The sequence below is a fragment of the Erythrolamprus reginae genome, chromosome 1 (genome assembly GCF_031021105.1).
Source record: "Erythrolamprus reginae isolate rEryReg1 chromosome 1, rEryReg1.hap1, whole genome shotgun sequence".
Taxonomy (NCBI): Eukaryota; Metazoa; Chordata; class Lepidosauria; order Squamata; family Dipsadidae; genus Erythrolamprus; species Erythrolamprus reginae.
Genome location: NC_091950.1, coordinates 141664927 through 141737015, shown reverse-complemented (window position 1 = coordinate 141737015; position 72089 = coordinate 141664927). Strand labels below are relative to the sequence as shown.

The window sequence follows — 72089 nt, the reverse complement described above, 5'->3', positions numbered from 1 at the left end:
GGCGCAGCCAAACGTGGGTCGAGCGGGAGGGCACTGAGCAGTTGCGTGGGGTGGCGGTGGGGCGGTTGGCTGCAAGGCACTGGCGCCGGCGGCAGCTTGATGTGTTGCAGGACGCCGCACATTGCTGGCGCTGCGCTGGGCATGGGGCTGGCACCTCTGTCCCGGCCCAGCCAGTGGGCCAGTGCCAGTCCATGCCCATGCCCAGCGCAGCACCAGCAATGTACTGTGACCCGACGTTGGTGCCACTGTCTTGGAGCTTCTGCTTGCAGCCGACTGGCTCGCGGCGCGTTGCAGGGCAGAAAAAAAAAGAAGAGAGGAAGGAAGAGAGAAGAAAAGGAGAGAGAGAGAAGGAAAGCATGAGAGAGAGGGAGAGAAAACAAGTGAGAGGGGGAGGGAATGTGAGAGAGAAAGAGAAAAATGAGAAAATGATGGAGGGAAAGAACGAGGGAGAGGGAAACAAAACAAATGAGACAGAAGGAAAAAAAGGGAGAGGGAAGAGAAGTGGGAAGGAGGGAGGGAGGGAAAGAAGAAGAAATGGAGGGAACAAGGAAGGAAGGAAGAATGAAATGAATTGAGGGGTGGAGGAAGGAAGGACTTTTTTGGGGGGGCGGTGTAAATTTTTAAAAAAATTTCTCTCAACATACATTCAAACAATACAATGTACCATCTAATTTTCCCTGAATAAAATGCAGTATTTTGTCAGTAACTAATATCAATCATCAAAAAAGTTGCAAAAGTTTTTTTTTCTAATGTTGTGATCCAGGTACATACTTTTCTTTTAATTAAATTCCCTCCTTAATGTTCCTTCTAAAAGTACAACACCAATTATATTTCTAACTTAACCATTATGCCAAAGTGCTTTCTTCTTTCTTTATATATTTTTCTATAAATATTTTTCTATATTTTTCTATAAACCAAGAAAACCTTGTATAACCAATCAGATGTTAACAAAAGAAAATTAAAAACAAAACATAAACATATATGTATCTCAGACTTCTTTCCCCCCCCAAATAGTACGTTCCCATTTTGTTTTTTACATTAAAATAAGGTATGTGCAGTGTGCATAGGGATTTGTTCATAGTTTTTTTTATAGTCCGGCCCTCCAACAGTCTGAGGGACAGTGAACTGGCCCCCTGTGTAAAAAGTTTGGGGACCCCTGCTCTAACCAATCCAGTCCGCACCGTCAGTGTGGAATAGGCGAAAAAACAGCCGCCTCTAAAGGGGAGGCCGCAAAAAATTCCTATTTGGCCCCGAGACGACCTCCTTAGGACACACTGTTAATAGCGGAGGGTGGGCGGGTGTTCGCTTCTGGGATCAGGAGCAGCAAGGAGGAGGTCCTATCTGGATCACCCTTAAATAGGGTGATCTAGGACCTCCCCCAGACCAGCAGGCAGCGCGCTACCCTGGCGCGCTGCCAGAAGCCGAACTTCCGCGTCCCCCAGTTCCTAAGGCAATTTCGGCCAGCAGTTTAAGCCGCCAGTCGTGCATATGTCTTACATACATATGCACGACTGTGCATATGTATGTAAGACACATCTGGAAAACAAACCAATGTGTCTAATCTTTGTTTAAGTGAAACTATAGATATGCATATGCTACTTGATAATCTTTTTGATTCCTGTCTGTACTCCTGTTTCTGCAATTCTTAAGGAAACATCACTAAATATGTTTCAAGTGACAATCAAATTCAATATGTACATTCTACAAGTTGGGGTCATGTTAAGGATGCTACCTTAAATAAAACAGAAAAGAGTGAGATGTAGTCAATTATTGTCAATGATATGGAATGCCCACCTTGGCTAATACTGACTATACAAACATCCTGCTTTCTCTCTTCTATTTAGAAAACAGATTATTTACTCAGCTCTTCTATATAGAGTACAGGTTATATATTGTTCTGTTTAAGAGCAAAGGTTAAAGTAGCATCATGTGCTCACCTATACCTTGACATGATCTGTCTGTATATTTACCTGTTACTAGTTAGCCATCTTTGGGGTAAGTCAGTTATTGTAATTGTATACACAAGAAGTTTGCTATAAGAACAAACACAGCTGTACAAGCAGGAGGCTACTCAGCTCAGAGAGAAATCTCTTAGCTTGGAAAAGCTTTGCTTAGAAATCATGTCTCAGTAACCTTTTCTGTGACTTCTCAACTGTCTTAAAATTAGCCTGCAGAGATACTTATTCTTATTAAACTAAAACATCATCTGTGCCATTGTTCTGACTATTACATTTCTCCTAGTCACTGTTGTGGCTAGCTCTGGCCCAGCTCCTGCCCCAAGGACTGTGGATGTGGGGGAGACATCCACATGCCGCAGGCCTGTTTTGCTCCCGGTGGAATCTGATGATGAAGTCTCCTCTGACCAAGAAGACATGAGTGACAGGGAGGAGGAGAGTGTGGCAGACAGCTCAGAAGGAGATCAATTATCTAGCTCCTCCTTGGATTCGGAACAAGAGTTAATGACACAGCCACGCATGCGGAGAGCGATGCATAGGCAGCAACACCCGAGAGATTATTATCAAAGAAAATGAGGCTACCTGTGGTTGGTTGGAGCTGTGGTAATTAGTGAGGCTGCTATAAATAGCAGCCTGTGGGTTTGGCCATTGTGGAGGATTATCTGATCGTTGTGTTTCATGACTGCCTTGCTGACTTTGACCTTTGTGTGCTGATTTTTCCCCACTTTGAAACTAAACCAGAGCAAAGTGTGTTTCACTTTGTTAAAGAAGGACTGTGAATTGTCTCACAGCTGCAAGCTAAGTATCACAGAACTGATAAGGGACTTGTACAAATTACCAGTTTGTTTGGAGACAAGTGCTCTTTGCTATACAAAAAGAGTGCTCCGTTTATTTGAATTTTCGGTATAAAGAACATTGTTTTGAATTTTTAAATGTGTGTGTGTCTGAAATTTGTACCTGTGAATTTTCGGGAGGATTCTACCAGAGAGCTCAACAGAACAGTTACACCTTCATTGTGATGACCATCTTGCAAATTAGCACCATTTCCAGTTGGCAATGGGCCTTCTCTACTTGTTCCTCTCTCTTGATGACTGTCATAATGCAGTACAGCTGTAGCAGCTTAGTATACCTGTGGCCTGACACAGCAGAGGAAAATTAGGTGGTGTCTATATTCTCTATACCTTTGGCGTCCCTGTGTTTGTTGTGGCCCACCAGCGGCCTGTGCAGCTGGTAGCTGATTCAGATAGCGAAGAGGCTAACGTGATGATTCACCAGCAGCCTGGAGCCAGAGTCAGACAGTGAAGAGGCTGGAGAGGGTTCAATGCCAGAGGCAGAGACTCAGCCATGGCCTTCAGAACCTCCAGAGGCTGCTATTAGTGTTGCAGAAGAAGAAGAGGAGTCTGTTCTCAATGCACATGTGCGCACAGCTGCCAAAAAGCAGGAATGGCTCTTGAGGAGAAGGAATACTCGAGAGTAAGGCTTGGAGTAATTGCCACGCTCATAGCCTATTTAAGTGGTGAAATTCAGGAAGGAATTTGCAGGAAGCAACTTAGTTCATTCCAAGTCCTGAAATTCAAGCCTCTTTGTCTATTCCCATTTGAACTCATCAAAGTTGCCTGAAAATTCCTCCTGGGCATTTTGCCAAACAGCAAGGTTCACGTGTTTTATCTGCTGTTTTCTGGAAGACTCTTCGTCTGACTTAAGTTATTTTGTTTGAACTACTGTATTGCCAACTGTTAAGGAATGCATTGCTCAGCCATTGCTCAGAAAAGACTGATTTATACTTTATTTGACTTTAGAACAACTGTTAAACAGGCGAATTACTGCACTGGCATCCTTCAGTCTTGAAAGACCATGGTATCATGCTCTGGATTCCCCAGAGCATGAAGCCCGGGTAGGTTAGTGGAAGCCAATTAGTAGCCGTTATTATTAAACAAGTTTTGTTCGGATGCTGTTTGTGCTGTCTTCCTTTGTCAGGATGCTGGGTCAGAACAGTGTTAAACCCCCTGATTTATACCATGAGTAACAGGGAGTTAAAAGATGCACTGACCAAAATCCTGATACAGTAATTTCTTGTGCAAATGAAGGGTGTAGTAATCCCATCTAGCACCACCATGTGGTAGAAGCACGATGCAAGATGTCACAAAACAACACAATGTATGGGACTGAAATATTTATTCAAGGTTTAGACAGATAATATTTCCACTGATTGATCACAAGCATTTGGACTTATTGATCAAAATAGAATTATTCAAGGAACAGGAAGAAATGTTGCTTTTTGTGACTTTTTTTGTGGAGTTTGTTTTATATGTAGAAGACAACATTTTATTTACAGGTGGCAATTTTCTTCAGAATTTGACAACAAGAAGAGAAAAAAGACAGTTAATATCTACTTAAAGCAGTAACATTTTGGCATGCTTATCCAACTAAGCATGCCAAAATGTTACTGCTTTAAGTAGATATTAACTGTCTTTTTTCTCTTCTTGTTGTCAAATTCTGAAGAAAATTCTAAAATGGACAGGAGGCAAAAAATATATGCTTGAAAAGCAGCTGTCTAAAAACTGAACAAATAATTAGGGCCTACTGAGATTCACTAGGTAGATTTGTTCATTGTAAAAAAGAAAATTAAAAAGTTCAATCACTGCTAAAATTAATGTTTTTAACTGCATGTATTATGTTGGTTTTTAAAAATGAGATTTAGTACCAGTGTATAATTTTAAGCACTTTATGCTTTTCCTAAAGTTAAACACTGCTTGAAAACTTTATCTACCTCTGCTTTTTAGAGAATGATAAGCTTTCCAGAATGGAGCTGGAGAAAATTTAAACCAGGAAGCTTTGAAAGTAATCTATCGGTTGATTCACTTCAAAAACCAATATTAGCAACAGTAGGGTTTGCTTGTACAGTATTACTACATTTGAATCTTAGCTTTTAACTCCTTCTCAGTTGTTTGCACTAAGTAAGCATTGCCCATTTTTCTGTTCCTAAGCCAAAATAGCATCCTTTAACCATGGCTGCCTCTGGGTTTACCAGAGACCAGAGGCTTCCTGAAGAAGCTGAACCTGACTATCAAGCAAGGTGAACACACTAGTTATTATCTAGTGTTTCTCAGTCTTGGCTAATTTAAGAGATGTGGGCATCAACTCCCAGAATTCCCCAGTCAGCATGGGGAATTCTGGGGACTGAAATCCCTACTTTTTAGAACATAGAACTACAGTGGTACCTCTACTTAAGAACTTAATTCGTTCTGTGACCAGGTTCTTAAGTAGAAAAGTTTGTAAGTAGAAGCAATTTTTCTCATAGGAATCAATGTAAAAGCAAATAATGTGTGCAAACACATTAGGAAAGAAATAAAAGCTCGGAATTTGGATGGGAGGAGGAAGAAGAGGAGGAGGACAGTCACTGCCGAAGGAAGAAGGTGAAGTGAGGGGAATCAAAAAAATCCCAAACTATAAGGCTTTTTAAAAAAAAAGAGGGACTGTGAGGTGGCGAGGAGGAGCACGCGCCTCCTATACATCCGGCATGAGGCTGCCTCCCATACACTGTGTCAGAGAGAGAAACCCAGGGGAAATGGCAGGAAATTGGTTGGGCCTTCGTGCCGCTCTCAAATTTCCTGGGAAATTTTTCCAGGCTCAGGTTCTTAAGTAGAAAATGGTTCTTGAGAAGACGCAAAATAATCTTGAACACCTGGTTCTTATCTAGAAAAGTTCTTAAATAGAGGTGTTCTTAGGTAGAGGTACCACTGTATAAGGATGGAAAGGACCTCAGAGGTTTTCTAGTTCAGGAGACCTTATAACCAGTAGTGGTTTGCTACCAATACAGTAAAGCAGTGTTTCCCAACCTTGGCAACTTGAAGATATCTGGACTTCAACTCCCAGAAGTCCCCAGCCAGCAAATGCTGGCTGGGGACTTCTGGGAGTTGAAGTCCAAATATCTTCAAGTTGCCAAGGTTGGGAAACACTGCGGTAAAGGACAACGCACCGCTAGCGATCACTGAGCTGTGCGTGCAGCTTTGGTTATCTTGCATGTGCATGCAATTTTTTTTGTTTCTGTGCATGCTCAGGAAGCAAAATCTCATGAGGGGACCCACACACACATACATGAGATTTTGGTGAATTTGTGCAAAAAAAAATAATCACCGAAATCTTGCATGTGTGCACATCCCTCACAACATTTTGACATCCCTCACAACAAAAAGACACTGAGACATGTGCATACCCATACAAGACAACTGAAGCTGCACACGCAGTGCATTAGTAGAAGCGGTAATAGGACTCCACCCCTGATTACACTAGCAATCACCATTCTTTCCACTTTTGGGGACAACTGGGGAGGGAGGGAGGGAGGGAGGGAGAGGGAAGGATTACATGCAGTGAAGGGCTACCAAAATTTTTACTAGCACACTGTGGGCGTGGCTTATGCAGGACGCCCTGCATTGTCTTTCAACATCTTTCAGTGCAACTTGGGTGCTCTGGGGTGGAGCTCCATTTTTGCTACTCCACTGTGTTCCATTCCCATCCTGGCAACAGGCTCCTCCCCCACCGCAGTTACATGTGAGTGGCGGGCCAATGTGCATGCAGCTTCATTTGCAATAGCAGCAAGCACATGAGCAAGCCGCTTGCACAAATGGGAGCCTTGTGTATGCTCTTGCCTGCCACTTGTGCAAGTGGAGCTGCATAGTGGGCCAGAGCATTGTTCAGTCTATTTTTGAAAACCTCCAGTAATGGAGTACCACGACCCCAGGAGGCAAGCTGTTTCACTGATTGTTCTCAGTGTCAGAAAATTTCGCCTTAGTTGTAGGTTTAATTTAATACACTTCCACCATTATTTCTGGTTCTGCCTGCTTGGGCTTTGCAGAAAAAGTCAATCCCGTCTTCTCTGTGACAGCCCATCAAATATTGGAGGAAGCTGAAGCTGATCATGTTCCCCTTTTGCAATCCTTCTCTTCAATAGGCTATACCTGTGATGGAGAACCTATGGCACGTGTATCACCTGCTGCACATGGAGCCATATGGGAGGGCACGCCACACTTTGCCAGGTTTCAGCTCCAGGGCACATGAGCATGCTGCCAGCTGATTTTCAGCCTTGAAAAAGGCCATTTCGCCTTCCGGACACTTCAGGGACACTTCAGCTTCAACCACAACAACACAAGAGCACACAACAGATTTAAACTTAATAAGTCTTCAGAGAGGGGCGGGATACAAATCTAATAAATTGAATTGAATTGAATTAACCACTCCAAACTTGACTGTAAAAAATATGACTTCAGTAAGCGAGTTGTCGAAGCGTGGAACTCATTACCGGACTCCGTAGTGTCATCCCCAAACCCCCAACACTTTACCCTTAGATTATCTACTGTTGACCTATCCAGATTCCTAAGAGGTCAGTAAGGGGCGAGTACAAGTGCACTAGAGTGCCTTCCGTCCCCTGACCTATTGCTCTCCTATATCTCCTATACCTTTCTTCTATTCCTATATCTTCTTTTCTATTCTTTCTTAGATATATTTTACTATGAGTATCTCCTCTATAACCTTCATCATGTATTTTACTATGTGTATATATAGATATATACACACTAAAACCCTCATTGAATATTGGACTAACTAACTAACTAACTAACTAACTAACTAACTAACTAACTAACTAACTAACCAAACAAACAAACAAACAAACAAACAAACAAACAAACAAACAAATAAAAACTTCCCTGAAGCTCTGGAGCAAAACTATCCCCCAATGGACAAACCAGAATTTCGGAAAAATGCACTTCCGGTTTGCCGTTGAGAGGTTTGTGGCTGCCCAGCCACCCTGTGTCCAAGGTTGCTCTGGTCTGGAGGAATGTGACTGTGAGTTCGCGCGGGAAGTATGCTGCTTTTCCCTTCTTTGTATGGGATCCCAAGCAGCAGGAACGGAAAGGGAGAAGGGAGCAGAGTCCCTTCGTGCTGCCCTTTCTCTGTGCAAATGCTGCTTTTCCCTTCTTTGTATGGGAAAAAGCCTTTTTATCAGTTTGCATCAGAAAATGAGATGGGAAGCAAATCACTTTCATCCACTGTTCTCTGTTAAGCTCATCCTCTAGCCCCGTGATGGGGAACCTATGGCACCCAGTTTTCACAAAAACTGGGGTCTTTGTTTCCTTCCACGAGCCCTCCGAAGCGCTCTGCAGATCTCCCAAACCCTCTGTGTACCCCATTTTTTTCAAAAAATGGCCCTGTTTTTCTGTGGGGTGTGCAGAAGGTTTGAGAGGCCTGCAAAGTGCTTGGGGGGGAGGGTGCAGGGTGGACAAAAACTTTTTTTTCTTACTTATCTCTTGACAATCTTGGTGTGTCTTATAGACTGAAAAATACTCTTGGCTGTTGCTGAGGAATGCCCTAATACAGGGGTAGGCAAAGCTGGCTTTTCTATGACTTGTGGACTTTACTCCCAGAATTCCTGAGCTGATCAAGCTAGCTGAGGAATTCTGGGAGTTGAAGTCCATATGTCAGAGAAGAGCGAACTTTGCCTATCCCTGCCCTAATAGATGGAAAGTGATAGAAAACAACAGGATAAGAATACAAAGCAGGATGAGAATACACATGATTAGAGTTCAGGACATTTGGCGTGAGATCAGGGAGACCCAAAGCAAAGCCCCACTTGACATGGAATTCACTGGATGATTTTGGCCCATTTTATCCCAGTCCAATAAGGGTAAAATAAAATAAAATTATTCCGTGTACCCTCAAGTTTCCTCAAGAAAGTTGAGATACAAGTACATATTGATCGGTCTAGAATTACCACATATTTTCTTAGCATAAGAAAACCAGGGTGGCGCAGCAGGTAGAGTGCTGTACTGCAGGCCACTAAAGCTGACTGTAGATCTGAAGATCAACGGTTCAAATCTCATTACCGGCTCAAGGTTGACTCAACCTTCCATCCTTCCGAGGTGGGTAAAATGAGGACCCGGATTGTGGGGGCAATATGTTAAAAAGTGCTATTGCTAACATGTTGTAAGCCGCCCTGAGTCTAAGGAGAAGGGCGGCATAAAATCGAATAAATCAAATAAATAAATAAAATAATAAATAAATACATAAATACATAATAAAATAAAATAAAATAAAATAAAATAAAATAAAATAAAGTAAAGTAAAGTAAAGTAAAGTAAAGTAAAGTAAAGTAAAATACAATACAATACAATACAATAAAATAATGAATGAATGAATGAATGAATGAATAAATAAATAAATAAATAAATAAATAAATAAATATTTCCTTAAAAATCCAGCTGGAGAAGCTGTTTGTGTCATGCAGACATTTGGAAGGCTGAATTGCTCTTGAAAGGGTCTATGTGGTACATAAGCGAGGAGGAATATTTAACCACCAAAGTGCTAGATAATCATGAATTAAGCCACTGTTGCTCATCTCCCAGCCTGAAGGAGACAATATCAGCCTGTCCTGTGAGGCTACTGCATTATGTACTGGAATGTTAAATCTGATCCCGCCCAAAGGATAAAAACGTGTTTATGCTTAATAGTCCCAAAGGGAGAAGCACACCTGAACCATTTCAGAGGTCTATTGGTGTTGACTGGCAGGGAAATGGTTAGGATCACAGGTAGCAAAAATGGCTTTTCATCCCCCCCCCCAACTGTACAAAGTCTATTTGTCAGCTAGCAATGGAATGCTGATCTTCAGGATTCCAAGGATCACTCTTGGAAGCTGGTAGTGCTCTCTAACACAATGGACTTTTTTCTTTATGTAGTGTTTGTGCTGGCGAGGAGGAGGATTTTAAATATTCTTTAAGGAAGGGGTGTCAAACTCGATTTCATTGAGGGGCCCATCAGGGTTGTGTTTGACCTCGGAGGGTGTGTGGAGCATGTCCAGGGGGCTTGACGTCCATTTTCAGCTGTCGCTGCCTTCTGCAGCCCTCTGCCAGTGAAAATGGAGCTGGGGGGGTCATATGCCCCCCCCCGCAGTTGTGTTTTTGCTAGCAAATGCCTGCAGGAGGCAATTGTGGCTGAAAACTGAGCCCCGGAGCTCCATTTTCACTGGAGGAAGCACTGTGGATCAGTCCTTCAATATTTCCTGGGTGGGCCAGATCCCCCGGCCCTTGATTTTTACTCTCCTGCTCTAAGGTTTTCATTTATCAAGGCCAGGGAGATCTTTCCTAACTCCTGCAAAGAAAAGATGGCACTGTGGAACACAAATTGGAAAATATTTGCTGGGAGAACACAGAAGACAACATACTTTGCTTTAAGGAAAATGCTTTTCAAATAGGGTATACAGGTTGTCCTTGACTTACAACAGCTGATTTAGTGATTGTTCAAAGGTAACTCTGAGGTTAAAAGTGACTTATGACCAGTGAAGGGCTACCAAAAATTTTACTACCACACTGTGGGCGTGGGTTATGCAGGACACCCTCTATTTTCTTTCAACATCTTTCAGTGCAAATTGGGCGCTCTGGGCTGGAGCTCCATTTTTGCTATCCCACTGTCTGGGCAGTAGCCCACCCCTGCTTATGACCATTTTTCACACTTATAATCATTGTAGCATCCCCATGGTCATATGATCAAAATTCAGCAACACTCAGCAACTGATCCATATTTATGATAGTTGCATCATCCTGAAATCAATTGAGTCCAGGATTTATGTTAAGTGAGAAATTTGTTTTGCCCCATTTTAAGAATTTTCTTGCCACATTTGATAAGTGAATTAGTGCAGTCCCTATTCTCCTATGACTGTTAAAATCAAGCAGCAGAGATTTCATAGAACAAGGCGTATGGGTGGGCCACTGCATTTGCAACCCCACTACATTGTAGATGATGGCAAGCAGCAAGACCCATTTTGCCCTGAGTATTACAATTCATTAAACCAACAATATATCCTAGCAAGTGTAGGTTTGACACATGGTGAGGGAGAACATTAGTTTCTCCATTAGTTTGCACCAGAGAATCTGCTCTATCCTCTGAATGTCTCCTTGACTTTTAGAATTATAATTTTCCATGGTTCTCGAGAACTTAGAAAAAGCAACGCAATGATTTTTTTTCCCCTGCAGTTCAAAACTCCACAATTGAGTCACAAAGAGTAGAGACCCCAGATGGCTGGAACCATTAGTCTTATTATAATTCTCTTCTGGTTAAAATAATGGCAGATTCAACATAGACCAAAAAAAACCCACACCACTCTTTCATATGCATATAGACAATAGTTAAGTTTTGGAATTTGTTGTTTTCACATTTTGATAACTGGAGACAGAAGTCAATTTGATTAAAGAAGAAACCAAAAAATGGTGGACTTTAATTAAAAAGACAGTTAAAATGTTGGTGGTAAGATAGTGGCAACTGTGCTCTTACAAATTAAGTGGGGTGGTTAATGTAGCATTTTTCATCAAGAATTTTGTTGGATACTGTTTGATACTCTGGGTCTCCCATAACTTTTCCACTGGTGAGAATGGACATTGGATCCCCATTCATTGTTGCAATTGGTAACAAAAAAAGAAAGCCATGAAGTTGGAAGCAACTTTATTTGACTGTCCTTACTAAAAACCAAATAGCAAAAAAAATGGCTTGAATATTATTACTTTCAATTTTATGTATTTATTTGTTACTCAAATTACCCACCTCACAGCAAGTGACTTTGGACAGCATACACCAATTCAATAAAAAACAGTAAATGAATATGACAACCATTAGTTAAGCCACTATATAATAATTATTACAAAGAATTAGAAATTATAAAAGCAGAGCTAAAACAGGAGAAGAAAATAATAAATGGAAGGATGTTAATAATAAGGGAGTCACCTCATATGTTCACCTATTCCCTCAGATGTTGGGAGGCCAACCTTATCTCTGGGGACAGAAAATTGCATAATATGAGCACCATAGCAGAAAAGCCCCATTGCCTAGAATAAATCTCTTATAATTTATAAATAACATTGGGTTTCTTTTCATGAGGGAAAGTTATAAACGCACTGCTTTAAGTGGGACACAATCTGCTTATGTCTTTTAAATGAGACAATATCTTATGATGAAATAACTGAACAGTCAAAGGGATAAATATGAAATGTATAATGCTGAAAAAGGAAGCAAATCATTAAGAAGCTTTATGTAATTTAAACAGTTTAACATTACTCAACTATCACAGAGAAGAAGGAATTGACTTACTTTGGAGAAGCACAAGAGGCAGAACAAGAAGTAAGAGTTAAAGCAGAGGTCTTCAACCTTGGCAACTTTAAGACTTGTGGACTTCAACTCCCAGAATTCTCCAGCCAGCTAGTTAAAGTCTACAAATCTTAAAGTTGCCAAGTTTGGGGACCCCTGGGTTAACGTTTGTTAAAGGAAAGATCTTATCTAGAAGTAAGAAAAATTTCCTGACAGTGAGAACAATTAATCAATGGAATCATTTGCTTTCTGGAGTTTTGGGTGCTCCGTGGAGGTTTTAAAATTTTTATTTTATTTTATTTATGTATTTGTCAAACAATTATAGGATGGTAATTTGTACAAATAAAACATTAGATAAGTAATGATAAAAAGTAATGATAAAAGACAATAGAACAGTAGGACAGGGACGGTTCTGTTTCCATATAGGAGAAACTTCTCTACCAATGACTGCAGAATTCTGAGTGGGATTCAGCTTTCCTATGTCCAAATTTAATATAAGGTTTTTGGGGGGTATGTGTGTGTGTTTGGGGTGGTGGTGGTTAAGGTAAGCAATGTTGCTAGTTCAGTATTCCATCTTATGATGACTCCCCTCTATCTGGCTGCAGGCTCCCCACTTCTTTAAGCAAGGAGAAATTCCAGGACAGGATTTAGCTTTAGACTCCTGGGGGGTGGGGAAAGGTTAATAGGCTGGTGTCCCTTTCTCCCTCTTTTTGAAAATATTTTCCTATACACAATTACCCATAGTCCAATTTTATGTAATGTATCTGATGTGTGCATAGTTTTTGCATACTTAAATCATATACAGTTTTGCTACTCACCACTATTTTCATGGAAAGTTTGCAAGCCAAATGTACTTACACATAGAATTATTCACTCTTCCTTTTCTGGATGGCTGCTTCTTTGCCTTTCCCCTGACATCTCTCAACCGAAGAGCAGATTCCTTAGAGGTAGTCTTTGACTTACAACCACAACTGCCCCCAAAATTTCCACTGCTAAAAGAGAATTAAGTTAATTTTGCCCCATTTTACGACCTTCCTTGCCACACTTGCTAAGTGAATCACTGCAGTTAAATTAGTAATAATAATAATAATAATTAATAATAATAATTAATAATAATAATAATAATAATATATTAGATTTGTATGCCGCCCCTCTCCGAGAACTCGGAGTGACTCACAACAAAACAATACATACCGTAGTATACAAATCCAATGATTAAAAACCAGTTTAAAACCCTTATAAAAAATAATCATACAGCCCAAACAAACCATACATAAATCATAATAGTTAAGGGTATATTAATTAAGTAACACGGTTGTTAAATGTATGTGGTTTTCCCCATCGACTTTGCTTGTCGTAAGATCACAAAAGGGGATCACATGACCCCTCCAGAAATTGCAACCCTCATAAATATCAATCTGTGATCAAGTGTCTGAATTTTGATCAGGTGACCACAGGGATGCCGCAAAAATTGTAACTGTGAAAAAAACAATCACAAGTCACTTTTTTTCAGTGCTGTTGTAACTTGGAACAAACTGTAAGTCGGGGACTCCATTCTCCATTGGCAAATTTCTTAAGAAGTATCTCCATTCTGGCAAATTTCGTAAGAAATTCTGCTGTTTCCTCTATTGTAGAAAGAAACATTGGCCTGGCGTGTGGGTCTGTAATCCAGTGTGTGAGACTGGTGTGGATAGCTTGAGCTCACCGATTCGGGGCTGCAGTTTGCACTACCGCCTATCCCGCGCACTAATTTTGGCATCAATCCTGGGAATTGTCGCAGCCACTGAGGCGCCAAGGGCCAGCAGCAGGTGGCCCTAAGTGGATGGACCTCAGCCTGAAAGGCAGCTGGTGCAATTTATGTTACCTTGAGCTCCGGAAATTACAACATAGGTGGTTGTTTTAGTTCAAAAGTCCACAGGAAACAGTGGCCTTCCCTCTTCTCTCGATCCATTTCTACCTTCTCACCTTTAGGCCTGTCCCCACACCTTTTCCAACACCAGGATGGTGCAGTGGTTAGAGTGCAGCACTGCAGGCTACTTCAGATGACGCTAGCTGTAGTTCAGTAGTTCAAATCTCACCACTAGCTCAAGGTTGACTCAGGCTCCCATCCTTCCAAGGTGGGTAAAATGAGGACCCAGATTAGTTGGGGGCAATATGCTGATTTTGTAAACTGCTTAGAGAGGGTTGTAAAAGCACTATGCAGCGGTATATAAGTCTAAATGTTATTGCTATTTTAAATAAAATTTCTAAGATACTCACCAGTTTGTCTTGTTCCTGCAAAGGGAATTTTGCAGGAACAAGATTCTTCACAAGAAGAGTCCTACACTCCTCCTCTCGAAACAAACTATCTTACTCCTCCAGACTTCAAACACTACGGTAAGACAATCTACAACTGTGTCGCCTCCAGACTGATTTAACTGTTGTTCATAAGATCATACACCATAACATCCTATTAGTGACTACTTCACCTTCCACAACAACAACAACCACAAGAGCATGTAATAAATACAAACTAAATATAAATCGCTCCAAACTTGACTGCAGAAAATATGACTTCAGCAACCGAGTGATCAATGCCTGGAACTCACTACCTGACTCTGCTGTTTCTTCCCCTAACCCAAGATCTTCAATCTTAAACTATCTACTGTACTGTTGACCTCTCCCCTTCTCTAAGAGGTCTCTAAGGGGCATGCATAAGCGCACCATCCATTTCCTTCTGTCCTATGATCCTTTTCATCACTTCTTTGTACTTTGTTATGTTAATACAAACATATATCCATCCTAAGATAAAATACAGAAAATAGTATAAGGGCAGACTAGATGGACCATGAGGTCTTTTTCTGCCGTCAGACTTCTATGTTTCTATGTTTCTATGTTTCTAATACAAGCTATAATTCTATACTTGTTTGACAAATATATAAGAAATAAATTCGTTCTGCCACACAAATCCCAGTGACCGGTTAGGTCCCACAGAGTCGGTCTTCTTCAGGTCCCGTCAACTAAACAATGTCATCTGGCAGGACCCAGGGGAAAAGCCTTCTCTGTGGCGGCCCCGATCCTCTGGAACCAGCTCCCCCCAGAGATCAGAATTGCCCCCACCCTCCTTGCCTTTCATAAGCTCCTTAAAACCCACCTCTGTCGTCAGGCTTGGGGGAACTGAACTACCCTTTTCCCCCTAGGCCTATACAATTTATGCATGGTATGTTTGTGTGTATGTTTGGTTTTAAATAAGGGTTTTTAATTATTTTAAACATTAGATTTGTTACATGCTGTTTATCACTGTTGTTAGCCGCCCCAGTCTACGGAGAGGGGCGGCATACAAATCTAATAAATATCAATCAATCAATCAAGGGGTTCCCTCCCACCCACCCCCTTTCCCCGCCGTTAAACCCCAACTAAGCCAAACCCCCTGTCCCTCACCTAGTCCCGGTGTGAGTTCAAGGATGGCTAGAATAGAATAGAATAGAATAGAATAGAATAGAATAGAATAGAATAGAATAGGGTAGAACAGAATTTTATTGGCCAAGTGTGATTGGACACACAAGGAATTTGTCTTTTTACTGCTATCAAACAACCCAGGCTAAGAAAAAAGAGGAAGTTGCGAAAGTCACACAAAGCGCGCCGTCAATGCTGTCCCCGGGCTTAAACCACGATTCTTCGCCGACAGAGCCGCCTAGGCGCGGCCGCTGTCTCTTTAAGAGAGGCTTTCTGCCCAGGTAAAAGGGGCGGAGCCTGCACCCTCACCCTCCCTCCCTCTTCTCCCCCACCCCGCGTCTGTCACAGGGGATTAGCAGCTGCAGCCAGCTCAGCCGCCGGAGGATCAGGCAGGCCGGTCGGGGGAGCGAGAGCCGGATTGAGATTGCGCGGGGTGGGCTGGGGATGCCGGCTTGTACGTTCGCCCTCCCGCCCTGGTGTAACTCGGACGCTCCTCCTAGAGAGTGAGAGCGAAGGAGGCCAAAGAGGAGGAAGCTCCGCTTTGGGCATCGCGCTGGGACTCCACTTCCTGGAGGGGCCCTGCCGGCGCACAGGTCTCCTGGCTTCCCTGCTCGGCCGAGGGACAGGAGCCGCCCCCGACCACGATGAAGGACCGGCTGGAGCAGCTGAAAGCGGTGAGTAGCAGCCGCTCTCCGTCCCTCGATCTCCAACCCAGACGAGATCCGGGAGAAAGATGAACCTGGAATGGAAACACCCCCCCCCCTGAAGTCTTTATTTACTTGGTAAACATATACACCAGATCCGGCTCCCCCCCCCCGTGTCAATGGTGTGGGGGGGGGGGAAGAGAAAGACTTTCAGTCCCCTCCAAACCCAGCTGAATGCGCCTATAGAGTCATTTTTGGGAGGGGGGAGTGTATAGCAATAGCATTTAGATTTATATACTGCTTCACAGTGCTTTACAGCCCTCTCTAACCAGTTTACTAGCAGGGAGGGTACCGGTAGTTCTTGCGACCACAATGGAGACCAGGATTTTCGTTGTTGACCGAGACATTTGCCAAGTGACTTCTGAGCCATGTTACGACTTTACTTGCCTCAGTCTTTAAGTGAATTGCTGAGGTTAGTAACCCAGTTGTTAATGTGAGTTTGGCTTCTCCATTGGGCTTTGCTTTTTCAGAAGGTCCCCATAGGGCAGAGGTCCCCAAACTTGGCAATTATGAGACTTGTGGACTTCAACTCCCAGAATTCTCCAACCTTCTATGCTGGCTGGAGAATTCTGGGAGTTGAAGTCCATAAGTCTTAAAGTTGCCAAGTTTGAAGACCTTTGCCATAGGGTCTTGGGATATAGCAATGGTTCATTAATTAAAAAAATAAATTAAATTAAAATTAATGGTTTGTATTTAAATCATTCATACGAACCAGTTGCCAAGCATCTGAATTTTTTTAAAAAAAATTATAAATTTTATTTACATATATAAATACATAATGACAATACAAAAATGATACAAACACATAGCATTAAAAACATAATAGAAGCGGGCGAGTGCGCAACAGGTCTGTATAGTGGTATGAACTATATACATTTTCTTTAGCCCATTATAAATCACTTAATAATCTGAATTGCTTATGAATTAACAAAAAATACAAGAAAAAAAAAAGAGAAAATGCCAAGCATCTGAATTTGGATCGCATGATCCTTGGGATAACCAGAAAGGTTGCAACTCTGAAGAACAGCCTTTTTTTTCAGTGCACGGTCACTAAACAAACCGTTGTAAATCGAGGACTACCTGTAATTGCCTCAGTTCTTGGGGAAAAGGAAGCTGAGAGCATATCTGTCTGTTCAAAAATAGCAAAGGTGCTTTTAAGCCTGGTAGGCTTTCAACTTGCTGCAAAAGTGAAGGTAGGTGGTGTGGGCTGAAGCTGGGCATTCAGGCCAATTCTGAATGAATGCCGACACTCCTTGGCCCTCAGCACCTGCAGGGCACACAAATCCTAGGGGCCCACTACTGTTACTGACTGCCTGCTGTGTTTTTTGAGGATGAGAAGAGGCATCGGGTTGTAGCAAGTGTAATCCCATTAGTAGCAAACTTAATTCAAATTGTTAGAGAAGGAGTGGCAGAGTAATGCCTTGGTAGTCTTCAGAAGCTTGAGGAGAGTTAATGGAGGAGTGCCACCCACTTCTTTCCATGCCTGAAGAACATAAATAGAATCCACAGCTTCCTCCTATTTAATTTCCCTCGGGTTCTATTTGGTAAATGTAGCCTTGTCAGCTAAACTATGAAGCTGGGAATGAGATGTCATGAGAGGGTTAGGCATAACACGAGCTTAGGTTCCTGCTATATTTTATCTCTTGCACTGACTTATGATTTGCAGCTGCTGAAGGTCACACTGTTTAGAACAGGGGTCTCCAACCTTAGCAATTTCAAGCCCAGCGGACTTGAATTCTGGGAGTTGAAGTCTGCTTGGTTTGAAGTTGCCAAAGTTGGAGACCCCTGATTTAGAATGTCTTTCTTTTGTAAAGGTTCTTTGGAACATGAGGCATGATCGTTTTGTTAAATTATTTTATAGTTTTCAGTTTTAAACTGTTTGAGCCATTTGCAGAAAAATAAATAAATTCACCTGGCTTGTAAGACAAATTTCATCCAGGGCATCATTCTTGTGTAAGCTTCTTGTTCTTAGCATGGGGTGTGTGTGATATTATAAGGCTGGTCGTTCAACTCAGGTCATTGGCACAAGAACAGCTTCTCATTGGCTGCATTGCCAAAATATATTGTTAGTTCAGTATATGTGCCAGACTTTGCAGAGGACCAGATGTTTTAACCTTCTGGGAAGGCCTTTTGTACTGTCAAATTCCTAGGTAGGCTGGTTGTTTTCTAAGGATAAAATTATTTGTGATCTTTATTATTTTATTATTATTATTATTTATTAGATTTGTATGCCGCCCTTCTCCGAAGACTTGCTGTGATACAGAATTAGTCATTTTCTGGCATACTGAGTAATGCTTGTCTCATGAAATGAACCAGTTGCTTAGTACTACAAACAAACATTGTGGCCCTGTCACTGGAAGCAGGAAGTAAGTTAGGATTATTACAAGCATGGCTTAATTTATAGAAGAAGAGATATTCAGGTCATTTTGTGAATTTGCACTGTTTTTTTACAGATGCAAATTGGCAGTTTGCATAATCAAGATTTATTAAAGAAACTACAATTTGTTGAATTCACCCGTATATTTAACAAGAAAGGATTGTTTACATGCATACAGTACAGTGAATTCACCTCTGTGATAAACCCCAAGGAAACAAACCACGTTTCGGCTTAGTAGGGTGTACATATTCCAATCCTGCAAAAAAGAAAAGGCTGCATCATAGGAAGGAGGGTGCTGGGGAGGTTACTTGGTAGGTGCTACCAACATGCATTTCTTTTACATTTCACATGATCTGAGATTAAGTTCTGACCATGTGACTGCAGATAAGCTGCAGGAGATGAAAATAGGAAGTCAAAAGGGAGAAATAATGCTGGCTAAAAGAAAAGGAACCAGTGGATTTTCTTGCATTGCTGGACTGCAACTATCAGGTAGCCTGGCCAGTTATGAAGGATGCTGAAAATTTTAGTTCAGCAATATCTAGAGGCCGAAGGCTTTCAAATTTAGATTTTGCATGGTCAATTAGCTTTCCTTAGGTGGGCTTAATTTATTGTAGTAAATTAAATCTACCCGACTCCATTGTTACAACCTCAAACCCTCACAGCTTCAATCTCAATCTGTTTACCGTGGACCTCATGCCATTCTTAAGAGGTCCGTAAAGGGGTTGCATAAGTGTACCAGTGTGCCTACTATCCCTGTCTTATGGTCCCCATTTATCTGTATTTACTTCCTTTGATCGTGTTTATATTCATACCTATACTTGTTATCTTGTATATGTTTGATAAACAAATAAAATAAAATTTGTCATAGACTTTTTCATCAGGCTTGTTTTTCTGTTCATATAATAACATATTAATATATTAACTAAAACTGTCAAACTGAAAACTGAAGTTAGAATCCAGATTTTAGAGGAAGACATACAAAGACCAGTAACATTTACCCATAATACAAATTAGCAATAATAATAATTCTCCAGCTTTAATAATGGAACAACTAACTCTGTGACAGAAATATATAATGTGTTGTCCCAAAATAACATTTGCACCCTTAAAACTCTGCCTTCATTTTTCAAAGCGCCTTCAAAAAGTGCAACCAGTATGTGATAAAAGAGGAGTTTATTAAATATGCTGGGAATAATTCTATTTCCATAAATAAAAATACTTGATCCGGTCCACTTTTAATAGTATGATTCTCATAATAGTGCATCTTAAAAAGTACCCTTGTTATAATGAATGAAAAACCCTGTTTTAAGATTTATGAAATCTTATGAAAACAAATTGTTAATTACTTTTAATTGAACTGTTTCAATCTGTCTTTTGCCTTGGAGATATTGATTTGGGGATCAGTAATCTAATTTCTTGGTGTGTGATATTTGCTTGATATTAAAATAGACATTAGATCTGTGCCTATTTATTGTTTAACTTGTAACCTTGTTCCTCCTCAGAGCAACCAAAGTATTGTAAGCATTTACCCAACTTTCAACATAGTTTGCTACAATGAATCTTCTGCTTTTACTGAAAATGTATGAAACAAAAGTATCTGTTAGTTGTTAAGGTCAAACAAGATTCCTCTTTTTAAAGCAAACCTTGTTCATTGATTATAAGATAAAGATTATTTTTATAATAAGGTGGAATAATTAAATTATTCTTTTCACACATTTTAAATTAGGCAACCTGAATTCTGCAGAAATTCTGCATGTTTGCATTTTGTTTGCAATGTGTGTAATTCATTTTTTCTTCTCAAGTCCTTGAGCAATATAACCGACTGTGCTGCATATTAAAACCCTGACTGTAGGAAAAGCAACTGAATTTCCTCCTGGTAAAACCTCACAGGCATTTCAATAATTTTGCTTTTTTTAGTGCAGATTTTAAATAGTAAAATAATGAATCAGCACTTATTTTGCCCTTGAACAGAATTTTGGAGCAAATATGGGGGTGATCTTTTGATTGGGAACAAGTAAATTATTTTTTCTCTTTCTCATTATTTTTAATCTGAAATGTTTGTGAGCATTTTGGATTGTAGTAGAACTAGATTGTAAGGGTAATCCTATGCACCAGAATACCTAGAATTTTGATTCCTTACATTTTCCATAAATTCTTTTTTCTGGATATCTCTGTGCGACTTATGAATCTTTTATTTCAAGACTCCCCAACCCTTGGTCTGCAGACCATTACTGGTCTATGACCTGTTCCCTACACTTCTATCTTTCTTTGCTTGGCACAAAAGTTAATCCAGTGAGAGAAATCACCTTTTGTTTTCTCCAGCTGAACTTGAAAGGGTGAACTCTGCGCTTTCCTGTATTTGAAGGGTCCAAAGTCCACGAACCATTTTGAGGGAATGGGCTATGGCTAGGATGACCTTGCACAAATGAACTACTTGTATCTCTGCCCGGCTTCAGAAAGAGCCTGGCGAAGGGAGGAAAGGAGTGACAGATTTAGTCAGGATTATAAAACCATCAATCAGGAGAAGAGAAGATAAAATGCTCTGGAGAGAGAAGGGGATTAATTTTATTTTTATTCCTCTGTGAACTTAAGTTCCAAACAGGCAGTGATTTCATGGAGAACTAGAATTAGGGAGGGAGTTTCTAGACAATAGTTTATGACATTTCCCCGTTTCTTGATGGAAAAGGCTCCAGGTGGAAGGAGAACATTTAGGAAGAGAAACATTCCAGCATGGTGGTCCCCCCCCCCCCTGCTTCTTTGGCACAACTAAAATTCCTTGAGTGTTATATCCATGACAGAAGAAGAAGCCTATATCCTGCAGTGATTTTGATTATGGTCTCATCTGAGTGAGAACATTGGCTCTAAAGCAGTGATGGTGAACCTTTTTTTCCTTGGGTGCCTAAAGCACAAGTGTGCGTGCTATCACACGTGTGCATGTGTCCACACCCATAATTCAATGGCCCCCACATGCTCCATCCCCCTGCGCATGTGTATGTGACCCCCCCCCATGCTGCCCCACCCCACATTTATCCATTTCCTGATTTCCAGGGGCCCGGTAGGCCCATTTTTCACTCTCTCCAGGCTCTAGAGCAGGCCTGGGGAAGGGGCAGCCCATGTGCCACATCTAGCCTGCCTGCTGTCTGTGATCAGTCTGCGGAGGTTGGGGTTCACTCCAGTTTGAGGATGAAAGAGCTCACCGCGTCTTCTGGGACTGCTCCGGTTCCTGCTTTCCTGGTGAATCATGAGGAAAGCAGGAACTGGAGGAGTCCTGGCAGACGCAGTGAGCTCTTTCATCCTCGCACTGGAGCGGACCCTGACCTCCTACTGAGAGCGGCCGAACACAGAAACCACGCAAACACTCCAGCGCAGTGGCAGTGGTGCACCGTGTTGCCATAAAGCAAACAATTAGGGGTCTGTAGAATCGGTCTGGGTGTTTAGATCAGACCAGGGTCTGGGTCTTTACAGTATTGGATGGAACTGAGTTAATTATATTATTCGGGCCCTCTAAAACCATCCCAATTTCTCATGCAGCTCTATGGCAAAATTAATTGCCCACCCCTGCTCTAGAGGCTTCCCTGGAGCCTGGGGAAAGTCAAAACACTCTCAATGGCCCCCCAGAGGCCCTCTGGAGCCCAAAATACCCCCCCAGAGCCTCTGTGAGAGCTCAAAATTAGCTCGCATGCCAGCAGATATGGCTCTGCGTGCCACCTGTGGCACATATGCCATAGGTTCGCCATCATTGCTCTAGGGGGTGTTCCTTCAAATATCAGAGGAAAAATCACATTGCTGGAAGCTGTTTCTGTGTTTGGGGACCTGGGTGGTTTGTAAACATTTAGTCTCACTATTGTTCTCTTTGGGTAATGTTTTGTGCACTGCCTTCAGGGGTGAGTTCCATGTACCTTTGCCACCTGTTTGGATCGCAACGTTTTGTTCACGCACATCCCTTCTTGCAAATTCACTTCTGTGCATGCTCAGAAGGTGAATTGAACCCAAAACACGAAGGAATAAAGGTCAATATTAATCAGGGGACAGGCGGGAGGGCCTTTTTCGAAGCAGAGGATGAGGAGAAGCCATCCAAACATTAAAAAAAATTCCCCCCCTAAAATATAGTGACGTGCACAGACCAGCATAAACAGAACCGGATCTGTGATGCCATCTTCACGTCACCAGCGGGTCACTAACAGTTTGGGCAATCTGGTCTGAACTGGGAGGAACCCACCTCAGGCTGCCTCCATAAGCATGTAAATCTTTCACTATGTCATCTGAAACTAAAATGATGTGCCCATAAACATGCTTTTACTCCTTTTTAAAGGGAAAGTGAAATTGTTTGGGGGCAGATATTACTATTCTGAATATATTACTGTACCTCCCCCCTTCCTTCATATTTAGTTCCTGAAGAGGATGTATATAGCTTGAACGCTACAATTTGGATGCCCGTTATAAGTGGAAAGCTTAAATTTCCCCATCTCTTTACAATTTAGTAATACAACAAGGTGAGATGCGAAAATTCCATGTCTTTCTTACACAAGAGTTAAATTGGAGGTTAATTAATTAATCTGTCCCAATAACCAATTTAGAATATACAACTGAGAACTAACCTTTGTTTAAATTATTTCAAGTTACCTACTATTCTCTAAGACAGTGTTTCCCGACCTTGGCAACTTGAAGATATTTGGACTTCAACTCCCAGAATCCCCCAGCCAGCAAATGCTGGCTGGGGAATTCTGGGAGTTGAAGTCCAGATATCTTCAAGTTGCCAAGGTTGGGAAACACTGCTCTAAGACTTCCCCCCACCAACACAGACAAGCAAATCACCAGAATATAAACTGACAGCACTGTTGATGTTATCTAGTTTGGGGTAAAGAAACATTTGCCAGAAAACAAGCAAACACAGAGAGCACCAAGGTTCCCTCATATCAACCCTGAGCTACAAATATTCTCCTTTATTTTTACCTACTATTTATCATTATCATTTTTATTGAAGACGAGATTCTTCAAGGTCAGTTTGAGATTGACTACAGCCCAAGTTTCATCCATCTAATACAACACTGTTAACAATAAAATCTTAATGTATTTACAGTATGATGACTTGTGGGAATTGAAATGCCACTATGTTTTAGGTATTTTTCCTCTGCTTGTAATCAGAAGCGCTATACTTCTGCTGGAGTTCAAAACTTATATTTTAAGAATGAAATACTGTGCAACTATATTACTTATATTTACCACATAAAGAATGGTATGTTCCTGGTATGGTTCTTAATATCAGATCTGGAACTTAACCTATGTGAATTCCTCTTTCCCTTCAGACCGCTACCCCATGCCTCTCACCACTTAAATAGGAACTATTTAAATCCTAAAATCATGAGAATATCTGATTTTCTGTGTAAAAAAGCAAGGCTCAAAAAGCTTAAAACTCCATTCCCGAGAAAAGATAATCAGACAGAGTGTAATGGCTTCTTATAATTTTTTTAGAGCTAATTTTAATTTTTTTTTTTTTTTTTTTTTAAATGCTTTCCAACTAACTGATGAAGTTTGTTCTGTCAAGTGGGATTTGGTTTTACTGCTTTGGCTCATCAGTGATACAGTGTGGATTCAAATTTTTTTTACAAATCAAGCCAAAATACAGAACTCCAAGCAGAGTTTGTAATAATTTGGTTGGTTATGCAAAGAAAAGTCTCTGGAATAAGATTTAGAAATAAAGAGAGAAGGCATTTCCTCTGAGTTTGATTCTACACCCTATGATAAATTCCCTCTCTGAATCTACAGGGCAGGATTTTTATACTTTCTGCTTCATTGGAATGTTTGAGTCTTGCAAGATTCCCACAAAATGAGTTGCATTTTTATTAGACTAAACTACAAATTACTTAAAACGGAGCTGAAACTACAAAGGAAAGAATGAGTCAGATGGATAGGGGTGTCACTGCTCAAGACAGATTGATTTTTCAACATATTTAGAAATCTTTTGTTTCTTTCTTTAAAAAAAACCCCTAATTATTAAAAGCAAAATAAACAAAGCTTCATGATGGATCTACCTATAATTAAAAGGCAAATGTCTCAAACTTGCGTTAGGAAGAAAATAATATCAAACTCATGATGTTTTAAAGAGATCTAGAAAATAAAAAAAATCATTAATTGGCACTGCTGGAAGCACCCTTTTATTTCCAAGATCATTTTTTCTTTGGCTAAAAATTAAAATGAAACAAAATCAAGTCTGATAATTTTTAACTGTAATTGTATTGCCCTTTTGAAAAAGGTTTATGCATCGTTTGTGGTTATTGTCCTGCTAATTTAAACCATAGATTTAGAAAAAGATAGCATCTGTACAAACTATTCACAATAGGTGGAAGTACTTAATCGACTCTAACTGATCTCAACTGGAGTTGGACTAAGTTAATGTAATGTTTGGATGGGAGACTATCAGGAAATCCCAAGATTGCAGGATAGACTGGGAAATTTAAAAAGACCCCAAAAGTGGCAGTGGCAAGTGGCAGGAAACTACAGGAAATGAGCTTCATTTGAAGGCATCTGTTTTTATTTTTTTCTCATCATCTGTCAGCAGGTTCTCGTCAGAGATACCTGTCACTCCAGCCGGCTGAGCATCCAGGATACATGGAAGCTTTGATCTTGGAAAGCAACCCTTGCAGGGAAGAGTGTTCTATACATACCAAGAAGTACATTCCTTCCTTCATTTGACTTCTTTTTAAAAAAAATAGAAACATAGAAGATTGATGGCAGAAAAAGACCTCATGGTCCATCTAGTCTGCCCTTATACTATTTCCTTATTGACTCTGTTGACACCCTTTAACTTAGGGTGGATATATGTTTATCCCAGGCATGTTTAAATTCAGTTACTGTGGATTTACCAACCACGTCTGCTGGAAGTTTGTTGCATCTACTATTCTTTCAGTAAAATAATATTTTCTCACGTTACTAAATAAATCTTTATTAAGTAACGTGAGGAATAAATCTTTATTAAGTTTCTACATATAAAAACAATTTAAACAAACAGAACATACAAACAAAAAAAGAAAGAAAGAAAAATGAAAGAAAATGGACAGACAAATTAACTAATAAACGTAAACATATAAGGCGTTCAGTTTCAGTGGTGTTCGATACATGCACATAGATAGTTATTTACTTATCATCAATTAATATTTTTTTCACTACATACATATATTTATTTGTTATATATGAAGACATAATTTGTCAACCATATTGTTGACTATCACTATCAAGCGACCTAATATTGAGTAATTGCATCTAGTGTGTGGAATTGTGTGTTTGTTTTCTTTAGTTCTGTATATTATATTATATTATATTATATTATATTATATTATATTATATTATATTATATTATATTATATTATATTATATTATATTATATTATATTATATTATATTATATTATATTATATTATATTATATTCATTTTGGATATTTCTGAGGAAGGTACAAATTCGTTTTTCGGGGTTTTATGTTCCATCGTTTTATGGTGCAGTATTTCTATATTTTCATTTTATTTGAGAACAAAAGGAAGGAGTGTCTAATTTATTTGACTTCTATGCTGCCTTTTTCAAAGCAACTCAGCGCAGTGTACAACATTGCAAATGCAAATGTGAAGAAGTCTACTTATTTGTATTAATACAAAAATAATACAAATCCTAAACCCCCCATATACAGTCATCCACATTCATCCAATTCAATCATTCACAACATTGGGCGGAGACAATCTCATCACTCATGGCCCCCATGCCCACTGGCAGAGGTGGTCTTCAGAGCTTTACAAAAGACCAGGAGGGAGGGGGCAGTACGTATCTCCGGAGGGAGTTAATTCCAGAGGGCTGGGGTCGCCACAGAGAAGGCTCTTCCCCTAGGCCCCGCCAGTCAACATTGTCTGGCTGACGGGACCTGGAGAAGGGCGACTCTGTGGGACCTAACCGACTGCGGGGATGGATGAGGCAAGAGATAGTCCCATAGGTAATCTGGTCCTAAGCCATGTAGGGATTTATTTATTTATAACTTGCCTTTATTATTCTTGTAAATAACTCAGGGCAGTGAACACACCTATTGCCTTCACCTTCTATTTCCCTCACAACAGCCCTGTGAAGTGAGTTGAGCTGACTGCTCAAAGTCACCCAGCTGGATTTCATGCTTAAGGCAGAACTAGAACTCGCACTTTCCTGGTTTCTACCCTTTTTCTACCTTTACCACTGGATCATATTTTAAATTTTGCATTTCGTATACTGTTATAATATGTTGTGAGCCACCCCGAGTCCTGAGAGGGGCAGCATAGAGATCCAATCAATCAATCAATCAATCAATAATTTTTATTTTTTTATTTATTTATTTATTTATTTATTTATTTATTTATTTATTTATTTATTTATTTATTTATTTATTTATTTATTTATTTATTTATTTATTTATTTATTTATTTATTTATTTATTTATTTATTTATTTATTTATTTATTTATTTATTTATTTATTTATTTATTTATTGGATTTGTATGCCGCCCCTCTCCGTAGACTCGGGGCGGCTAACAACAGTAATAAAAATAGCATATAACAATCCAATATTAAAACAGTTAAAAAACCTTATTATAAAACCAAACATACATACAGACATACCATGCATAAAATTGTAAAGGCCTAGGGGGAAAGGGTATCTCAGTTCCCCCATGCCTGGCGGCAGAGGTGGGTTTAAAGAAGCTTACGAAAAGTAAGGTGAGGAGGGTGGGGCAATTCTAATCTCTGGGGGGAGTTGGTTCCAGAGGGCCGGGGCCGCCACAGAGAAGGCTCTTCCCCTGGGTCCCCCCAGACAACATTGTTTAGTTGACGGGACCTGGAGAAGACCCACTCTGTGGGACCTAACTGGTCGCTGGGATTCGTGCAGCAGAAGGCGGTCCCTGAAATAATCTGGTCCGGTGCCATGAAGGGCTTTATAGGTCATAACCAACACTTTGAATTGTGACAGGAGACTGATCAGCAACCAATGCAGACTGCGGAGTGTTGGTGTAACATGGGCATATTTAAGAAAGCCCATGATTGCTCTCACAGCTGCATTCTGCACTACCTGAAGTTTCCGAACACTTTTCAAAGGTAGCCCCATGTAGAGAGCATTACAGTAGTCGAGCCTCGAGGTGATGAGGGCATGAGTGACTGTGAGCAGTGACTCCCGGTCCAAATAGGGTCGCAACTGGTGCACCAGGCGAACCTGGACAAACGCCCCCCTCGCCACAGCCGAAAAATGTTTCTCTAATGTGAGCTGAGGATCAAGGAGGACATTTTTATTTATTTATTTATTATTTAGATTTGTATGCCGCCCCTCTCCGAAGACTCTGGGCGGCTCACAACAGAATAGAACAAATCATAAATAATCAGAAAACTTTAAAATTTATACAAGATTTAAAAGAACCCCATAAACTAACAGACGCACACACAAACATACCATGCACAAATTAAACATGCCCGGGGGAGGTGTTTCAGTTCCCCCATGCCTGACGGCAGAGGTGGGTTTTAAGGAGTTTACGGAAGGCAGGGAGAGTAGGGGCAGTTCTAATCTCTGGGGGGAGTTGGTTCCAGAGAGTCGGTGCCGCCACAGAGAAGGCTCTTCCCCTGGGGCCCGCCAACCGACATTGTTTAGTTGACGGGACCCGGAGAAGGCCCACTCTGTGGGACCTAATTGGTCGCTGGGATTCGTGCGGCAGTAGGCAGTCTCGGAGATATTCTGGTCCAATGCCATGTAGGGCTTTAAAGGTCATAACCAACACTTTGAATTGTGACCGGAAATTGATCGGCAGCCAATGCAGACTGCGGAGTGATGGTGAAACATGGGCATACCTGGGTAAGCCCATGACTGCTCTCGCAGCTGCATTCTGCACGATCTGAAGTTTCCGAACACTTTTCAAAGGTAGCCCCATGTAGAGAGCATTACAGTAGTCGAACCTCGAGGTGATGAGGGCATGAGTGACTGTGAGCAATGAGTCCCGGTCCAGATAGGGCCGCAACTGGTGCACCAGGCGAACCTGGGCAAACGCCCCCCTTGCCACAGCTGAGAGATGGTTTCCTAATGTGAGCTGTGGATCGAGGAGGACGCCCAAGTTGCGGACCCTCTCTGAGGGGGTCAATAATTCCCCCCCCAGGGTGATGGACGGACAGATGGGATTGTCCTTGGGAGGCAGAACCCACAGCCACTCCGTCTTATCCGGGTTGAGTTTGAGTCTGTTGACACCCATCCAGGCCCCAACAGCCTCCAGGCACTGGCACATCATTTCCACCGCTTCGTTGACTGGGCATGGGGTGGAGATGTAAAGCTGGGTATCATCGGCATATTGATGATACCTCACCCCATGTCCTTGGATGATCTCACCCAGCGGTTTCATGTAGATGTTAAATAGCAAGGGGGAGAGGACCGACCCCTGAGGCACCCCACAAGGGAGAGACCTCGGAGCCGACCTCTGACCCCCCACTAACACCGACTGCGACCGGCCAGAGAGGTAGGAGGAGAACCACTGGAGCACAGTGCCTCCCACCCCCAGCCCCTCCAACCGGTGCAGAAGGATACCATGGTCGATGGTATCGAAAGCCGCTGAGAGATCGAGGAGCACCAGGACAGAGGATAAACCCCTGTCCCGGGCCCGCCAGAGATCATCCATCAACGCGACCAAAGCGGTTTCCGTGCTGTAACCGGGCCTGAAACCCGACTGCTGGGGACCTAGATAATCAGCTTCTTCCAAGGACCGCTGGAGCTGGAGTGCCACCACCTTCTCGACAACCTTCCCCATCCAAGTTGCGGACCCTTTCTGAGGGGGTCAATGATTCCCCCCCCCCCGGGTGATGGACAGACGGATGGAATTACCCTTGGGAAGCAAAACCCACAGCCACTCCGTCTTATCAGGGTTGAGTTTGACTCTGTTGACACCCATCCAGGTCCCAACAGCCTCCAGACACCGGCACATCACTTCCACTGGTTCGTTGACTGGACATGGGGTGGAGATGCAAAGCTGGGTATCATCAGCGTACTGATGATACCTCACCCCATGCCCTTGGATGATCTCACCCAGCGGTTTCATGTAGATATTAAATAGCAAGGGTTAGCCTTTTTTATTTACTGATACCACTGCAGTTCAGTACATGTCAAGCTTCCTACATGACAAATCTAACTACAGGTTGTTGCTGGAACAGTTCTGTAGCATGCAGACTCTTTGTGCTAAACTGTAGAAGACAGCTTGCAAATGGACTAAAGCAGTGTATCCCAACCTTGGCAACTTGAAGATATCTGGACTTCAACTCCCAGAATTCCCCAGCCAGCGAATGCTGGCTGGGGGCTTCTGGGAGTTGAAGTCCAGATATTTTCAAGTTGCCAAGGTTGGGATACACTGGACTAAAGGAACAGTTTGGATGTGTGATTGGGAAACGAGGGAAACAGAGATATAGACTTTTTAAAAATTTGATTGCATAGCAGCCCTATGAGACAGTAAGTTGCTCTAAAACACATGGTTTGTTCATTCATCTAAGCAGGAACTTGATGCTTGGGCCCCCACCCTAACATCTGCTTTTCTGAAAGTTTGTCAGAATTGGTATTGCCAGTAACAGAACCAATTCTTCTGGGTAAGATAGACAGACAGATGCAGATAAACCCCTTAAACTTATCAGCATATTCATTTATGGAGAAAACACAGGCACAATTCAATAGCATATAATGTATGTTCCTGTCAGATAACAGAATGCAGGCTGTTCATTGTGGTTTCCTGAATTAAAAACTGTAGATGTACTTCCTTAAAAAAGAATTTTTTTTTTAAAGCTAGGTTGTACGCAATGAAAGGCTACCAAAATTTTTACTACCACATTGTGGGCGTGGCTTATGCAAGACGCCCTGCATTTTCTATGAGTGCAAATTAGGTGCTCTGGGGTGGAGCTCCATTTTCGCTACCCCACTGCGTTCCTCCCCTTCTGGGAAGTAGCCCACCCCTGGTTGTATGTTAGAGGGTGTATGGAGAGTGATTGCTGTATGAACTGAAAAATGTGGAAGTTGAACAGGGACAATGAGCATGATCTGGTAAAGGAGTGTGCTGTTTCCTCCCATCTCCCTCTGAATGGGGAACTGGCTAGATAGCTGCTTCAGTATAGAAACATAGAAGATTGATGGCAGAAAAAGACCTCATGGTCCATCTAGTCTGCCCTTATACTATTTCCTGTATTTTATCTTAGGATGGATATATGTTTATCCTAGGCATGGAAGTTTGTTCCAAGCATCTACAACTCTTTCAGTGAGATAATATTTTCTCATGTTAGAAACATAGAAGGCTGACGGCAGAAAAAGACCTCATGGTCCATCTAGTCTGCCCTTATACTATTTCCTGTATTTTATCTTAGGATGGATATATGTTTATCCTAGGCATGGAAGTTTGTTCCAAGCATCTACAACTCTTTCAGTGAGATAATATTTTCTCATGTTAGAAACATAGAAGGCTGACGGCAGAAAAAGACCTCATGGTCCATCTAGTCTGCCCTTATACTATTTCCTGTATTTTATCTTAGGATGGATATATGTTTATCCTAGGCATGGAAGTTTGTTCCAAACATCTACAACTCTTTCAGTGAGATAATATTTTCTCATGTTAGAAACATAGAAGACTGACGGCAGAAAAAGACCTCATGGTCCATCTAGTCTGCCCTTATACTATTTCCTGTATTTTATCTTAGGATGGATATATGTTTATCTCAGGCATGGAAGTTTGTTCCAAGCATCTACAACTCTTTCAGTGAGATAATATTTTCTCATGTTAGAAACATAGGAGACTGACTGCAGAAAAAGACCTCATGGTCCATCTAGTCTGCCCTTATACTATTTCCTGTATTTTATCTTAGGATGGATATATGTTTATCCCAGGCATGTTTAAATTCAGTTACTGTGGATTTACCAACCACGTCTGCTGGAAGTTTGTTCCAAGGATCTACTACTCTTTCAGTATAATAATATTTTCTCATGTTGCTTTTGATCTTTCCCCCAACTAACCTCAGATTGTGCCCCCTTGTTCTTGTGTTCACTTTCCTATTATAAACACTTCCCTCCTGGGCCTTATTTAACCCTTTAACATATTTAAATGTTTCGATCATGTCCCCCCTTTTCCTTCTGTCCTCCAGACTGTACAGATTGAGTTCATGAAGTCTTTTCTGATAAGTTTTATATTTAAGACCTTGTAGCCCGTCTTTGGACCTGTTCAATTTTATCAATATTAGTGCATTATTTTACATTGGAAACATTAAACTGAATTTTCCATTGCTTTGACCACTTATCTAGTAAAGCTAAATCATTTGCCATATGCAAATGCAAATGCAGCCAAGCATCCTACTTGCTTTCCCTACCGCCTGACTGCACTGTTCACCCATTTTGAGACTGTCTGAAATCACTACCCCTAAATCCTTCTCTTCTGAAGTTTTTGCTAACACAGAACTACCAAAACAATACGCAGATTGAGGATTCCTTTTCCCCAAGTGCAGTATTTTACATTTGGAAACATTAAACTGAAGTTTCCATTGCTTTGACTTCTTATCTAATAAAGCTAAATCATTTGGCATATTACAGATACCTCCAGAAATATCAACCCTATTGCACACTTTAGAGTCATTGGCAAATAGGCAAACCTTCCCTTCCAAACCTTCCCTATGTCACTCACAAATATATTAAAAATAATAGGACCCAGAACAGACCCTTGTGGCACACCGCTTGTAACCAGGCTCTGCTCAGAATACTCGCCATTAACAACAACCCTGTGATAACTATGCTTCAGCCAACTGCAAATCCACTGAACTATCCAGGGATTAAAGTCCAATCTTCACTACTTTATCTATCAGCTCTTTATGTGGAACCGTATCAAAGGCTTTGCTGAAGTCCAGGTAGGCAATATCCACGGCACCACCTTCATCCAACACCTTTGTGACATAGTCAAAGAAATCAATGAGATTAGTCTGACATGATTTTCCTTCAGTAAAGCCATGCTGATTTGGATCCAATAAGTTATTGTTTTTTAGGTGCTGATTTATCCTCTTTTTGAGTAGAGTCTCCATCATTTTAACTACAACTGATGTCAAGCTAACTGGCCTGTAGTTACCAGCTTCTTCTCTACTGCCCTTCTTGTGGATAGGCACAACACTGGCCATTCTCCAATCCTCAGGAACATCTCCTGTTAACAGGGATTGGTTAAACAAATCAGTCATGGGAGTAGCAATCACAGATCTGAGTTCTTTAAGAACTCTGGGGTGGACTATTATGATTATGATTATGGTTATGATTTAGGTTTAGGTTTAGATTTAGATTTAGATTTAGGTTTAGGTTTAGATTTAGATTTAGATTTAGATTTAGATTTAGATTTAGATTTAGATTTAGATTTAGATTTAGATTTAGATTTAGATTTAGATTTAGATTTAGATTTAGATTTAGATTTAGATTTAGATTTAGATTTGTATGCCACCTCTCCCCGAAGACTCGGGGCGGCTCACAGAATAGATACTAACATAAGCATGTAACACAAATCTAATAATTTAAAATACAACTAAAAACCCTAGTGTAATACACAATCATACAGTCCAATCACACCAAACATTACATCTACTGAGTTATGAGCTAGTTACAGCATGGAACATCTCATATCCGTTCCATGTTATCATCAGACAAATAGATTAATGGGAAATTAATGCCATCTGGACCCATTGCCTTATTTATCTTGTAATGTTTGCAGAATATGTAACGTTTGGCAGAGTGTAGTAAAGGCAAAAGACTTCCGGATGCATGTCACATTTGAAGGCTGCAGGGCAGGAATGCCTAAAGTCTTTAGACCATGGCAGTGCAATATACTATTTGAAGGGTGCAGGAGGTTCAATAAGATTGTAACCTTTATGATCTTATAACAACAGATGACAAATTATTTTACTAATTTAAAAAGCTTAAAATTACCTAATCGCCAAAGGTTCCTGGACACTTTGCAATAAAACACACTGAGCAGTACAGTTTGAATAAAAAACATCTACCATAATATCAAATAAAATGGAAAATAAAACATATAAATCAGACAGAAGCAAAACAGTATCATCTAAGGCTGCAGGAATTAAAAATCAATTAAACTACAGTTAAAAGGCAATTTAAAAGCCTGGCCTTCAACTAGTATTTGTGAGCCCCATTAAATAGACAGATAATGAAACCAATAGGACAGGGGTCTTCAAACTTAGCTACTTTAAGACTTGTAGACTTCAACTCCCAGAATTTTCCAGCCGGCATAGCTGGGAGTTAAAATCCACAAGTCTTAAAGTTGCCAACTTTGGGAAGCCCTGCCCTAGGATGTCTACAACTATTTTTATTGAGACTGGTTAGCATAACAATTAATACAATTCTGATTTTTCTGCACCTCCTTCTACTTTAGTACATTAGGGAGGTGTCTATCTCAGCTGTTTCTAAATGTTACATGGGTGTTCTGGATTTAAAAAATACCTCTAGCCCCTCTTACCTTGGTCTGCTGATCTTCCTAAGATAATTTTCCTTATTCTCTACAGCACCAGAATGAGAGCAATGTGGACACTAGGCAAAATACTCCTGCATTCTTATTATTGTTATGTCAATTGAATCTTTGCTTAATTTTGGAGCAATTTTCTTTCCTGTTGATATTTTCTTTCCTGAAAGGAAGCTTTCTTTGCACAGTGTAAATTTAAATGTTGCTAAAGAAAATGCTTTATGATTATTGGCATCAAATAATTAGCTTACAAGTCTTATCTTTCTTTCCATATGGAAGCTTTGTACAACTTGATAGACAAGAGCTAAGCTGACATATTGTGTAAGGCAGGGTATGGAATCATGATTTATTACAGTGGTAGGCAGCCTGTTGCCTGCCTAGCACTGCCAGAATTTAGTGATAAATTCATCCAATATTGGCATTGCAATATTGTATGCTTTTGTTTTGAAATTAATGGGAGAGTTGGGAGCAGCGGGATTTGAGCGGATCAAAGTACTCCCATTTACTTAACACCCAACCCCCTGAAAAATAGCTATCATTTTAATAAAATCCATAATTACATTTGGTTTTTAGGAAACCACAGAGAGTAAACTGCAACTGTCATACTAGGAATTCACATTAATGATATGCTCATTCCAATAGATGACTTTGAGAGGTGGCAAATGCCAAAATTAATGTTAACACACAGGAAAGTTCATGAGTAAAAGTGTAGATTAAAATGCATTGTCCTTTTTAGGAAGTTCTTGTTTTAACCAGCTGTGGCACATGTGTCATAACACTTGAAACTGATAGGAATTTCCATATAAATGTGGTTAGGATTGTAACTGTAAACCTGAAGATGCAGCCAGTTTTTGTTTGTGCACATCAATAGCAAATTTGTGTACAAGCAAAAGAACAAAGGAATATCTTGGTGAAGGATGCTTTTTGATCCAAAACTTGTCAAAAGCCTTCTTTGAGTAAAACATTTAGGTGCCAGCTTGATGTGTAAATGTTTAGGTTTGTTTTTCCTCTCTTAACTTGTACGCAGTGGCTAGAAATTATAGACACTATAGGATTTTATTCTGTCAATTCAACAGAATGTTGGAAAAAGAGTATGGATAGTTCTGCCTGTCTGTCTTCTGAAAGCTTAAACAGAAAAAGATCAATTGGCTGTGTGGGAAGAAGTCAGCTTTAGAAAAAAAATGAGTTTCAAAATGGATCTCTGAAGAGAGAAAACAATCCCCCAATTTTTCTTCATCCTTATGGAAGAGACAGTTTGACAATAACTTAGTATGTTGCTGACTGTTCCAGTCTAACACATCCAATCTAAGATATTTCCCATCAGATGACCTAGACCAGGGGAAGCAAAGTTGGCTCTTCTCTGACTGTGGACTTCAACTCCGAGAATTCCTTAGCCAATCATGCTAGCTCAGGAATTCTGGGAGTTGAAGTCTACATGTCAACTTTGCCTACCTCTGACCTAGATGTGCACATATGCTGTCTGCCTGTGCTTCCCGGTGCTTTCCAACCCTCTACCATGTTTAGGGTGTGAGATATCCGAGGAATATGAGTGGGCAGGATTGCACTTTCACTTAACAATTTTTTTCAGTATCCTAATCATGGAAAGCAGGAAGGCTAGGTTTAGGGCTATACGTGTTTTTAAATTACTAAGTCCACTGTTCCTGTACTAAATGATTTTCCCAAGAGTAGAAACATTATTCTGCCTTCACAACAGAGTTTAAACCAGAGCTATGCCTTTTGAATCTGTGTAACATTAAAAGTCAACTGTCTGATTGTATAATAATAATAATAATAATAATTATTATTATTTATTAGACTTGTATGCCACCCCTCTCTGAAGACTCGGGGCGGCTCACAAAAACAATAACACAATATAAATACAAATCTAATAATTAAAACTATGGCTAAAACCCATTATCTTAAAAAACAAGCAGAATACACAATCAACACTCAATATTACAATCATAACCACACATAATTTTGAATGGTCAGAAGGGGGGGGGCATATGCTAGTTGCCCCATGCCTGGCGACATAGATAGGTCTTAAGGCTCTTGCGAAAGGCATGGAGGGTGGGGCCAGTCCGAATCTCCTGAGGGAGCTGGTTCCAGAGGGCCAGGGCCACCACAGAGAAGACTCTTCCCCTAGGCCCCACCAGACGACATTGTCTGGTCGACGGGACCTGGAGAAGGCCAACTCTGTGGGACCTGATCGGCCGCTGGGATTCGTGTGGCAGAAGGAGGTCCTGTAAGTAATCTGGTCTGATGCCCGGATGACAAAGATGGAAAATATTGTATATATTAAAGGCAAAGCATCTCTGGTAGAAGATTTTTAATTTGCTTATTTTTAGAAACACAAAATAACTTGAGTGCTTTGTGCAATAATGGAAATATCCAGTACTTCCAGTTCATATTGTCACATTGTCAGGGTTTCTCAACTTCAGCAATTTTAAGATGTCTGCACTTCAACTTCCAAAATTCCCCCAGTTTGCCCATTTTTGTTTCTTTGTCTGCTCATTGTTCCTGTTCAACATTATGGCTGGGAGGATTCTGGGAGCCGAAGTCTTCACATCTGGAAGGTGCTAAAGTAGAGAAAGATTCACATAGAAACATATAAGACTGGCGGCAGAAAAAGACCTCATGGTCCATCTAGTTTGCCCTTACACTATTTCCTGTTCTGTTCATTTCATTGTTCTGTTCAACCTTCCATCCTGCAGGGTGTTGTGCTCTTTTCTCCCAACTCTGTATCAAGCATATGGTCCTAATATGTAGACTGGTTAAATATGTGTTTGGCATTGCTTGCTAACAGGGAGAGTTCTGTAGTTTGTACCAAGGAAACTCAGTTTCAAGAATCAGCATAGAAGGCTTTGCTGTTAATGGCAGCATCTTGGTAGTGGAGTGTTAAGACATTTCTCAGTACTTTTGACCTTCAACAAAATAGGTGTGGGGAGACTAGAGAAAATTGAAGGATGTACTAAAAGGTGAACCTGTAAAGCTGAATAAAAATTGACTGCATTGGTCCACAGCATTCTTATTTCCAAGATTGAAATGCACTGGTGTCTCAGTGGAACTGCTGTGCATTTGGTAGGAAAAAGTCAGTAAATATAGGCTGTAACAATCATTAGCTGAGACTTGGCCTTAGAGCCAATGGAGGAATAGAAAGTATGAAGAATATTGTATCTTTCGGAGTACAAGATGCACTGTTTTCCTCCCTAAAAGAGGCTGATAATTTGGGTGCGCCTTACTTTGAATGTAGCTTTCCCCCTCCCAGCCCTAACTAGCTGCTAACGATCTGCCCAGCTGTTATTTTGCAAACTCTTTCATGGTTTCTCTCTGCGAAGAATATTTTCCAAGCCCTAAGTCTGCAAGGTTTTTTTTCATTGCTCTAACTTGCTCCGAATAAGTTTCTTTCCAGCCCTAACCAGGTTTTAACGATGTTCCCAGCTCTTACCTGCTTGCAGGCTCTTTCATCGTTACTCTCTTTGAATAAAGTTTTTTTTAAGCCCTAACTGGGGGATAAAATAATGTGCTGGCTAAGGGCGCTAGCCAGATGAATACCGGGTAAGCAGATTCTTTTCCCTATTTTCCTCCCCAAAAACTAAGGTGTGTCTTATACTCTGGTCTATTTGATACTTCAAAAATACGGCATTTTAATATTCTTCTTTTAATACTTTAAGCTAATAGAAAGAAGTGTTCCAAATCTTTGTCCCTGCATTTTTTGTAGTCCTGGGAGTCTGCATTTTAGCTGCTCTGCTGATTTTTCCTCATGCCAAACTATAATCCACCTTTTCTCAATAATCTTTTCGGGTATTATAAATAAACTTGGGATCAGTGCTCCATCTGGTTAAAGATGTTGTCTCTGTTTGGCTCCCAAGCACTGGAATGCATTCCCTTAGACCTTGTACTGTATTTGGCCTCACTCCTCCTGCTTTTTAGGAAAAGAAGTACGGTAAATCCTTTCATTTGAAGCTGAATAGATTGTATTAGTAGTCAATTATTATTATTATTATTATTATTATTATTATTATTATTATTAATTAGAGTTGTATGCTGCCCCTCTCCGAAGACTCGGAGCAGCTCACAACAACAATACACAGTACAAATGTATTGTTGAAAAACAGTTTAAAACTGGAGTGCTGTAGGATTTCCTGCTCGGGCAGAGGGTTGGACTTGATAACCTGATGGTCCCTTTCAACTCTAATAATAAATAAAATAAAATAAAATAAAATACAGGAAGTCCTCAGTTTATGACGTGGTTGCTTAGCAAACAGAGTTATAACAGACCTCTGCAGAGTTACTTACAATCTGGTTTCGAAGTTTCAATGGCTGTCGTTCCCCCCAGCAGTCGTGATCGTATTTTGGATGCTTTGCAGCACACCTACTTTTACAGCTGTTTGCAGCATCCCTTGTGACCGCGATTTAACATGGTTTTGCCTGAAACCAGTATTTACTTTTGGTTTCCAGGAAAATGTCCATTGGATACAATGGATCCACTTAACCATGGTATTTGCTTAATGACCACCACCAGAAATCATAAAATTGGGTGTAGTCACATGGTGACCGGCTTAATGATGACTATAATTCTAGGAACAATTTCTGCCCCTAATTTAAGGACCATCTGTATGAGAATTCTGTACTTGGCAATGGATTAATAACATATTGCATAGTTATTAACCCATTGCATTGTTATTAATTCATTGCATTGGCTGCCAATTGGTTATGATCTATAAAGCCCTACATGGCATTGGACCAGATTACTTACGGGACCGTCTCCTGTCACTTGAGTCCCAGCGACCAGTTAAATCCCACAGAGTCGGCCTTCTCCAGGTCCCATCAACTAAGCAATGTCATTTGGCAGGGCCTGGGGAAGAGCCTTCTCTGTGGGAGCTCCAGCCCTCTGAAATCAGCTCCCTCCCAGAGATTCGTACTGCAGAGATTCGTACTGCCCCCACCCTCCTCGCCTTTTGTAAGATTCTGAGGACTCTTCTATGCCAGGCTTGGGGCTATTAGACTCTAGCCCCCTGACCGATGAATATTATGTGTGTTTGTGGTCTGAACGGGAATGCTTGATTTTTTAATAATTGGGGATTTTAGATTAGTTTAGATTAATTAGATTTAAGACATTGTATTACATTGGGGTTTTTTTATATGCTGTAAGCCACCCCTAGTCCTCAGAGAGGGGTGGCATATAAGGGTGGTAGGTAGGTAGGTAGGTAGGTAGGTAGATAGATAGATGATAGATAGATAGATAGATAGATAGATAGATAGATAGATAGATAGATAGATATTCACAGAAGGACATTCTGGTAGCCTTTCAATCCCACTGTTTAGCTCCTTAAAGAAAATAATTCAGCGGCATGTAAGAAACAACATCGTCCTTTGAGTTTCAGGTGCAATGGATGGAACCCAGGTATCTGTTTTCAGTACTAGGGATGAATCATTGTTGAAAACTGCAATCTGTCCACACCCCATGCCTGGCTTAGGGCAAAGGGAAATAACAATTTGTGTCTCTGCTGTTGTTGACATAACACACCTTCTATTTTTACAACTGGAAATGCCTTAAGAAGAATGTCCTTACAAATTGGAAATCCTATACAATCCAGTCTGGTAACTACTTGAAGACGTAGAAATGTAGAAACTGAAATTAATGTGCACAAAATGGATTTCCTTATTTATGTGCATGCATTTAACACGTTTAATTTAATGTTTAATTTAAGTGCACCTTCATGCCTACCATTTCTGTCCTAATGTCTTTTTATCTTTTCTATCTCTACTTTATACTTATATTATGTTAAACATACTACAATACAATACTATATTTGTATGACAAACAAATAGATAGATAGATAGATAGATAGATAGATAGATAGATAGATAGATAGATAGATAGATGTTTCATGTTTAGTATTTAGTATTTACTACAAAGGTGACTGCATCTATGGACCAAAATGGTTCTGTAAGCGATCTCATTTTAATGGGTTTTAAAATGCCATCCCTCAACTGCCGATGTGCTGTCAGAGTTGCCATCCTCCTCAAGCAAACTTGAGGTCTTCTCTATGTTTACAAACTAGTGTGCAACCCTCCACCTCCAACCACTCCATTCATTAGCTTAAAGGCTTTCTTTGTCAAGCATGTTGGTGTAATGCAATTAAATAAGGACAGCAACCATCTGGTCTGCTTTTTCTCAGGCTGAGGAATGCAGGGTACACAGGCTCCTGCATAGGCTGAGTATTTTTTCCTTTCCCAACTTGTTGAGAGCCTGGGGCACTAGTGATGCTGGGGAAAGGATGAGACGTTTGCTTTCTGTGTAGTAAAAACGTATGTTAGAGAGATAAGAATGTTGAGAATCTCTGCGGTGCCACTTTGTAAAACAAACATAGGTTAAGATGAAGGAGGCAATGGAGGAAAGTTCTTAGCCCCTCTCACATCAGCTTTGCCAGAAAAGCTCGAAGAGGGACAAAGGGGCGTGCATAAGCGCACCAGCGTGCCTTCCGTCCCCGTCCTAATACTTCTCTTATATTTTTACTAACTACACGTATATGTTTATGAACTCTAGTATTTCTTCCATATTATTCCTATATCTTTTCTTATAATCTTCCATTGTCCTATAGTCTCTCCTATATATTCCATTGTCCTATAGTCTCTCCTATATCTCCTATATCTTCTCTTCTATCTCTTCTATTTCCTCTATCCATTATATCTCTTCTATCTTTTCTGCTATTCTTTATAGTTATATTTAGTCCTATATTTTCTCTTCTATACTCTCTTTGATACAATCTACTCTTATATATTTTCTATTCTTTCATAGATATATTTTACTATGAATATCTCCTCTATAACCTTCAACATGTATTTTACTATGTGTGTGTGTATGTGTGTGTGTGTGTGTATATAGTGGTACCTCGGTATTCGACCATAATCCGTTCCAAAAGTGTGGTCGAGAACCGATTTGGTCGAGTACCGAATTAATTTATCCTATAGGAAATAATGGAAATGGGTTTAATTGGTTTCCAGCCCCTATTTCCTTTATTTCCTATGGGATAAAGATATGAGGTCTAAGCACTCCAAGCTGTAGTTAGGGTGGGGGCAGTTTCGGGGGGGAGGCTCCTTTCCTCAGTGGTTCGTCTTCCCTTTAAGCAGTTACACCAACTTTCTCTTTCCCGAGAGTAGCGACGGCAGTAGAGGCTTTCCTTAGAGCAGCAGCAGCCGCCCCACCCTTCCTACACCCTTCTGCTCCAAGCTGTAGGGAGTGGGGGGGGGGGCGGCAGCTGCAATACCGTCAGTTTCGGGGGGGGGGGGGCTCCTTTCCTTTAAGCAGTTACACCAACTTTCTCTTTCCCGAGAGTAGCGACGGCAGCAGAGGCTTTCCTTAGAGCAGCAGCAGCACCGGGAACGTGAGATGAGAAAGGGAAGCCTCTGACGTTCCCGGCGCTGCTACTGCTCTAAGGAAAGCCTCTGCTGCCGTCGCTACTCTCGGGAAAGAGAAAGTTGGTGTAACTGCTTAAAGGAAAGGAGCTCCCCCGAAACTGCCGGTATTGCAGCCGCCCCCCCACTCCCTACAGCTTGGAGCACGACTGGGAGGCTGTTTAGTGGGTGGCCAGAATGGGCGTGTCGGATTCCAACTCCCATTCCTTCTCACCCCGTCCCCTCATTTCGGATAATAAACAAAATTTTCTGTGGCTGTTTGGTATCCGAATTTTTTTGGACAAAACAAACAAACAAACAAATAAAATAAATAAATATATTTTACTATAATTATATCCTTTGAAACCTACTTTATGTATTGGACAAAATAAATGAATGAATGAATGAATGAAGGAAGGAAGGAAGGAAGGAAGGAGAGAGAGAGAGGGAAGGAAGGAAGGAAGGAAAGAAGGCAGGCAGGCAGACTCCAAAGGGGAAGGTAATTATACACAGGTAGCTAGTGTATTCTTAAAAGTGATGAGAGCAAACAAGTCTCCTCTTCTAACCACAGTCTGCTAATGCTGCTTGTTCAGTGTGAGGCACACTCAGGAACTAGGGTGGGAGATTAGCTGTGCTGCTTTTGAGCCAGATGACTCAGTGACTGTTCAACTACTGTAACCTCTGACCTCCATTTTGTAAGACTCTGAAAAAAAACCTTCATTGCAGAAACCGGGCTGCTGCTGCTCAGAGAGAAGACTTTTGGTGCCTATTTGAGCTACTGTACTGCATTTCTCCCTCCCCCTTTTTTTTTCCTGCAAAAGATGCTAGGAAAAGGGAACTATTCAGTTTGGTTGTTCATTGGATAGTCATTGGTGACATGACATCTTGTCTTTCCTTCTGTTTTCTGGTAAATAGCACAGAACTGCTGTGGTTTTAGTGGTGGCACAATACAAACTCCATGAAAAGGATCATTGGTTAATATGTTTCCCCCTTTACCTTACATTCCTGCTGGACTAAGGTTTTCGTTCAGCAAAACTCCCCAAACTAGGGTGGAACTTTTGTTTTACTGTGACGTGAGATTTGATGGGAAGTCCAGTCGCAATATTACTAAAAACCTATTTTAATAGGGGTAAAACAATACACGTAAAACAATACCCCGAGTCTACGGAGAGGGGCGGCATACAAATTAAATAAATTAAATAAATTAAATAAATTAAATAAATTAAATAAATTAAATAAATTAAATAAATTAAATAAATTAAATAAATTAAATAAATTAAATAAATTAAATAAATTAAATAAATTAAATGCATAAATAAATACAAAAATACATAAATAAATAAATAACATGATGAATTAAAATGAGATAAGTGTTTGGATGTGAAATATTTAATTTTTGGTCACTGACACCAGCCTAAACAAAGAGATCCGGTGATTAATATACTTCGTGTATTAAAAAAAATAGAAGTAGGTTTCTTCCTTGTTCCTTTCTTTAGGGCTTCAGTCTTCTGAACACACATTGTTTTTGGCCTGTAGGCAAGAAAAATATACTACTATGTACTTCCCAAATTTATTTTGTCATACAAATGGAAGCATTTTGCAGTGTAAATGTTTATCTGAAAATAGGTTTGCCCCCTGGAGGAGGATTTGCAAACCTACCTACTGAAAATCATATTACCACTGTTTCCAGTAGTAATACAAAAACCTAGAATAGAATAGAATCTTTTATTGGCCAGATGTGATTGGACACACAAGGAATTTGACTTGGTGCATATACTCTCAGTGTACATAAAAGAAAAGATAAGTTCATCAAGAATCATAAGGTACAGCACTTAATGACAGTCGGGGTACAAATAAGCAATCAAATCATAATAGGAACCAGTCAATATAAATTGTAGGGATACAAGCAACAAATTTACAGTCATTAGTGGGAGAACATGGGTGATGGGAACAATGAGAAGATAGTAGTGCAGACTTAGTAAATTGTTTGACAGTGTTGGGGGAACTATTTGTTAAACAAAGTGATGGCATTCGGGGGAAAATGTTCTTATCTTGGTGTGCAGAGCCCTGTAGCATCGCTTTGATGGTAGGAGTTGAAACAGTTTGTATCCAGGATGCGAGGGGTCAGTAAATATTTTCACAGTCCTCTTTTTGACTCGTGCAGTATACAGGTCCTCAATGGAAGGCAGATTGGTAGCAATTGTTTTTTCTGCAGTACAGTGATCTCTCGATTAGCGCGGGGGTTACGTTCCAAGACCCCCCGCGCTAATCGATTTCCGCGTTATAGTGGTGCGGAAGTAAAAAACACCATCTACGCATGCGCACCATTTTTTTCATGGCCGCACATGCGCAGATGGTGGAGTTTGCGTGTGGGCGGCGGGGAAGACCAAGGGAAGGTTCCTTCAGCTGCCCAACAGCTGATCTGCTCCGCAGCGCGGAAGCAGCGAGGAGCCGAAGATGGGGTAAAGGCAAAGGGGAAACCCCATCTTCGGCTCCTCGCTGCTGCCGCGCTGCGGAGCGGATCAGGTGTTGGGCGGCTGAAGGAACCTTCCCTTGGTCTTCCCGCCGCCCAGGCAAAGGGGAAACCCCAAGATCGCTTGCCGCTTGCCGCTTGCCGTATTGCAGCTTGGAGCCTTGCTTCGCCTCCTTCGCTGCAATACGGCAAGCGGCAAGCGATCTTGGGGTTTCCCCTTTGCCTGGGCGGCGCTGGGGCCATGCGGAGCCGCTCATCTAGGGGGGCGTGGACCGGCAAGGTGCCCTCCGCTCTCTCTCTTTCTCTCCCTGTTACCGGTGTGGTATAAGAGAGAGAAAGAAAGAGAAAGGAGGGCGACTTGCCAGTCCACGCCCCCCTGGATGAGCGGCCCCGCATGGCCCCAGCGCCGGACTCCGCCGTTGCCTCCGCCCTTGTTCGGCTCTGCAGCTGAGAGGCCACGTCCACCCCCTCCTCGGTGTCCCCGGCACCCAGCGTCCCCACGCCGCCTCCACCTCCCAGTAATGCGCCCGACCTCTGCCTCTCTCTTTCTCTCTCATATACCACGCCGGCAACAGGGAGAGAAAGAGAGAGAGAACTAGCGCGGACTTATTTTTTAATTAATATTTTTTGAAAAACCGCGTTGCAGCGTTTCGCGCTAATCGAGACCGTGCTAATCGAGGGATCACTGTACTGATTATCCTCTGAAGTCTGTGTTAGTCTTGTTGAGTTGCAGAACCAAACCAGACAGTTATAGAGGTGCAGATGACAGACTCAGTGATTCCTCTGTAGAACTGTATCAGTAGCTCCTTGGGCAGTTTGAGCTTCCTGAGCTGGCGCAGAAAGAACATTCTTTGTTGTGCTTTTTTGATGATGTTTTTGATGTTAGGTGACCATTTTAGGTCTTGAGATATGATAGAACCTAGAAATTTGAAAGTCTCTACTGTTGATACTATGTTGTCTAGTATTGTGAGAGGTGAAAGGGTGGAAGGGTTTCTCCTAAAGTCTACCACCATTTCTACGGTTTTGAGTGTGTTCAGTTCTAGATTGTTATGGTCACACCACAAGAATATTTGTTCAACCTCCCGTCTGTATGTGGATTCAGTATTGTCTCAAATGAGTCAATGAACATTGACAAAATCACGATCTGTCAGTTGCAAAAGGCCACCGTACTTGGATCAACGCGCATCATACAAAAATACATCACACAGTCCTAGATGCTTGGGAAGTGTTCGACTTGTGATATCGTGATATGAAACCCAGCATATGAAATCTCATTTGCTGTGTATTACTGTTGTTTGTGTGTGAATAAAATAATAATTTTAAAAAACCTGTTTCACACTTAATATGTGAGTGCAGCAAAATTGCACAAACTGATTACAAAGCTAGACATGATCAAGTTGCTAAATTAGTCCACTAGACATTATGTAAAAAATATGACATACATACTATTTCCAAAAAGTCATGGGAGCAGAAAGTGGAAAAACTTACTGAAAATGAGACGGGTAAGATCTTGTGGGACTTTCAAATACAGACAGATCATCATTTGGAACACAACTTGCCAGATATCATGGTTGTCGAGGGCCAAATAATACAGTTTATTGATATTGTTGTAACAGGAGATGCCAGAGTTGAAGAAAAAGAAAAAATTACAAAATATCGCAACCTTGGCCATTGACTATGGATGAAACATGTAAAAAAAACTGGGATACCCATTGGTACTATATCCAAAAATTTCACAAAACACATCAGGAAATTGCAGCTTCCTAAAATAATACCAGAGGAATTGCAAAAACTGTGCTCCTCAGAACATCATATATTTTATGAAAATACTTGGTTGATACCTAGGATGCTGCCCGCAACCTGTATTAGCACCAGTCAGTGGTATTTTGTGACACTTTTTAAAATGTTCAGTTGACTGAGTTTCATGTTTTAATGAATAAGAGAGATAACAGTAGCCTAATTAGGCAGAAATACGTAATTATATTTGATATAATTTTGGACCTGACTGGTGGGCAATCATCACCAGGAATTACCAGGAATACATTTATATTTATAGTCTCAGAATGGTCATTGAAATGTGCCTGCTCATCACCATAGTACTGTATCTCTCACATACACCTGAAGGCCTGCAGATACACAGGCATGTTCTGTATTATCATCACTTAGTGTTCTGTTAATAAATTGCTGGGCATAGAAGATGCTTTGGATTTTTATTGTATATGGTGCTCACAGGGAAGGGAGAAGGGACAGCAACGAATACAGAAAGGCAAAAAGGAGAAGTGTTTTTCCCTGTTGTGACTTGAGAAGTAGCTGAAGTGTTACACTAGGTTGAATATACAGTAGTTCTCAGCATTTTGGTTTCTGTAGAAAGGATATGTAATCTCCTCCTTCAGCACTTCCCTGAATCATTCCAATAATATAAGCAGAGAAAGAAAGCCCATTTATCAGACCAAGACAATTTGATAACTAGCAATATATTTGGTGGCTTGTGCTGGGCCCCAAGTGTCAATCTTTTCATTTCTCCTTCAAGACATTTTGGATGCTGTGTGCACTTCATTCTTTTTGTTTCCAAGCTAGTTTATGTGTTTCTGTTTGGAATAAAGGATCATTTAAAAAAAAAAAAGTTTCATAATTCTACCTTTGAAGCTGCACTTTGCCTGGCTTTTGAAAGTTCTTGGCTTTGTGCCATTTGAATTCCCAGTCAATAGACTTTGTGACTTAAGATCTTTTGACCTTCTAAGAGCCTGGTATCCTTTTGCAACCTTTCTACCTAAGAAAGGATAAATTGCTACAAGGTTAGAGATTGTTTAGCAAATGTTCTTCAATGAGCAACGTGAATAATGAATAACAACATGAATAACTATCACAAGATTGCAACCCAGGCACCGAAGTGGGCATATCCTTTGATATTTGAAGTGAGACAAAATCAGACATAGCAAATGTATTACCATTGCATGAAGAACAAAAGAGCCTAAGAAATTGGGGCAGTGGTAAGGGACATTTTGAGAAAAGATTAAAATCTTTTACCTGCCATATTTCCATCAATAGATTGGGATTAATGTTTTGCTATATTTTTTATTCACTTATTTCTCTCTCTCTGAATGGTTAATTTAATGGCGTTTTGACTGTTTGTAAACCATGTAGAGTATTGTGTTGAGATGATATTATATTAATGTTGAAAATAAATAACAATGCCATATATCATCTGTCTTCTCTAATTTTAACTAATGAAAAACCTGGCCTCAAAGTACTTGTGGATAGATTATAAGGAATTGTATTTTTACCAGTTGGGCTTTTCCCCCTTAGAATGCAAAATGCAAAGTTGGAGGACTAAAAAAACCAAATATGTGTGGAAACCAATTCTGTAAAATGAGACAATATGCTGAGACAGAAATGCCCAAGTTTGTTTTTATCCCAGCTTGATATTTGAACATCAAAACACATGGACTTGGATTACATTGATCCCTCATTTTTCGCGGGGCATGCGTTCCAATACCACCCATGAAAAATGAATTTCCGTGAAGAAGAGGAAAGATATTTTTTTATGCATTTAACGAGTATTTGGACTTTTAAAACTCACCCTTTGCATTAAACAGTCATTCTATAATGTTTCTCAGCTGGAACTACATGTGATATCCTGTTTCCAATTTCCAGATATCCAGTTTCTTTAATAGAGTACAGTAATACTGTAGAAGAATTTTATGATTTTTTTAATGGATTTAAAATTTCCAATGCATTTAATAGATTTAAGCCCCCTTTGAAAACCTGTGAAGTAGCGAATCCGCAAATGATGAACCGTGAAGTAGCGAGGGATTACTGTACCGACCTGTGCAATCCCCCCCCCAATCTTTCCTTTAAATGGCCCTTTTAAGGTTGTTTAAATTAAGACTATTTCTTAATTGAGCAGATTAAGATCAAATCAAACCTGTTCCCCAATTGGCCATTCATTTTTGTATGCATGTTTAAGGAAACGAAAGCCATAGTAAATGCCACCACCCCATGCTTCTACATTTTAACTGAGAAAGAAGAACTACCGGTAGTGTATGTTAGCACAGGGCAAAAGAAGATCTGATTATGGTTACAGATGCGTAAACATTGGAAATGCAAGGGGAATAAACCCAGACCCAACATCTCTTCAGCTTGGTTGCTGCATAGTCCAGATTGGTGCAGTGCTTTTAGCTTTGTTTCCTCATGTAGAGGTCTGAATCCCCCTTTTCTCAGAAAGAACCAACTTAGTATAGTGAGGTTTTAGCTACTGTTTCAATCCATTAAATTTAGGGCTGTAGAACTAAGAGATAGAATTAGAATGGAGACACAACAAGTATCTGCATACATGCATGAATGCATAATGAATGAATGAATGAATGAATGAATGAATGAATGAATGAATACCACTATCACCAACAACAACATAACAACAACAAAGTTGGAAGGGACCTTGGAGATCTTCCTCTCCAATCCCCTGCTTAGGCAGGAAAACTCTACACTACTTCAGACAAATGGTTATCCAACATCTTCTTAAAAACGTCCAGTGTTGGAGTATTCACAACTTCTGGAGGCAAGCTGTTCCATGGATTAATTGTTCTGTCAGGAAATTTCTCCTTAGTTTTAAGTTGCTTCTCTCCTTGTTTAGTTTCTATCCATTGCTTATTGTTTTACCCTCGGGTGCTTTGGAGAATAGTTTGTCTCCCTCTTCCTTGTGGCAACCCCTGAGATATTGGAACACCGCTATCATGTCTCCCCTGGTCCTTCTTTTCATTAAACTAGACATACACACAGTTCCTGCAACTGTTCTTCATATGTTTGGCCTCCAGTCTCCTAATCATCTTTGTTGTTCTTCTCTGCACTCTTGATTCTTCTTCCTCTTCCTGTCTTCCTGTTTTTTCTATACTGTAATGGACTTGGGGCACTTTCTTAGTCTGTAACTCTTTCTTTCTCTGAGTGGAGGAACTCACAAACTTGTGATGCTCAGCCTGATGTCATTCTTATGTTTTGGTTAAAATTACTTTCAGATTCACTCAGCATAATTAATGAAGAGGGACACACCTGAGAGCATCAGGATGGAGTAACCAGCAGTGATAATTTAAAAGTGTATCATTTTGGAAATCATGTTGTCTGACTCTGATTATTTCGCTAGTGATTTATAGCAGTGATTTTCAACCTTTTTTGAGCCAGGGCACATTTTTTACATTTACAAAACCATGGGGCACATTGAGGGGGGGGGGGATAAAAAAATATTGGACAAAAAAAATCTCTCTCTTCCTTCCTATTCTCTTTCCCTCTTTCTCTCCCTTCCTCTTTTTTCTCTCTCTCCATCCCTCTTTCTTTCTCTCTTTTTTGCTCTCTTTCTCTCTCCCTCCCTACCTCCCTCTATGTCTTTCTCTCTCCCACCTTCCTCCCTCTCTTCCTCTCTCTCTCTCTTGCTTTCTTTCTTTCTCTCTCTTGCTTGCTTTCTCTCTTGTTCTCTTTCTCTTTCTTTCTTTCTTTCTCTCTCTCTTGTTTTCTTTCTCTGAGCTTCGCGGCACACCTGACCATGTCTCGCGGCACACTAGTGTGCCACGGCACACTGGTTGAAAAACACTGATTTATAGCACTTCTAGAGCCACTTAACCCTTTTGGGGCTAGAATAATAATAATAATAATAATAATAATAATAATAATAATAATAATAATAAATCGTGGTTAACATATGCGGTGAAGTTTTTATGATTCATGTGTGTGGAACTGAGCTCTGTTTCTGTCAATTGTCTCTGGCTTTGATAAGTGGTGGAAGAACAGACTGAATGCAAGGTCTGTGCCATTTCTCTCTAGCTTTTATTGTCTTTTCATTTAACAGATTAACAGAGTTGGAAGGGACCTTGCAGGTCATAATAATTTTATTGAGACTTTTAATAACCACAGTAAAAACTACAGTAAATACAAACTAAAGTAGAAGAAAAGAAAAAAGTAAAAATTCAGAGGAAAAAAAGAAAAAATAGAAAAGAAAAAAGCAACAGAAAGTGATTTCCAACTTTCATCACACTGAGCAGAAGCTAATATAGTTATTTTTTATCCCCTTTTAAAATAACAAAAAGAATATTCCCCCCCCCCATAAACTTTTATCTATACAGAATTTAGAAATTGTCATCTTTTTAATCCCAGTTCAGCAAAAAAACAATTAGGAGTTTCCAGAAATGTCAGATAGTTGATCTCTGATTCAAACTTTATATTCTTTCTTTTTGCTCTGCAGAATCTTGACCTTTAAATTATTTCTGTGACATCCAGGATTTGATATTTCATCATTCTTTAGCATTTAAAAGGAGTCTTCAGAGCTTTTATCAGCTTACTTTGTAAATCCCATAAAGAAGCTTCTTCAGAATTTTTTTGGTGCAGCTGCTCTGTCTCAAGATGCTTTCCTGATTTGGCGATTTTGGGTTCCCATTTTAATAATTTCAGTTTTGTTGTCTCCCACACTTTCAAACTCTATAATGTCTATGTCATGTAAAAGTTTTAAAAAGTTTTCTCACCACATGCTAAAAGTTTATCTATTGAAATCTCTATTCTTTCTAAGAGGTTAGTTTATTAATATTTTTATTTTTTTTAAAAACCTCTTTAAAATAACACAAGGTAATACTGTAGCCAGCTTAATCATTTTAATTCTTTGCTGCCTGGTTCTTCAGTTCCCTCTAGTGTCTATTTACAATCTGTATAAAACGTCAATTTTTAACAGGTTTAATTCCAATTTAGTTGTTTCCATAAGTTTGTTATTTAATTATAAATTTGCTTTGCAAATCTTACAGAAAAAGTAACCAATATTCCAAATCTTTCTAGACTCCCAATCTGTTTAAAACTGATTTTTTGCTTTGGCCAATTGCTTATTATTTTAGATTCTTAAGTCTATGTTTAAAATGTTTTAAATCTGAAGAAAGTAAAACTCATTATGTGTCAAATTAAGCTTGCTGTTTTGAAAGTCTCTAGTATCCATAAAATGGTTAAATTGAATATTTCCAAATGTGTTTAGAAAGTGAGTCCTTCACTCCTCTCGTTGCAACAAATTACCTTACTCCTTCAGACTTCAAATACTATGATTAGACAATTTACAACTATGTCGCCTCTGAAATGATCTAACTGTAGTTCATAAAATCATATACCATAATGTCCTTCCTGTTATTGACTACTTCATCTTCAACAACAACACAAGAGCACGTAACAGATATAAACTAAATGTAAATTGCTCCAAACTAGACTGCAGAAAATATGACTTTGACAACAGAGTGATCGATGCTTGGAATTCACTACCTGACTCTGTTGTTTCTTCCCCAACCCCCAAAATCTTCAACCTTAAATTATCTACAGTTGACATCTCCCCTTTTCTAAGAGATCTGTAAGCTGCGTGCATAAGTGCACCATTGTGCCTACTGTCCCTGTCCTATTATCCTTTTTGTTATCATTACTTTCTACTTATGTTAATACAAACTGTAATTCTATACTTGTTTGACAAATAAATAAGTAAAATAAAATGTCCTTGTGAAAGGCCTAACCACTGTGGAGAAGAAAGATATCGTTTCCCCTAGCTTCTGATGCTGACACCTACAGGAGACAGTTTTATGATTTCCTCATGAGTTGCCATTCAGAACACTAGTGAGGATCTCCCAAATCCCTTTTGTCAGTCATCGATAACTCTCATTGGAAGCAGCTTGATTGTCTTTTTATTATATTTTCACAAAGTGGACCAACTTGCATATCTTTCTATGGCTTAAAAAATTAATATACTTGATTATTATACTTGATTATTGTTCACCAGGCCAGATTTAGGAAATCAAGAGTCATATGATTCTAATTGGTGTTATTTGTCTCTTTACAGAAGCAGGACGATGACGAAGCCGAAGATGAATTGGAAATTGCTATTGACAACACTGCTTTCATGGATGAATTTTTTTCAGAGGTAAAGATTGCTGAGAAAAGAAAAAACAGCTCTGAAACTAAAGCTGGGGCTCCAGAGTAATAAAATTATGAGATATATTTAGTTGTGCTGTGAAAGCTCTTGTTTGAGAAGATCTAAAAACTTCAGAGACCAAAAGAGAATAATGCCATGGGCTTCAATTAATCCACTTACAGCATTTTTCAGAGTATAAGACGCACCGGAATATAAAACGCACCTAAGTTTTTGGGGAAGAAAATAGGGAAAAGAATATGCTTACCAGGTATTCATCTGGCTAGCATCCTTGGTCTGGTCAACTTCAGCACATCAGCACATCATTTTATCCCCTTGTTAGGGCTTTAAAAAACTTTATTCAGAGAGTAAGAGCTTGCAAGCCGGTAAGAGCTGGGAACATTATTAGTACCTGGTAAAGGCTGGAAAGAACCATTTGGAGCAAGTAAAGCAATGAAAAAAAACTTGCAAAGACTTAGGGCTTGGAAAACATTCTTCGCAGAGAGTAACAATGAAAGAGTTTGCAAGTTGGTAAGAGCTGGGAACATTGTTTGTTAGCACCTGGTTAGGGCTGGAAAGAAACATTCGGAGCAAATAGAAAATGAAAAAAAAACCCTACAGAGACAGGGTTTGGAAAACATTCTTCGCAGAGACAAACAATGAAAGAGCCTGCAAGATAAGAGCTGGGAAGATCGTTAGCAGCTAGTTAGGGCTGGGGGGTGGGGAAGCTACATGCAGAGTAGAAGACACATCCAAATTATCAGCCTCTTTTACTGTAATCTTCCAGGGGCCAGAAAAGGTCATTGGCAATGTGATAATGTGCTCAAGAATGGTCCCCAAATTGGCATTTTTTTTCCCAACTTGGGAAGCACTTTATGAATTTTTTAAGGGAGGGGATAGATAGATAGATAGATAGATAGATAGATAGATAGATAGATAGATGGATGGATGGATGGATGGGTGGGTGGGTGGGTGGGTGGGTGGGTGGGTGGGTGGGCGGGCGGGCAGGTGGATGGATGGATGGATAGGTTGGTTGGTCTAGGTTGGCCACCTGGGAAACTGATTCTATTGATAGATCAATGGAGAGCACCTTTTTGTTGTACCAACCAGAAATGATGCTCACACATTTATTGACATTGCTGAAAATAATAGAAAACTTTAAGTGAATATTGATTTCTCCCCTCAGTTTTTTAGTGGGGATGGTGGTGGGGTAGATAGAAGATGAATTGCACTTTTACTTGATGCAGAAGAAGGGGAAAATTCCCCCCATCAAGTCACTGCCTACAGAATAAGACAGGAACGTCATACAAATGCCTCTAATGATAAGGAAGCACTCTCCATTACATGCATGATTGCTTGTGTGAGCTGCTCCGAGTCCTTGGAGAGGGGCGGCATACAAACCTGATGAATAATAATGATGATGATGATGATGATGATGATGATGATGGCCATGGCTGCTGCTGGTGCTATGTTTTTGCATGACTGGACTGAGTTGATGGAATTTGGTATTCCCTTCTTGGCCTGTGGCAGTGGTTCCTTCTCAGCCTCTCTTCATAATTTACAGATTGAAGAAACCCGGCAGAATATTGATAAAGTGTCAAAGAATGTAGAAGAGGCAAAAAAGCTGTACAGCATTATCCTGTCTGCTCCTATCCCTGAACCAAGTGAGTACGATGCAGCGTTCACAAACTTTTGTTTGAAAATTCTGAGCCTAAACCTTTCTCCCCAATTTTCTTTAAACATTATCTGTGTCAGGTAGAAGTAGAAAGATGGTTTCTGGAGGAGGCTAAAATTCCCCCCTCCATTTTTTATATACAGTGGTATCTTTACTTAAGAACTTAATTTGTTCCATGACCAGGTTCTTAAGTAGAAAAGTTTGTAAGTAGATGCAATTTCTCCCATAGGAATCAATATAAAAGCAAATAATGCATGCAAACTGATTGAGAAAGAAATAAAAGCTCAAAATTTGGGTGGGTGGAGGAGGAGGATGAAGAGGAGGAGAACAGTCGCTGCCAAGGGAAGAAGGTGAGGGGAGGGGAATAAAAAAAAATCCAAACCTTTAAGGCTTAAAAAAAAGGGGGGACTCTGAGGTGGCGAGGAGGAGCACGCCCCTCCCATACACCCGGCGCGAGGCTGCCTCCCATACACTGGGGCAGAGAGAGAAATCCAGGAGGAATGGCAGGAAACTGGCTGGGCCTTTGTGGAGCTCTCAAATTTCCTGGGAAGTTTTTCTGTACTCAGGTTCTTAAGTAGAAAATGGTTCTTAAGAAGAGGCAAAAAAATCTTGAACACCCGGTTCTTATCTAGAAAAGTTCTTAAGTAGAGGCGTTCTTAGGTAGAGGTTCCACTGTACTTGAATGGATTCATCCAGACTGGAGGTGGGAATATGCTGTGTGAAGTGGAGAAAGGATCTCCATCGCTATTCTCTTACTAGAGGAAATCTATTTGTGTCCTGTAGAGACAAAGGATGATCTGGAGCAGCTGACAACAGACATCAAGAAAACAGCCAATGCTGTTCGAAACAAGCTTAAAAGTAAGAGACCACTTCCGGGAACAGGCTAAGTTTGTTCTATTTGTACAGTATTACTTAAACAATTTTATTTGTGTTGCTTAAATATTTGTTGCTTACTTAGTTGCCTTTACATGCCAGGTGAAAGTCCGGTGAGCATATTATGAATTTTATAGACACCTTCCCCCTGGATCAGAGGGTGGGTTCCTAGCAGTTTGGACTGGTTCTATAGAACTGGTAGTGGGAATTTCTCTCTGCTTGCCAAACCACCAGTGATAGCCAGTAACGTAGCCTACTGTATTTGTGATATGATACATGCTTATCAATTTGTATTGAAAGTATGTGTAATGTTACGTATGGTTTTGATGTGGAGAAAAATAAAAAAAAACTTTTTGTAGAAAAAGAAAACAATTTAGACAAAAACATTTTGCTATATAAGCTTTGTACAAAATTCCCACATTTTAAAACCCTTAAATCAGTTTTAAATCCCTCTGAAGCTGGCCAGAACAATCAGAGTATCAACAGAATGAATGGAAGCCACTTAAATAAAGTCCAAAGAAGGATTAACTCTGCAGAATGTAGCCAGACATTCCTTTCAGACTGTGATACCTCTTCATTTTTCTTGGCTGCACAGGTATGGAGCGGAATATTGAGCAGGATTCGTCTCAATCATCAGCTGACTTGCGGATACGAAAGTCCCAGGTAAGTGGAGCTCCACAGTGGTTGGATTAAAATGACTTCACCGGCTGTTAGCAAGGGGTAAGTGAACGATACAGAATAATATGAGTGAGACAGAACCATATCTTTTGATGAAGCAATGGTGGATTGTTAGTGTTGAAGCCCTTGTCTGCTCCTGTACATAATTTTGATTCCAATCCCAGTTGGAATTATTTGTTTGTTTATTCAGTCAATCAATCAATCAATTAATCAATTAGACTTCTATGCCACCCAATACTTGGTACTCATTATGAGGACTAGCATGTTCAGATTCCTAGGCATATTTCATGAGAAGCTCTAAGGCTTAACTGTTCCAATGCCCAAATTAAGTACTGAAACCCAGCTTTAATTAAAGGGGAAGTGAAGGAAAGTGACAGTTCAAATGTAGCAGATGGATTAACAGACACAAAATACCTTTTAATTTTGAAGGACTGCTGGATTGGAGCCGTTTTTAATGTTTTGACAAAAATGTAATTTTAAATGCCTTGAAAGTAGTTTGGGGTAAAGAACAGAAGTAATGATTTTTCATGGTTTTCAAAATGAAAGGGAAAAAAACAAATTAGCTAGAAGATATTTAGTAACTATTTTAGATACAAATTAAGGTATATTTAAATTTTTAAGTTTAAACTTTTACCAAAAAGCCAAAAACAAAACGAAGTCTGTAGATTTTATGAAATGGAATTAAAGCATGACTTATTTTTCTTATCTACCAGCATTCAGTTCTTTCCCGAAAATTTGTGGAGGTGATGACTAAATACAACGAGGCGCAGGTTGACTTCCGAGAACGGAGTAAAGGGAGGATCCAGCGACAGCTTGAGATCAGTAAGGTTTTTTCTATTCACCTTCCACCTCACTTGAGTAGAATCTTGAAAGTTTGGAAGAGTAATGATTCTGCCTTGTTTTTTAAAATGGGACTCTTTTGATAGGCATTACACAGACTTGGGATCTTACGGAATCTTCTTGTTGAATCCTCCTTATGGTATTTGCAAGGCTCCAACTTGAGAAAATGGCACCGCACCATTTATTTGATATTGTCTGTTCATCTCTCATGACATTTCAATGGCCCTAAATTTGGATACTCATTTCAATATTGCTGGACAGGTAACAGCAAAAGAACGCCATGCATTTTTGAGAACTTCATCTCAAGACTTAATTTTAGTTATCAATCTTCATCCTAAGCTGCTGATTTTTGAAAATCAGTTGGCCACTGCTCATGTTTTAAACCTACCCTACCGTTTTAGCCTTAAGAAGTAGGAATAGTTTTAAAATGAAAATTGGAATCCTCAAGATGCTGACTTGATAATATTAGCATATTATGTAAACCCAAAAAATGGATGGATTCAGTTGTAATGTTGTCCTGAGCATCATGCAGTAGGACATGTGTGCATGCATGGATGCGCACCAGTAGCAAAATGCAACTGGAACCCACCCCTGGGTCAGACCATCATGGGGAAAAGTTACATGTGGTTTTGTCTTTAGTGCAGGGATCTCCAACCTTGGCAACATTAAGACTTGTGGACTTCAACTCCCAGAATTCCTCAGCCAGCGAAGCTTTGCTGGCTGGGGAATTCTGGGAGTTGAAGTCCTTCAGGCTTAAGGTTGCCAAGGTTGGAGATCCCTGTTTTAGTGCATTAATTTTTAGATTCATGATCCTCTTTGCATCATACAATCTGACATTTCATGCAAATCATTTGGGTTTGTAATCCAAAATATGGCATCAACCGTTCTTTTGGCAACCATTGGAAGTTATAATGGTACTGAGGGAAAAAAAGATTTATGGCTGGTCCTCTCATTTAGCACTGTTGCATTTTTGTTTATTTGTTTGTTTTCTATGCCAGGGGTCTCCAACCTTGGCAACTTTAAACCTGGAGGACTTCAACTCTCAGAATTCTTTAGCCAGCAAAGCTGAGCGACTTCAAGATTTGTGAACTTCAACTCCCAGAATTCTTCAGCAAAGCTTTGCAGCCTGAAGAATTCTGGGAGTTGAAGTTCACAAACCTTAAAAGTTGCCGAAGTTGGAAATCTCTGATCCGAAGTATTCACCCATTAAAAAAACATTAAATAAACTGAGTGACAGCACACATTCTTGGCTGTTTTCTTGCTCAATGCTGAACCATTTGCTAAGCCTTCTATGTATACTGCTCAAAAAATTAAGGGAACACTCAAAGAACACATCCTAGATCTGAATGAATGAAATATTCTCATTGAATACTTTGTTCTGTGCCAAGTTGAATGTGCACAACAGCATGTGAAATTGATTGTCAATCAGTGTTGCTTCCTAAATGAACAGTTTGATTTCACAGAAGTTTGATTTACTAGGAGTTATATTGTGTATAATAATAATAATAATAATAATAATAATAATAATAATAATTTATTAGATTTGTATGCCGCCCCTCTCCGAAGACTCAGGGTGGCTCACAACAATAATAATAACAGTGTTACAATGTAAACAAATCTAATATCAAAAACCATCTAAAAACCCATCATTTAAAAACCATGCACCACATGCTTGCCATACATAAAAATTTAAGTGTTTCCTTTATTTTTTTTGAGCAGTGTATTTTCATGTGTATTTTATTTTCATTGCAAATATCTCCTTTTGCATTCCTTTGCCAACCTTTGTTTATATAAAATGTGCGATAATTCAAACCTATTAAATGTATTCTGTAAACTAGTAAACGTATAATAATTATATTATCCCTTACATTATAATACTTTATCTGATTTTCCTTTTTATTATTTTCATTTCATACACTTTGGATGTGCTTTTATGGAACAATAAATTACAATAGAATAATGACTGTTTCTAAGTTATTAGTGTAGTTAAGAATTACATTTCTCCTTGCCTGAATCTGAGAACAGAAAAGTGCAAAAATGAATAATTATTATTGTATGTCATTTCTTACAATGTGTAGGAAGATGTTTATTCATGTTATAAAAATGGACATTCTCTCTCTTTTCCCTGGAATACAGCTGGAAAAAATACAACAGATGAAGAACTAGAGGAAATGTTAGAGAGCGGGAATCCATCGATATTCACCTCTGGGGTGAGTGTGTATATGAAGCCGGCTTTTCATAAGAAATGACTTTACGATCCTAAATGCTGATGATTTGCAAGAATGATGGTTTGGAGTTTTCCCTCTAATGGCGTTAAATGTTCTTAATTGTAGCAATTGAAGGATGAATGAGTGGGATGGGAAGTGAAAATGAAATTATCTATCTATCTATCTATCTATCAATCATCTATCTATCCATCTATCTATCTATCTATCTATCTATCATCTATCTATCTATCTATCATCTATCTATCTATCTATCTATCTATCTATCTATCTATCTATCTATCTATCTATCATCTATCTATCTATCTATCATCTATCTATCTATCTATCTATCTATCTATCTATCATCTATCTATCTATCTATCTATCATCTATCTATCTATCTATCATCTATCTATCTATCTATCTATCTATCTACCTGCTTATCCACCTTCCTTCCTACCTACCTATCTAAAGGAAGATGCTAAATTGGGGTAAAATAAAGCATATATTGAATATTGTTCGGGGTTATTGCATTTCTTCTGTGCAATGTTGTCTGGATCTTCTCTAGATCATGGATTCCCAGATCTCGAAGCAAGCGCTGAGTGAGATTGAGGGACGACATAAAGATATTGTGCGGCTTGAGAATAGCATCAAGGAGCTTCATGACATGTTTGTGGACATTGCCATGCTGGTAGAAAATCAGGTAACTGACCCTTGGTGGAAGGAGGCTGGAAAAATAGCCAAGAAAATTATATTTAAAAAAAAAACATCTTGGGGGACTGAAAGGACAGATCCTTGCAAGAAGACGGAAGGGGAGAGGACAATGAGTACATTTCCTATCAGTCCACCTCAAGGTCTTGTCATCTTGGCAGTGCTCCAGATTATCTGGTATTATTATTTCCAATGAAGCCAAATATGAATTTAAAAAAAGAGCAATGTGTGTTCCCCAAATAAGATTAAGACTTTTTTATAATACACTAGGAGCTTGGGAAGAAAGAGGCATTCAACAGCATTGCCAATGTAAAATAAGGGAGGGCTTAAGCATGCGACTGTGAAATCGAAAATAGACTGTACAGAATATGAGGATTTGGGAAGGTATGCAGTGGGTGTGATGCTGGTCTAAACCTGGGAGACCTGCTTCTGTTACTCAATCACAGAAACCCATTTGGTGATTTGAGGCTAGTCATCATTTCTCAGCCTCACCCAGTTTCTCAGTCTTGGCAACTTTAAGCAGCATGCTGTAAAGTTCCCAAGGTTCAGAAACACTGGCCTAAGCCACTATACATGGGGTTACAGAAATGAACTTGGAAAAGGAACACACTGCTTGAAGTGTTGGAGAAAACATAAATTGGAGGACATAAATTCACCGAAAAAGAAATAGCTTGAAATCGAGTGAACGGATGACAAAATAGCAAATGAGATTCAATTAAGGTATGTTTAAGTATGTTTTTGGAATCAAATAATTCTAATTAACACTCTAACACTGTAGGTTTTTAAGAAGAGATTGGATAATCATTTGTCTGAAATGGTATAGGGCAGTGATGGCGAACCTTTTTTTGCTTGGGTGCCAAAAGGGCACGCACATATACAATGGTGTGATGGCACATGCCCACACCCATAATGCAAAGGCCTCCCCTCATGTATGCACACACAACCCCCCCCCACTGCCCCCGAGTTTCCAAACTTCTGGTTGGCCTGTTGCGTTGTTTTTCTCCATCCACAGATTCTGGAGGCATTCCTGAAGCCTGGGAAGGGTGAAAAATAGACCAACGGGTGAAAGTTCTGGAGACCTCACCTACAAAAAGATGTTGACAAAATTGAACGGGTCCAAAGACGGGCTACAAGAATGGTGGAAGGTCTTAAGCATAAAACGTATCAGGAAAGACTTAATGAACTCAATCTGTATAGTCTGGAGGACAGAAGGAAAAGGGGGGGACATGATCGAAACATTTAAATATGTTAAAGGGTTAAATAAGGTCCAGGAGGGAAGTGTTTTTAATAGGAAAGTGAACACAAGAACAAGGGGACACAATCTGAAGTTAGTTGGGGGAAAGATCAAAAGCAACATGAGAAAATATTATTTTACTGAAAGAGTAGTAGATCCTTGGAACAAACTTCCAGCAGACGGGATAGATAAATCCACAGTAACTGAATTTAAACATGCCTGGGATAAACATCTATCCATCCTAAGATAAAATACAGAAAATAGTATAAGGGCAGACGGACCATGAGGTCTTTTTCTGCCGTCAGACTATGTTTCTAAAACGGCCTGTCCCCTGCCCTCCAGAAGGCCAAAAATCAGCTGGCCAGCATGCACCTGTGCACTGGAGTTGACATAGGGCAAAGCCCTGAGTGCCTTCAGATATGGCTCCGCGTGCCACCTGTGGTACCCATGCCATAGGTTCGCCATCACTGATATAGGGTTTCCTGCCTAACTAGGGGATTGGACTAGAAGACCTCCAAGGTCCATTCCAACTCCGTTATCTGTTATTCTGTTAATTACAGCTGAAAATACACAAGAGAAAGCAAATTTAAAACTTGATTAAAGACATTCAATTTTTAATATGATAGAACAGACCCACTTGAATTTATTTAAGCATGGCTTTGAATGCTATAGCTTATACTATAAAAATTTGTGGCTTATTGATTTGCATTATGGTTTGGTTGGCTGTGCATATATAATGGGCGGCTAGAAACATAGCTGAGAAAACTTGGATATGGTATCAGAGGTAAGATTTATCTACACTTTTGCTTCCTGCATGGCACTATTTTAATGAGTTATACTATAATTTGATTTTTTTTTCAAATGGCCCTTCACATGATGATGATGGTTAACATAACCCTTGTTAGAATCAGTTATGAGTGAGAAGCAGTCAGTTTAATAATGTTGAGGCTTCAATGCCAGTCTTTAAGGGTCTTTTCTTGTTTTTTGCTCACAATGCATTGCTGAGGAGATGGCAATCAAGTCAGTTTATGGTAAGTATATTTTTAGGCCATAAACCTAGTTTGGGAGGGAAACAGAAAATGTGAGGGAATTTATGCTTGATTATTGTGACTGAACTTCTGTGAACCTGAAACAAATTCTTGCCAAGAGAGGCACCTAGCTAAAATGAAGAATTGACAGGCTTTGAGGAGAGAAAAGGCAATGTTATGGAAGGATGGCTGGACCAGAGAAAAATTCAAGTCTGTCTAGACCAGTGTTTCCCAACCTTGGCAAATTGAAGATATTTGGACTTCAACTCCCAGAATTCACCAGCCAGTGAATGCTGGTTGGAGAATTCTGGGAGTTGAAGTCCAGATATCTTCAAGTTGCCAAGGTTGGGAAACACTGGTCTAGAGCAGTATTTCCCAACCTTGGCAACTTGAAGATATTTGGACTTCAACTCCCAGAATTCCCTAGCCAGCAACGCTGTCTGGGGAATTCTGGGAGTTGAAGTCCAGATATCTTCAACTTGCTAAGGTTGGGAAACACTGGTCTAGAGGCAGGATGGTTGGAAAGCTGTGGGTAACTTTCCAGAATATTCACGTTCTTTCTCTTTCCCTTTTTAAAAATTTCACAGGGTGAAATTGTAGATAATATAGAACTGAACATGATGCACACCATGGACCACATAGAGAAAGCACGTGAGGAAACGAAGAAGGCTTTAAAATATAGGAGTAGGGCACGCAAGGTGAGCCTCTCCTACAAACCTCCAGCTTGGCGCAGTCAGCCATTTTGCCAGTTTACACTTTTTGCTTCTGCCTCTCTCTCTGGCTTCTGCCATCTTCTTCCTCTTCAAGGGAGCCATGATTGACCGCATAGAGAGCAATATGGACCAGTCAGTAGGCTTTGTGGAGAGGGCTGTTGCTGACACCAAAAAGGCTGTAAAATTTCAAAGTGAAGCACGAAGGGTGAGAAGAATTACAGGAACCCAGCCCCATCTCACCTGGTTTAGACCCTTGTCCCAGTGTTTGTTGAAGTCACCTCCTGCAGACCTGTTTCTGTCAGCTTTGTGTTTTAGATTCAGACCCAGTACTTTGTTCCTGCTCTCTTTCTGTACCTCAGCCTACTTGCAGCCACTTCAAAACCCACCCACTTTGTCAGTAAATGTTATTAGTTATTTTGCTAATCACAGCTTTGTTTTCTGAGTGCTCCTCTGCTGTTCCTTCCCTTCAATATGAAGAAGATTTATTCTTTCACAGCTCCTTTAAAATGTGTTAAATGTCTTTGAAGTATGTGAAGCTTGAACTTTTCTCAAACATTACTCCAAATTTCTTCTGCTTTAAACTGTCTTTTAATTCTGTTATTGTGGTTTATGTGAAGGCTTATCCTTGTTAGTTTTTGGTAAACTATATAGAGGTGGCACATGACTGCTAATAAACCAATTTGTAGTAAAATTCTTCCTCAACTTTAATAACTATATGGTAGGCAGAGGGTTTACCTAAGAATGCTTTTGGCTTAAGAAGTTGGTAAGTTATTAAGGAATGTTGACAGTTTTGCAGTTGATAAAAGATGAGAAGATTTGCTCATTTAAAAATTGAAAATGACAAGGAAAACTAGTTTGCTTTTAATTTTTGCTTCAACTTTGCTTTGAAAGTACAGTAGTTGAAATGTATTGTTCAGTGTAGTGTCAAAGAACAGAGTGTTGCTTATTTATTTCAATTTATATGGTGGCTTTTCTCCAATATATGGTTTTGAAAGGCTTACAATAATTTTAAAAACTATATTAAAGAATAAAATGTTTTTATGCTGAGAAAATTAGCTGGTTTGGGGGATGTGGCATAAGAAAGCCTAAGAATTATAGTTTTTTTTGTACAGCATTCACCATGCAAAATCTGTTACCTAAATTAAGATTGAAATTATGTCTTAACCAGAGTCTGCTAGCACTCTTGTATAGATAAAAAAAATCAAAGTAGGTTTGTCCCCATTTTTTTAACCTGAACTCTGGAAAATGAGTTTGTTAAACTCTAAATTGACAATTGCAGGCATTCTGCTGGCCGAGGAAAGAATCCACTTTATAGCTTTGGCTGAAGAAATAACCCAGATTGGGTTACTGGTAACAAGGCTGTGCAGAGCTTTTGAGTTGCAATGAAAATAGGAGTTTAAGAGCCCATATGAGCATTCAAGTAGCACTTGTGGGTGACTCCTTATCCTTAAATGATTCCAGAAAAGGCTCGACTGCTTTAAAAAAAACCTGCTGAATGGTGCACAATCGTGTGCACGCTACAGCATTTTTTTGTCTTTTGATTTCAAAGTTCTGCATAGCTCTAATTCAGTGTTTCCCAACCTTGGCAACTTGAAGATATCTGGACTTCAACTCCCAGAATTCCCCAGCCAGCATTCGCTGGCTGGGGAATTCTGGGAGTTGAAGTCCAAATATCTTCAAGTTGGCAAGGTTGGGAAAACACTGCTCTAATTAATGTACATTTCTGATTCAGATTTGGACAGCAAATCCCATTTTAAAGTACAAACTGGATAAAGATCTGTATTATTTATATTGTATCCTTGGCTGCAGTATGTGTTTGTGTGTCTGTATGCAATATCTAAGGCAAACCTTGTATTGAAATGGAAGCCAGACATCTTACAAGTAGCTCTGTCTTAACAATTCTTTAAAAACAAGATAACGAGGGCACTCAGTCCCTAGCAACTGACAGAGGTTAATATCCCATCATTGGACTTGTAGAGAAGCGCACTGGAGAACATGGTTTCTCGAATTCTTTTCCACACACTTTAGTAATAGTGCTGCTGTGGGCAGCTTCAACTACTCCCCGCGGCCACACAAGGACAAGTGCACGGCAGCCCGAGCAGGGACCTTCTTGGGTGTGGATGAGAGGCAGCCTGCTATTGGTTCATCGCTAGTGGTCGGGATGAATCCTATAAGGTGATTGGTCAGTGAGCATTCCCTGTGCCTTCACGCTTCCTATTGCTGATAGCTGGAGGGATTGTGAGGGGAATGTTTATATTTGGATGGAGGCGGCTGGCGGTGGGCCGGATAAAAGGCCTCCGCAGGCTATATCCGGCACACAGGCCATAGTTTGGGGACCCATGTTTAATTTCCCCACGGCACAGCTGACCATGTCTCACGGCACACTAGTGTGCCGCGGCACATTTTTTGAAAAACACTGGGCTACAGGACCAGGAGGGGAGGAGAGATTCTAAGGGGAGACTTACAGCCAAGTAGTCAGCAATATTCCTAGACACTGTCCAACTGTCCAGGACTCTCAGTTGCTAGGGACTGTCAACTCCCATAAGAGCACATTACAGAAATTTTTCTGAAATATTTTTCTCAGCGGCTTCTAGCCTATTTTTAAAACTTTATCTGATTTTTCTCACCGTATCAGATTTGATCTGAATCTGTTCAATTTTCAGAATTATCCTACGGACAGTGTCCAGTGTCACTTTACATTAATTCTTCCCAAAATTCCATTATATTGAAAAAAATGATCCAATTTGAAATTTTTATTCTGCTGTACTAATATAAACAGAAGCCACCAAGTCCCAATAAAGCCTCCATCCTATTCCCTGTCATCCTGATCTTTCTGAACCAAGCCTAATAATTTAAAGTAAAGCCAGTCTTTTACACCAGGGATTGTCTGTCTAGTTGGCTCTGATAATCCAATCTATTCTAAAAACTGGATAGTTGGATGGAAGTTTCTAAAACCAATGTCACTATTTGTTCATTTGCACATTCATGCCCATCACAATGTAACTTAAGCTTTGAATTTACACTTACACGATTAATTGCTTCTGTTGAATACAACTGAGCGTGTATACACATTTGGCAACCTATTCAGTGTTTAGATCATTTTTTGATTTTATATACAGTATATATAAATTCTACTAAGTCATAGAAATGCAAGTATCAGTCCTGTGATGGTATGTGGAAATGACTTTGAGAGACAGAAGGAAGATCCACAGAAAGTGGAACTGTTAAATAAAAGGCAGCTTAGCGTATAGAAGAAATAGGGGCATGGCAAATACAGTGGTACCTCATGATACGAACCCCTCGCCATACGAACAACCCGAGATACAAACCCAGAGTTCAGAAATTTTTTACCTCTTCTTACGAACTTTTTCCATCTTATGAACCCGCCGCCGCCGCGAAGCCCCGCCGCCCGGCTGTCGCTTTTGAAACAGCCGGGGGGCTTCTTGGTGTCCTCCTGAACCCGAACGCCAAACCCGAACTTCTGGGTTCGGCGTTCGGGAGGCTGCCGAGAAGCCCCCCGGCTGTTTCAAAAGGTGACAGCCAGGCGGCGGGGCTTCTCGGCGGCCACCCGAACCTGAAATTTTGCCGAACTTCTGGGTTTGGCATTGGGAGAACACTGAGAAGCGCCCAGCTGTTTCAAAAGGTGACAGCCGGGCGGCAGCGGTTTTTTGCGGGGGGGGGGGGGGTTTTCGTTGCACGCATTAATTCATTTTACATTGTTTCCTATGGGAAACAATGTTTTGTCTTATGAACTTTTCGCCTTACGAACCTCCCCCGGGAACCAATTAGGTTTGTAAGATGAGGTATTACTGTATCTCTGAAGGGACACTTCCTATCTTCTTAGATTAATAAAGCAAGAGAATAAATAAACTTCCAGACTTGCAAAATTCTGTTAATGTAATCTTACAATGAAGTACAATTAATTCATCTGGATATGCTTCCTGTCTGATCTACCTAATGGTATAATTGAAGTAATATTAATACTACTGATACTAATACTTTGATACTACAATAGTATCAAAGTATATTATTAGAATACTAATAGTACTGCTGAAATAATACTGCAAATGAAGTGCATTAACTTAATAAAATGCTATCCGTCCAATTTGCTCAAACTTTACCTCCCATTTGTTGGCACGTTGGTTAAATTTTCCTTTTTTCACTCTTCTAGAAAACAATAATTATCATTGTGATAATAGTAGCCGTGCTGGGAATTATAGCTCTCATTATTGGGCTTTCAGTCGGACTGAAATAAAAATAACCAACTGGGTTTCTGGCACTGAACCGTAAGTAGACTGGGAAGCGGAATTATTTCAGTTCTTGACTGCTTTTTCAGGATTAGTTTAATCTGTCACTGCCAGAGAAATTTTTTAATGTTTTCCTCTTTGGTTTGACGATCATAATACTTGGGTCATGGTTGATTGGTTTGTTAAATCCCAGTACCCAAATGTATCCCTTGGATTCTAAAAAAGAACCGCATATGGATCTTTCTACAACATGTGGGACAAGGGTCTGATATCCAATTTGCACTTTCACATAAGTTCCTGAATTTTGGGTTCCCAGCACTGGAACGTGGTAGAAAAGAATGACCAGCTTCATAAATCAAACCAAACCACAGTATGATTTGTGTGGTTTCAGCTTAGTATCACATGTCCTCTCTGCCATTGTTCTTTTAACAAACAATGGCTTAAGTTCATTATACATGAACTAAGTCACCATGGCTTAGTCAACTACTCTTAAAATAAATCTTGCAAATGTTTGATAGTCTGGAAAAGTTTGAGTTTTCCCACAAATGTGAAATATGCTTTCTGAATAGGAAGCTATTGTTATGTTCCTTCACGGAATAAATTGTATTTGAGAATGGTATTAACAGTACTACTTGGTCCTCTGGTAAAAAATTACAAGGTCACCTGTAGAAATTAGTTGATCTGTGAAATTCTCCCATGATAATATATAAATATTTCCTCATATTAGTCCCATTACTTCCCCTCGCCATTGTTTTCTGAGCACCACACTCAGAGTGTAACTTTTGTTATAGCTCAAAGATGATGGTGATGGTCTCCCGTTGTCTTTTTGTAGACCATAGCTTCAGGGCTAATAAGGAAAGCCATAATGGGAGACAAATAGAATTTCAGTTCATTAAGCATACTAAAAGTCAGATAAGGGATGATTCCTTTCATGGTCTACCACACTATAGGAGTTTATATTGATATGCAGTGGTACCTCTACTTACAAAGTTAATTTGTTCCATGACCAGGTTCTTAAGTAGAAAAGTTTGTAAGAAGAAGCAATTTTTCCCATAGGAATCAATGTAAAAGCAAATAATGCACACGATTGGGAAAACCACAGGGAGGGTAGAGGTCCTGTTTCCTCCCAGGAGATTCCTAGAGAGGCCCCATGGAGGCTTCTCCCTGCCTTTTCCAGCCTTGTTTCCTCCCAGGAGATTCCTAGAGAGGCCCCACAGAAGGCTTCTCACTACCTTTTCCGGTTACAATTTCAGAGGCTTGGGTTTGTAAGTGGAAAATGGTTCTTGAGAAGAGGCAAAAAAAATCTTGAACACCCGATTCTTATCTAGAAAAGTTTGTAAGTAGAGATGTTTGCAGGTAGAGGTACCACTGTATGACTAAAATAAAGTGGGGTACTCTTTCCTTTTTGAGACCTAACTTTTCCCACTTTGTTCCTTTCCATCTTCCAGACATTCCCAAGCTCCTTCTAAGTCAGTAGCAAGATTTCCCTTCCTGAACCTCAATGCCATGGTTTGTGCTTCCCTCCCCTCCCCTGCTTGGATGAAGTATGAATGGCGCTCTGCGGGATGAGTGCACTTACACCCGTGCTTCCTGTGAGAACCAGACTGTTCCAGTTCCATAGCCTGAAGACCCTAGTGTACCTTCCTGCAACCAGAACATCCAGAAATCTCCTGGCATTCCAAAGAGGAGTTCCTATCTGATCTACTCCTTATCCATCCCTCCTTTCCTTCCTGATTTACCTGCTGACTTCAATTCAAGGATTTCTTCTGGAATGATCAACAATACAGTGGAAATGAACCTTAGGGAAATTTGGGGAGACTTATTGCCTACCTCACTGCTTTAATTTAACCCTTTCAAAAAACGTTGTACAGATTATTGGAGATGTCAGACGTTATTTTTAAAAGGTCCATTTAGAACGAAGACTTAAACTGCTAGGTAACCCCTAATCTTTACCCCATTTTATACTCCACAGGCTGGAGCAAGTTTTGCATATATTTTTTTACAGAAAACTTCAGATGCTAGCCCAGAGGGAGTCCTTCAATTCGCATCAAGTGAGGGAATGGTAGCTATGAACAGGACAAATGAGTATGTAGCCAGTTAAGCTGTTATTTAATAGACACAATGGATTGAGGCAAACAAGCAAAATCGAGGCACTCCAATTGGTGTTCAGTCCATGATTTAAATCAGGCCGATAGTTCTATTTTGCATTAGAGGTGGATTATTACCACTCACACTCTTGGAATTTGAGTTGCTTGTATTTTATTAACAACTCAGCTCAAATGTTTTGGTATAGCCATGAATATTTAATATTTGGGGAATTTAAAATAGGCCTGAGTAAAAAGGAAGACCTGTCTTCAAATACTCATTAGCAAAAACACTCCTTGGGATACGTGTTACTTCAGATTGGAGAGCTCCTTTCACTTTTGCAAAGCAATTATATTTCTGAGGTGCTGTAAGTAGTGGTGTATTCAAAGTGTTTTGAGTTTGAAATAATCCAGTTTTGAGCAGTTGCTCTGAGGGCACTAAAGTTGTTTGACCTTGGAACCAAAAACAAATATGCCACCTTGAGGTAGGACCACTTCCAGTACACTTGAAAGTCCATTTTAACCCAACATGATTTGTATAGCTCTATTTGCAGCATTTAATTTCTTTCCAATCAAATCCTGAAGGCACAATTGTATCTCATCTCTTTTTCTAATATATAATTATTTTTATGGTCTATCTTTTTGAGGACATGAAAATTAGGGAAATTGGGGACTGGGAGGGTTCTTTCTGTTTTAATATTTTAAATTTTGTGCTGATGGCTTTTGGTTGATAAATGTTGCACCCATCACTAAACTTGTTGTTTGTAACCTGACCAAGTTTAGCAAGGCAGAAAAAGTGGTCTGGAGAAAAACATTGGGTTTAGTAGATGTGGCATGGCAGCTGAGACCTATTTCTTCTAACATCTAATAGGATATATTATTATTTGGTAAAATCCTTCTGTTTTGTTAAAGATGAAAGAGAAAGAAGCTTTCTCATATGAATTTGGTGATAGCATTAATGTTTCTCTGATAGAAATCCCAACTTGTATGTTCTTTGCCTTGTTCAGCTGCACCTGTTCCATTCCTACAGTGGTATAACTCATGGAAGTAGAATGATGTGTGTATTGCTTTAAAAAATTCTGGCTGAGTTTTGTTAATTTAGAAAAGCTAGTTATGTCATCAGAAGAGTGCCAGATTTTTCCTTGGGGAAAAAGTTAACACAATTGTTGTTGCCTTTAAAATCAGTATATTTGCTGAATGGAAATCTACCTCAGAGACTGAATCAACCAAATTCTCTGCTTACACCTGACCTTTGATGTGGGGCTGTAGATGACTCATTTTATGGCAGACTTTGGGACTCTGGCAGAAGTGTTTTATGCAAATTTAGAGATCAGCAGCATATTCAAATTCAATAGAGATTTTTGTATTTTTCTAATGATATGAGACATAAAAGTCTTTTAATTGGAACCAAAGAGAAAGTGATTCCCATTTTGTCTGGGGAGAGATGGACTGCCTACTGATTCCTAGAAAAATCTATCAACTTCATCACCAGTGCCACCATTTAAATTCTAGTTTATCTAGCCATAGGTAAACAATTTATATCACACTTTCAAGGATACACAGACAGAGCTAAGAAAGTGTGGTGGTCTCTCTGGGCTGTGATGTCTGTAACTTGTAAATATGGGGGTGGTAGTGAAATAACAATTTATGAAAACTATCTGTAAAGATGAAAAACTGCACTTCAATATAGTAAGCTGCCTATGGACAGCGGAGACTCTAGGAAATTGTTTTTGATTAAACTTTTTAAAGAAATGATGAAGCTTAAGAATAAATGAATTGTTGGAACATCAGTCTGTAATTTTTGCATCTGTCCACTGAACTCATGAAGTGGTGGGTATAACCATATGATTATTTTTGAGGAACATGTATTTCCTTTGGTCTGTATCGTGTTTGCCATATGGTTGCACCATCTGCAGGAAAGTGTGGTAAGAATGAAAGTACAGGGGCTGGACAAAAAAATGGAAACACGTTGCAGCTCTTCCGTGGAATCCAGATTTGTGAAGCTCCCTTCGAACAGTTTTTGTGGAAACTGGGTTCTGTACGTGTCTATTGAGCTCTGCAGTGATTTTAGGAGCTGTGGTCTTGCGATCGGCTCTAACGATTCGCTTTAGAGTCCGACGGTCTCTCTCAGACAACTTCGACTTTCGACCAGACCTGTGCTTGGCTGAGGACGTTTTCCCTTCTCTTTCAAAAGCAGTCATTACTTTTGAGACATTACCTCTTGAAACACCAAACATTCGGGCACTTTCTGTTACACTAGCGCCTGCCATTAGAGCACCAACAATTTGGCCTCTTTGAAAGTCTGAGAGGTCTGCCATTTCTAGAAGGTTATAACCAATTTCCTTAAATTTCTGTAAAAAAAAAAAGGTAGTTTAAAAAACCATATCAAATAATAGAATTAACAAAAAAACCCTCCATTAAAATATGTCACGTTTTGATTGATTTGAACATGTTCAAACATTATGATGCCAAAAAGTCAAGTGTTTCCATTTGTTTGTCCACCCCCTGTACTTCCGCTATGTATTTTTAGGACACCACCTTAGCTGAATATTTCCCTCCCATTGTTAGTAATTATACAGAGATGTCCTGATAAATGAATGCATAACTAGAAATGAACATTTCGGATAGCACCCTTTCCATCTAAAACAACTCTGAATTGTACAAGTTCCCAACATGAACTGGGCCCAACAGTGTTATATAAAAAGAATTTAGGGGACAAAAACTCAACAAAGAGAATTTTGCAACATAATCTGGGTCTGTGAAAGAATAGTTTGTATCTTCTTCAACTGCTTTGTGTTGTGTCTCAACCTTCCTATTGTATAGTCTAAAACAGTGTTTCCCAACCTTGGCAACTTGAAGATATCTGGACTTCAACTCCCAGAATTCCCCAGCCAGCATCTGCTGGCTGGGGAATTCTGGGAGTTGAAGTCCAAATATCTTCAAGTTGCCAAGGTTGGGAAACACTAGTCTAAAAACACAGCTACAGGTAGTTCTCTACTTACAACCATTGGTTTAGTGACCGGTCAAAGTTACGGCACTGAAAAAAGTGACTTGCAACCAGTCTTCTCATGTATGACCATTGCAGCAACCCACAGTCATATGATCAAAATTCGGATGATTGTCAACTGCCATGTACTTACAACAATTGTAGAGTCCCAGAATCACATGAAGACCAATTGGTGACTTTCCCAGAGAGAAGCCAATGGGGAAAGCTGGATTCACTTAACGAAGAACACGATTCACTTAAAAACTACGATTTGCTTGACCACAGTGGGGGGGGGGAAGATTGTAAATGTGACCCACTTAAAAACCACCTGTTTAGCAATGGAGATTCTAGTCTCAATAGTGTTTGTAAGTTGAAAATTTACCTGTATTCTGTGAACCCGTATAAAACTAAGCCCTGTTCTTCCTCCAATTCTACCACCTCCATGTTTATTAATATATCTGGGTATTTTTCCTCTTGCTGAGCAGAAGAAGATAATGATTATGTTATGCTGCATCATCCTCATCATTATCCTGGCTTCTACTCTTGGGAGCTTCTTTATGTGAACACTCATTCCTTGTTCTTTGCCATTTGTCTCAGGTAAGTTGCACGCAAATACAGCAGCTTAGTGTTATCATCTTCACCAGGGCAATTGGGCTCCTCCAAATTGTGGTTATATTGGGCTGCATGACTAGTTGTGGTGAAAATGCTTCACCTGATACTTCACAGTAACTAATTGTTTACAGAAAAATAGCCATCCATTTAAATAAACTTAGGTATGTGAATTTAAATATCATATTCTTAAACTTAATCAAGTGAAAAGGTAAAATATATCTTATTCTAATGGACAGGAGGCAAACTACCTACATATTAGGGTAGTAACTTCCAGGATCTTTTTTGGTTAATATGCTCAGACATCACTTGT

At 39.9% G+C, this 72089-nt stretch overlaps 1 protein-coding gene across 2 annotated transcripts; it reads left to right on the top strand.

Moving 5' to 3' along the window:
- Positions 1-15805: 15805 nt before the first annotated feature.
- Positions 15806-71745, top strand: STX3 (syntaxin 3). 2 transcript variants are annotated; one of them, XM_070726780.1, is made up of 11 exons: positions 15806-16192; positions 51823-51903; positions 53456-53555; positions 54350-54424; positions 55035-55102; positions 55831-55939; positions 58094-58167; positions 58733-58867; positions 61725-61835; positions 66022-66136; positions 67546-69971. In XM_070726780.1, the coding sequence occupies exons 1-10, from the start codon at positions 16163-16165 to the stop codon at positions 66103-66105; spliced, it is 867 nt and encodes a 288-aa protein (XP_070582881.1). In that variant the 5' UTR covers positions 15806-16162; the 3' UTR covers positions 66106-66136; positions 67546-69971. The 2 variants fall into 2 exon arrangements, with proteins under 2 accessions (XP_070582881.1, XP_070582890.1); XM_070726789.1 differs by lacking the exons at positions 66022-66136; positions 67546-69971 and adding exons at positions 61945-62055; positions 71653-71745 and having other exon boundaries at positions 15850-16192.
- The last annotated feature ends 344 nt before the right edge of the window (positions 71746-72089 follow it).

What these genes read in the sequence shown, in the direction of transcription:
- STX3 (XM_070726789.1), top strand. Translation starts at nt 16,163, where the DNA reads ATGAAGGACCGGCTGGAGCAGCTGAAAGCG. An exon ending in TGCGGATACGAAAGTCCCAG is followed by an intron (nt 55,103 to 55,830) that starts GTAAGTGGAGCT and finishes CTTATCTACCAG; the next exon opens with CATTCAGTTCTTTCCCGAAA. An exon ending in CCAGCGACAGCTTGAGATCA is followed by an intron (nt 55,940 to 58,093) that starts GTAAGGTTTTTT and finishes CCTGGAATACAG; the next exon opens with CTGGAAAAAATACAACAGAT.